The 72,089-nt window shown below is 39.4% G+C and overlaps 1 non-coding gene across 1 annotated transcript; it reads right to left on the reverse strand.

Annotated features, from left to right (window-relative positions):
• Positions 1-21,495: 21,495 nt before the first annotated feature.
• On the reverse strand, positions 21,496-21,602 carry LOC127077823 (small nucleolar RNA R71). The gene has a single exon (XR_007787594.1). It is a non-coding gene; the product is annotated as a small nucleolar RNA R71 (small nucleolar RNA).
• Positions 21,603-72,089: the final 50,487 nt, after the last annotated feature.

A 72,089-nucleotide genomic window follows, 5' to 3' on the forward strand; every position in this document is an offset into this window, starting at 1 on the left:
TTATTTGAACTTGCTTTGTGCAAAAGATTGACTTCTGTTTTGGTCATTTGATTTGGTTTTGAACCTAGTCTTTGTACTAGTGTTTTGTACATACTAATTGTGCTTTGTGTTTCAGGTTTGGACATTTAGCATTGATGTTTGGTTTGCTCTTTTGAGTACTAACTATTGTTGTGTTGTAGGTCCATTGATGTGATGAACTCATTTGAGTGCTTGCACTTATGACTTGCATTGTGTACATATTGGAAAGTTCCACTGTTGTCTGTTGGTTTTCTGAATATAATATTAACTGTTTCGCTTTTGTACAGGTACATTAGTTGCTAGCTAGCTTTTGCTTAGCCTTTGCTTTGGAGTGTGGTTGATACACCACTGAGGTAGTTTAGCCCTCTTACTCCATGTAGTCTGGAAGTCCTGTCACCTTTTTGGCAGGCATTTGGCTGAAGTCCTCCTTATGAGGCCATGTTTGTGATTGTTTACATTTGTGCTAAAGACCTCTAAATGAGGCATGTTACTTGATAAGTCCTCCTAAGTGAAGAGGCAATTGACAGATAGAAGGGATTAACAATCAATCCCCTTTTATTCAGTGAGTCATTCATTATGCTCGCACTACGTGTTGATGCTCTTGAACAAACACCCAAGATCTTTGTATAGTGTCTGTCAAGTGGAATAGGATCCCACATTCTGGATCCCCATGCTTTCTTTATCATAAAGCTCACCCAGGCCAGGGTTAAGAGCATGAGGTCTCATCCTCATTTCCATATTTCATCAGCTTCACCCTAACTCTCAATGTTAGTGGTTAAGAGATCACAGCTTACCATTACAGATTGGCTTGTTTGTCGAGGTTGATATGACCCCTCTTAACTAAAGTCCACCTATTTGATTGAGCCTCTTGTTTGTATATAGAGTGTGATGCATTGTTTGCTTGATTGCTTTGCATTGTGTTCGCATGTTGCTCATTTGTTTTGTTTGTGGAGTTGGATGTAAGCCCATATATTGGCATTCTGTTTCCTGTTTGTTTTGTGGAGTTGGATGTAAGCCCATCTATTGGCATTCTGTTTCCAGTTTGTTTTGTGGAGTCGGATCTAAGTCCATCTATTGGCATTCTGTTTCCTGTTTGTTCTTGAGGAGTTAGATGTAAGTCCATCTATTGGCATTCTGTTTCCAGTGTTGTTTTTGGAGTTAGATGTAAGCCCATCTATTGGCATTCTGTTTCCAGTTTTGTTGTTAGGAGTTGGATGTAAGTCCATTGATTGGCATTCTGTTTCCTCTTTCTGTGGTTCTCTTATGAGACTTGCTTATTGCTTTTACCTTGTGTTGCCTAATTCCAAAGGAACTTACTTGGATCATTTCTATGATCTCGAGAAAGGAACTCCTATTGTGGTTTAACCCTCACCTCTTGCATGCTTATCCTTTTTCATCCCTAACCCAAAACCAAAAACTTTTGTGCAAACATTTGACTTGTTTTCAACATTAGAAACCTAGGCCTTATGCCTTTGATTTTCAAACTTTCTTTTCATAATACTCATTTTGAATTGAACCTTTAAATCAACTTTGACCATTTTTGTACATACTTCTAATTGGTTAATGCAACTCACTCAAATGTGTCTCTTTTGTGGCTCCATGTCCACTTCTTAATCAAATTTTTCATAACCTTTAGCTATTAGGTTTGAGTTATCTTTGTGGTAGATATAATACTCACCTATGTCCTTAGTGATTGAATTGTAAGACTTCCATGCTTATTATAGGGTTAACCCCTCACTAGCATGTCGAAGTTATTCTCACATGGTGGACTTATGGTTTTTCAGGTCGAGTTTTCTCCCTTTGATAACAAAAGACCTTAGGGCTTTTGGACCAATCAATCCACTCATTGTTTTGAAATTTTTTACCCGAACTACGGGGTTTTGATCCTTATCTTTCATGAGAGGGTACGTAGGCAATGGGTTCATCCATCCAAACACAAAATATAAATAAACTTGTATATTCTTTTCTCATCTCTTCAATCATGTTTGCACAAAATAATTTCATAAACAATAACCTTTTGCAACAAGTTGTGAAAACGGCTCCCTAGGAGTACCTAGGATGTTGTGGGTGCCTAACACCTTCCCATGACATAACCAACCCCCTTACCCAGATCTCTGTCTTTTACTAGTTTTGTTTGTAAAACTTTATAGGTTTTTGTTCGCTTTCTAACCATTCCTTTGGATAAATAGAAGTGCGGTGGCGACTCGACTTTATATGATTTACCTTGGATTTAGTTAATATTTCTAATGGTGACGAATACACCGCTACAGAAAAGTGGCGACTCTGCTGGGGAGAATTCTCCTGGTGGGTTTGCCAACTTTTCACAATTGTTGTATTATATTTGTTATGACATATTTTTGTGCAATTTGGGATTACTGTATTGATTGTAATGCTTGAATTGCTTGATATATCAATTGCTTGTTTGCTTGGTGATCTTCGTGAGATAAGTTCTATACCCGAACTCGAGTGCACCTTAGGATAGGAGAATGGCGTAGTCTCGTCGACTTGTGTGGAGTTATTCCTTAGCAAGTTGACTTGCGAGTCCATTCACTTGGTGGAGGTCACGTTGGATCAATAATGTCACACGAGTAAGTTGTGGTTAGACATTATTCTTTCAATATAGACCATAGAAGCCAAGGACCTTAGTTTACCAAGCCCATCTTGGCCTATTTTTAGGACGTAGTGCGGAGGTCGTTCAGATGTAAGATTTGATACGATTGTTACGCGATACTACACTCATAAGAGTCTCTCTTGAGGATATTTTTGGAATACGAGTAGTCGTTTCTCCGATAATATCCGAAAGATGGGATGATGACTATGGGAACCTCTGATAGAACATGTTCGACAGGTTTAAACCCTAGTACATTCCCTTTGGGTGGTTCTTAACCGAGGCTTCATGCTCGTGACTCACAACAAACCCATGATTCATGGTTGATCCGTTCATACATATTTAATATCAATGGAACTTAGGTGTTGATAAGGTGTAAACCATAATCCACCAAAATGGATGATTGATATTAAGGATAATATGAGCCATCCCATGACCTTTGTCTGGTGTGCTTTGCTTGATCCTTGAGTGTGATTGTTGCATTCATGCATTCATGCATTCATCTACATCCATATCATCAGATAAAAGAAAATTTTCAAGGAACTTAAGGGGTTTATTTGCAAAATTTTCAGATATGGAAAGACAAAAAAGGCATACAAAGAAGTACAACTTCAGACAATCCGATCTGAAAGAGTTAAGGAATCTGACATCCTATGTACTAGATCCCTTGGGTTTCAAAGCTCATTTCGGGAAGCTTCTTCCTCTTTTGACTACTCAGGTTGATGAAGGGTTGATGAATACGTTGGCGCAGTTTTATGATCCTCTGTATCGCTGCTTCACTTTTCCGGACTTTCAGTTGTTGCCTACCCTTGAGGAGTATGCTTATCTGGTGGGTATACCGATTCTGGATCAGTTGCCGTTCAGTGGCTTGGAGAGTATTCCTACTTCTCAAGAGATAGCAGACATGTTGCACATAGATGAATCCTTGGTTCGTGCTCATATGACTACCAAAGTTGGAATTCAAGGTCTCCCTTCTGAGTTCCTCATTGCTCAAGCTACCGTGTATGGGAAGGCCATGAGTGAGGATGCCTTTGAAGTCATATTTGTACTTCTCATCTATGGATTGCTATTGTTCCCCAACATCGACAAGTTTGTGGATGTGAACGCTATTAGGATCTTCTCTGCTCTTAATCCCGTTCCGACTTTGTTGGGTGATACCTATTTCTCTTTGCATCTGAGGAATGCAAAGGGTGGTGGCGCTATTGTGTGCTGTTTGCCTCTGTTGTATAAGTGGTTTATTTCTCACTTACCTCAGACGGTCGCCTTCAAGGAGAACAAGGGATGTCTACGGTGGTCCACGAGACTTATGTCTCTCACTAATGATGATATCTCTTGGTATAATCGTGTATATGACGGTGTCCAGATTATTGATTCTTGTGGTGAATTCTCCAATGTGCCTCTTCTTGGTACATGTGGTGGGATTAGCTACAACCCTATGTTAGCACGTCGTCAGCTTGGGTTCCCCCTAAAGGATAAACCTAATAACAGTCTGTTAGAGGGTGTGTTCTTTCAGGAGGGTAAAGATCCCCAAGGCTTGAAAGGCGGAATGGTTCGCGCTTGGCGCAAGATCCACAAGAAAGGCAGAAGCAAGTTGGGTCCTAAAAACTGCATTGCTTTGGAGCCGTACACTGCTTGGGTAAGGAAGAGAGCATCTGAGTATCTCATGTCTTACGACTATCCGAGACCTACACCTTTGGTTGTGGCTGGGCCTTCAACCCTCCCTAACCAAGGAGTAAAGGAGTTGAGAGACGAAGACCTTTCACGTGCCTGGATCCGTGAAAGAGAAGAGTTGCTTCAACAGATTAAGGAGAAGGATGCTCTGATCGAGTTCCTCGAGCATCAGGTCATTGATGATCCTGATGATGCATGGACTTCTCTACTTCCTCAGTCTTCCAAGTTCTGGAAAAGGAGGTATGACAGACTCGCCAAAAAGAAAGCCGATATGGAAGCGGCCTACGAGAGAGAGGTGAAGAGGCTTCGTGCAGCTTATCTTCCTGTGTCCTGAGCTTCTAGGGATCCATAGGATGTTCATTTTCCTTTTCTCTTGTAATAATTGACAATGTTGTACTTCTTTTCTCCGATATATTTGATGAGATATTTCCATATGCGATAAAATGCTTAATATTCCAAAATTTGCAAATAATACCCTAAAGGTTCCTTTGAAATCAAAACAAATCATATGCACAAGCATTGCATGCATCATTTGCATAAGCAGGTGTTGTTCTCAGCCTCTGGTCTTGTGGTCTAACTGTTTCTCTTCATTTATTTTGAAGATAAGATGACTCACCGGTACTACACCAGATCCTACTCTTCCAGATTGATGGATCATCTAGAGCAAGAGAACCGTGAGCTCAAAGAGGAAGTCGCCAGACTAAGTGCTTTTGATGGATTCATTCCTGGTTAGCCACTTGTCTTCTTTCTCATACATAGATGCTGAGGATGAAGTTGGAACACCTTTCCAAGCTTTATCTATAGCCGAGCCTATTGAAAAGAGAACTCTTTCATTTGCTTCCTATCGAGATGTGAAACTGGCCATTGAATATGGTGCAGTTGCTGGTCTAGGAAAGATGATCGAGCTTGAAGACAACAAGTCCCGGGCTGGCATTGGCTTTTCTTCTGGGTCTTCAACGAGAAAGGGTTGTTTAAGAGTGGAGGTTTCATCCACACCGGTCAATATGAAGATGCTGCTGCTGTCTTGGAAGAGGATGCAGAGGATTCTGACAACTTTGTCATCCCTGGTGGGATCTTCAACAATTGGGTCGCTGTGAATGTTCCTACAGTTATCCATAAATCAAAGTAATAATCACTTTGTTTAAAAACCCTTCTCCCATGCCAAAAGGAGAAGTGATGACATTGTTGGCAACATTTAATACAATGATATTTTCATTCAATAAATTCATGTTAAATGTTTATTTTTCCAATTGTTTTCCCTTTTTGCTTTTTGCATGAAATTGGTGATCACAAAAAACCCTAAACAAGAATAAAAGCAATCTTTTCATCTGCATAATGATTGCCATGTTTGTTTTCTAAAAAGCTTTTCATATCCAAAATCATTATGCAAGTTGATTTCTAAACCCATTGAACATAATGATCCAACGTCATCTCCCAATTTTGATTTCCCTGTATTCGAGGCAGAGGAAGATGATGTTGACGAGATTCCTGACGAGATTTCCCGTCTTCTTGAGCACGAAGAAAAAATCATTCAGCCGCATCTTGAGAATCTGGAAACAGTCAACTTGGGGTCTGAGGATTGTGTTCGAATGATGAAGATTGGGGCACTCCTTGAAGGGTCTGTTAAGAAGGGGTTGATCGAATTGCTACGAGAATATTCTGATATATTCGCTTGGTCGTATGAAGACATGCCAGGTCTAGATACAGATATTGTGCAACATTTCCTGCTCTTGAAGCCTGAGTGCGTGCCTGTGAAGCAGAAGCTCAGAAGAACTCATCCTGATATGGCAGTGAAGATTAAAGAGGAAGTTCAGAAGCAAATTGATGCGGGGTTTTTGGTGACTTCTACGTATCCTCAATGGGTGGCCAATATTGTGCTCGTGCCTAAGAAAGACAGAAAAGTCTGGATGTGTGTGGATTACCGTGATTTGAATAAAGCTAGTCTGAAAGATGATTTCCCTCTACCACACATTGATATGTTGGTAGACAATACAACTAAATTCAATATCTTCTCCTTTATGGACGGATTTTCCGGATATAATCAGATCAAGATGGCACCCGAGGATATGGAGAAGACAACATTCATCACACCTTGGGGAACATTCTGTTATCGAGTGATGCCCTTCGGTTTGAAGAACGCCGGAGCCACGTATCAACGAGCTATGACTACCTTGTTTCATGATATGATGCACAAGGAGATTGAGGTCTATGTTGATGATATGATTGCTAAGTCACGAACGGAAGTTGAACATGTAGAGCATTTGTTGAAGCTTTTTCAGCGTTTGAGGAAGTTCAAACTTCGTCAGAATCCCAACAAGTGTACATTTGGAGTCCGTTCTGGCAAGTTATTGGGCTTTATTGTCAGCGAGAGAGGTATTGAGGTTGATCCTGCAAAGGTCAAAGCAATACAAGAGATGCCTGCGCCCAAGACTGAAAAGCAAGTCTGAGGTTTTCTTGGCCGCTTGAACTATATTTCCAGATTTATATCCCACATGACTGCCACATGTGCTCCGATATTCAAGCTCCTCTGGAAAGATCAGTCTCATGATTGGACCGAGGATTGCCAGAAAGCTTTCAACAGTATCAAAGAGTATCTGTCTGAACCTCCAATCCTGTTTCTGCCTGTGGAAGGAAGACCTTTGATCATGTATCTGACAGTTCTTGAAGACTCGATGGGTTGTGTCCTTGGTCAGCAAGATGAATTCGGAAAGAAAGAGTATGCTATATACTACCTGAGTAAGAAGTTCACTGATTGTGAGTCTCGATACTCAATGCTTGAGAAGACATGCTGTGCTTTGGCTTGGTCCGCTAAGCGCTTACGCTAGTATATGATAAATCATACAACTTGGTTGATATCCAGAATGGATCCGATCAAGTATATCTTTGAGAAGCCTGCTTTAACCGGGAGGATTGCCCGTTGGCAGATGTTGTTATCTGAGTATGATATTGAGTATCGAGCTCAGAAAGCCATTAAAGGTAGTATCTTGGCTGACCACTTGGCACACTAGCCTATTGAAGATCATCAGTCAGTTCAGTACGACTTCCCAGAGGAGGAGATTCTGTATTTGAAAGTGAAAGATTGTGATGAGCCTACACTCGATGAAGGGCCAGAGCCTGGTTCCAGATGGAGTATGGTATTTGATGGCGCTGTAAATCAGTACGAAAATGGTATTGGGGCAGTAATCATTACTTCTCAGGGCACACATATTCCTTTTACAGCAAGGCTAACTTTCAAATGCACGAATAATATGGCTGAGTATGAGGCCTGTATTATGGGATTAGAAGAATGCATTGATTTAAGGATCAAGCATCTCGATGTGTATGGTGATTCGGCCCTCGTTGTCAATCAGATCAAAGGTGAATGGGAAACGAATCAACCTGGTCTTATTCCATACAGAGATTATGCGTGGAGGATTTCAACGTTCTTTACAGAAGTTGACTTTCATCATATCCCTCGAGAAGATAATTGTATGGCAGATGCTCTTGCTACGCTTGCTTCAATGATTGTGGTCAAGTATTGGAACGAAGTTCCCAATATCACTGTGATGCGCTTGGATAGACCAGCTCACGTGTTTGCAGTTGAAGAAGTACAAGATGATAAGCCATGGTATCATGACATCAAGTGTTTCCTCCAGAACCAGGTCTACCCGTCTGGGGAATATGTGAAAGATAGGAAAACTTTGAGAAGATTGTCAGGTAGTTTCTACCTCAATGGCGAAGTGCTTTACAAGAGAAATTTTGACATGGTTCTGCTCAGATGCGTGGATAGACACGAAGCAGACCTGTTGATGACTGAGGTCCATGAGGGTTCATTTGGTACTCATTCCAATGGACATGCCATGACTAGAAAGATGTTGAGAGCAGGCTACTATTGGCTGACAATGGAGTCTGACTGCTGCAAGTATGTGAAGAAATGCCACAAATGTCAGATTTATGCGGATAAGATTCATATTCCTCCGACACTTCTGAATGTGATTTCATCACCATGGCCTTTCTCTATGTGGGGAATTGACATGATTGGCATGATTGAACCGAAAGCGTCCAATGGACACAGGTTTATTCTCGTAGCAATTGATTACTTCACCAAATGGGTTGAAGCCGCATCATATGCGAATGTGACCAGGCAGGTGGTCGTGAAGTTCATCAAGAATCAGCTCATATGCCGCTATGGTGTGCCTGATAAGATCATTACTGATAATGGATCTAACTTGAACAACAAGATGATGGACGAGTTGTGTAGCGAGTTCAAGATTGCACACTATAATTCTTCTCCTTACAGACCCAAGATGAATGGGGTTGTTGAAGCTACTAACAAGAATATCAAGAAGATTATCCAGAAGATGGTTGTCACGTACAAAGATTGGCACGAGATGCTGCCATTTGCTTTGCATGGATATCATACATCCGTCCGCACTTCAACAGGGGCAACCCCTTTCTCTCTTGTTTACGGCATGGAGGTTGTACTCCTAGTAGAGGTGGAGATCCCATCAATGAGAGTCTTGATGGAGGCCAAGTTGACTGATGCTGAATGGATTCAGAGTCGTTACGACCAGCTGAATCTGATCGAAGAGAAGCGATTGACTGCCATGTGCCATGGTCAGTTATATCAGCAGAGAATGAAAAAAGCATTCGATAAGAAGGTCAAGCCTCGAGTGTTCCGAGAAGGTGACCTTGTTCTCAAGAAAGTCTTGTCTTTCGCGCCCGATTCCAGGGGCAAGTGGACTCCAAACTATGAAGGTCCATATGTTGTCAAGAGAGCCTTTTCAGGCGGTGCTTTGATGCTTACAACTATGGATGGGGAGGATTTCACTCGTCCTATGAATTCAGATGCAGTCAAGAAATACTTTTCCTAAAAAGAAAAACAGAATAGCTCGCTAAGTTGAAAACCCAAAAGGGCGGCTTAGGCAAAAATGAGCGTCTCGGTGGAAAACCCGAAAGGGCGATCCAGGCAAAAATTAGAGATATGAAAAAATGAATTTTGCATCCCGCTAGATTGAGTACCTCACCCTGGGGCAATCTAGGCAAAAATTAGGGATTTGGCAAGTAACTGCATCTTGACAAGATTGTGTTCTACATCTGTTATCCGTCAAAGATTCTTGTTCATTCGTCGTCAACTGAAGCTTCGAATACATCGAATACAGAATTGGTGGAGAAATGGTCATTATGTTCAATGTAGCCCTTTTCCAATATATATCACCAATTTCAAACTTGTAAAAATCTATGGAGTCTTGCCATTTGCAGGCTACCATTCTATCAAATAAATTTGAGCTTTTATCCAATTATTTGCACTCTGATTTGTTTCTATTCAACAAATGTTTTGCATGTTTTGATTGATAAAAATATCATTGTTTTAAATAAATAAATTTTCACAAATTATTTTTAAACAAAGTGAACATTCACAATGATTAAAGGATACTCAGGAGATCCTCAGTGCTCTCCCAAGGGTGGTATGATTCCCGACAGGGTAAGACATTTGTTCATATCCCTGGCATGAATGTGTCCTCTCCTCCCAGGATTTTGTTGGGATTTCTCCTCACCAGAGTGTGTTGTGGTTAAAATTCCCTTGCTAGAGTTCTTGTTGAGATTATCCATATCCGAATTTCCAGCAGAGCAGCAGTCCTTCCTGTTCGGCATTTGTGTCCTCTCGGAAGACTCGTTTTGAGGGGTTGGTCCCCATAATTCCTCTATCCTTCAGGCAAACTCCTCAGCAGGTTTGTTAGTAGTGATGAACTTTATCTATATAGGTTCATCCCAGAGTGGTATGCTTGTCCATCACTCTCCCCTAGCAGAAGAGCAGTGATCTTCACTCCTTATCAGAAGTGTTTTCTTTGGAAGGTTCGGTATTTGGTGGTTGTTCCCCAACATCCCTTCTCTTCCTCAGATGGTTCATCCCCAGTAGAGTTGTTGGTGATGGATGTTATTTGTGATAGTTCATCCCCATCAGAGTTTTTGGTGTGTTGGATCCTATCCTTGATGAGGTTATCTTCCTCAGATAGATCCCCAACTGAGTTGTTGGTGTGTTGGATCTTATCTATGATGATGCTATCTCCTGTATGAGATTTTGCTATTTCCTCAGACAAATCCCCATCAGAGTTGGTGGTATGGCGGGCTTTATCTGAGATGATTCGTCCCTTGCTGAGATACTATTTTCTGGTATCTGGGTCTCCCCAGCATGGTTCACTTTTATGATAGTTTCTACCTGCACAATGAACTCGTTTCTCCGGCTGTGGCTGTTGTTTCCTCCGGAACCCTTTGGGGTTTATTTCCCCAAGCAGAGTGTATGGTTAAGGTATTGTGTTGCCTCCTTCCTCCTCAGCAGGTGAGAGCTCTTGGTGTTTGGCCTTTTGAGAGCTTCTTTTGTGATAATTTCTCTGGCGGAGTTGTTTCTCCAGCAGAACTTATTTGAGCCATGATCCGGCTCCCGGTTGGAATGGTGGTTGTTCATTCCCCCAACAGAGATTTGATGATTTCCGGATATCTCTGATTCGCCAGATGAATGGGTGGCATGGTGGATTGTATCTGTGTTGATTTATTCCCTACAGAGATTTGGTGATTTCCTGATGTCTCTGATCCCCAGTAGAGTTACTTGTGTGGCAGATTCTACTTGTGCGATCTTTGCTCCTCAGCGAGTGTGATCTCCTCAATGAGTTTGGTTTTTGGTGGTTGTTCCCCAGATTCCTATTATATCCCTCAGTTGGATTCCTCAGTGGAGTTGCTTTTGTGGCAGTTTCTGCCTGTGCAGTGAGCTCCTTTCCTCAGTTGAGACTGATGATTCATCCTTGCAGAGATTTTGTTGTCTTTGACTCCCGGCAGATTGGTTGTTCTCCGGTGATCCTGGCTTTCTCTCTTGGGATGTAGTACCGGGTGTTTGATTCCTGGACCTATGTGTGTTAGACATGTCTGTTTTGTCAGCATTCATCATACATAAACCATGCATATACATGCATAATCATTAACATTCAGATATTCATGTTGCATTCTTTGCCATATATCTATCGTTTGTTGTCTCCTGCTAATTGGTGATATAGATCTCCCCAGTAGATCTCCCTAAGCAGATGTCGGGTGTCTAATCCCTCAATATAGAGTCAGCCCCTTAAGCAGAAAGTGTTTATATTTCCTTCTGCACTCCCCACTGAGTTATATCCTCGTGGACGACGGTTGTTTCCGTTTCCTCCCAACACATATATTGGGATGGTTTTCCCTATTTGAGTTATTTCCTCATTAGGACGAGTCTTGATTCAGTTTGCCTTTTTGGTTTGATCCTAAATTGGCCTTGTGACTGTCTCTTGTGCTTCCCTGTGGTATAAGTGAATATTTGCTTAGTAACCGGCAACCATTCATCTTATCCCCAGCGGAGTTTGTGGCCTTCTACCCAGTAACCGGTAGTTATAAGTCCTATTTCTGTGGCCTTCTACCCAGTAACCGGTAGTTATAAGTCCTATTCTTTGTGGTTTTCTACCCAGTAACCGGTAGTTGTAAATCCTATTTTTCTTGCTCTCCAGCAGAATTTGTGGTTTTATACCATGTTGGTGGTTATAAACTCTAATCTTTTTTCCCCATGAGGAGTGGTGATCCTTTCGCTCCCCATGCAGAGTTTGTGGTTTTCTACCCAGTATTCGGTAGTTGTAAACCCTATTTTTATCCTCATCAGAGTTTGTGGTTTCTACCCAGTATTCGGTAGTTATAAATCCTACTCTCTCCCCTTTGCAGAGTTAACCTTTGTTGTTCATCCTAGTTGATGACGGTTACTCTTTGGCGGTTATCATTATCCAGTATTCGATATTGATTTTCCTTGCCCTTTTTGGATAATTGCTTTGATTAAGCAATTTTATCCCTGGCGGGTCTTTCCCCTTTTTGTGGATAATTGCTCTGAGTAAGCAGTTTATCCCCAGCGGGTCTTCCTTCATTTACCGTTTTTCGGTGATGTTTGTTGCTCCCCTTCTTTTGGATAATTGCCGTATGCTCGCAATTCATCCATAGTGAGTTATCTTTCGTCTACCCTGTTGTTGTTGGTAACGATTGGTTCTCCTTGATTGGTCATCATTATATACCTAGTTTGGTATCCCGATGTCCTTTCATTTCGGTCGATTTATCCTTTATTAACCCAGTAACCGGTTGTGGATAATCTTCCATGCGAGTATATTATCTACGTTCTGACGGTAATAGATGATATATCTCATGCACTCCTCTGTCGAAGCCTTTTGGTCTTTCCCCAGTTGAGTAAGATTCGTATTTCCTGTGTTGGAATCGAATATCCTTTTCCGTGGTTTTCTACCCAGTAGTCGGTAGATGTAATCCCCTCTTTGCGGTTATCTTCATCCAATATTTGGTGTCGATATTTCCCCCATTTTGTTTGGATAATTGCCGTATGCTTGCAATTTATCCCCTGTGAGTCATCTCTCATTTATCCTTTGTTGATAATGATTGTTTCTCCCTTTGGTTGGTCACCTATTATATGCCCAGTAATCGGTATCCCTGGTGTTCCTTCCTTTCGAGTATATTATCCATGTTCTGACGGTAATGGATAATATATCTCATGCACTCTTTGGTCGAAGTCTTTTGTTGCTCTTCTCCAATTGAGTAAGATTCGTATTCCTTGTGGAATCGAATGTCCATCCTATAAACAAGTTTGCTTTTCCAGCTTTCTTCAGGATGATGAGTGTTTTGGAAGTAAAAACCAATTCACGCTTCGGTCGGTCACCTATTATATGCCCAGTAACCGGTATCCCTAGTGTTCCTTCCATGCGAGTATACTATCCACGTTCTGACGGTAATGGATAATATATCTCATGCACTCTTTGGTCGAAGCCTTCTGTCCTTCCCCATTCGAGTAAGATTCGTATTCCCTTTGCGGAGTCGAATGTCCATCCTGTAAGTCGATTTTCTTTTTCAAGCCCTCCTTTCGGATGATGAGTGTTTTGGAAGTAAACCCCAATTCACGTCTTGGTCGGTCATCTATTATATACCCAGTAACCGGTATCCCTGGTGTTCCTTCCTTTCTGCTCCTTATTATGACCTCGGTCCCCTGTGGAGTCAGATTTCCCTGAGTTGAAATATACCTTTGTAGGTCTTCCTCAGATGATTTGGTTGATTGATATCTCTCACCCTTATATCGGTCTTAGATATTCATTCTTCCTGAGCTTGTTACCCAGTAACCGGTAGCACCTCATCCTTTTGCTTCCCCTGGAGAGTCTTTTTAGACTTCCCCAGCGGAATTTCTGTTGTGATCCTCCTTTTGCTGTGTTGGTGTTTTCCCCAATACATGCATTTTTCCCCGCAGAGTTGTCTTGTCAGCTCTTTCCCCAACCTGAGTCCGGATTTTTATCCGAGGTATCCATTGTGGATAGTTTTGCTGTGTTGGCATTTTCCCCAACACGTGCATCTTTGAGTCAGCTTGAGTCTTTCCAATCGGATTTGTTTCCATTTGGAATTCTTTTCCCCAGTGTCAAGTCGTGACCTGCTCGCGCAGTTTCAGTCCTTTACTTCCCAGTAAAGTCTCCAGTTTCAAGTCGTGCCCTGCTCACGCATTTTTCTTTTACTTATCCCTATAAGAGTCCCGTTAGAGTCTCTGTTCCATCAGTGAGTGTATTACTTCTATGGATTTTCATTTCTCCTTATTTCTTTTCTTCTTTGTGGACCCATATCCCCACAGAGATAGTTTGTTTAGCATACATACATTTGCATCATGAGGTCTCTCAGGGACCAAAATTTGTCTCTTTGTTATTATTTAAGTCCATTCTACCTCGTCGAGACGAAGATTTTAACCTTCATTTCTCCGGCTAGAATGACCTTAAATAGGGGCATCTGTAAGACCCCAATTTTGTCCCTAAGATCCCTCATGGAATCATAGCATAGCATTTCATAGCCTCAAGGATCTTTGAGCATCTTGCCTTCCTTTCCCCTTGGGTGGGATCTCCTTGAGAGTGGTTTGAGATCACCAGGCATGCTTGCATTGTATATCATTGTTTTTCTTGTTTTAATCACTAACCAAAAGCACCAAAAATATGTCATCTAACATTTTGTTTTGCAGTCTAAGCAAGCACAGGTCAAGCAATTCAAAAGCATCATTTGTACAAGAGCTGATGGTATTTTCTTGGTGTGAAGACCACATGATTATTCTATTGAGCTTATATGAGCTAGGGTTCATTTTGAAGCAAATTCCCCAAGTGCTAAAGGCTCAAATTCATCAAAGCTTGTCAAGGTCATCTGAGGACCAATAGAATCAACTATGCAGTCTACTGAGGGCTTTGAGGTGTGGGAAATGATCTGAGACATCCCATTCATGTTTAAACAAGGCCTATTCATCATGTCAAACATATATCTTGAAGATTTTGAAGTCATTGCAAAAGTTTCCCAAAATGGAAAGTGACCTGTAATTTCAAGTTTCCAAAAATGGCAAGTTTTTGGTTCACATTCAACTTTACTTTCCAACATGAAAGAAGCTTCAAATGAATTTTTGGTGAACATGAAAGTTGAAGATATTTTTCTCCCATTTTCAAAAAGTCCTATATCATGATCATCTGATAATTGGTTGAGAAGTTATGATCAAATGATTACCAAGCATACATGGAAGTTCAACATGCCATGACTTTTGATTCAAAACTCCAAATTGGTCCACTCTTTTTGCAAAATGCTCCTCATGACCAATGCTTTCCAAATCAACCATTTCCTTGCATGAAAGAAGATCACATGACCACTTGTTCACACATGTACATTTTGGAGGGAAAATGGATAATTCAAAATTGGATGATCATACAAGCCATTTAACCATTCCATGATGATTGTTGGATGATTTTAAGTGAAATTGAACCTTGCATGGCACTGTTCACGTGCACATAACCACCTGCTAAGCACACTTGCCAAATTTGCATTATACCTCATATGTTTCTAATTTCAATTAACCAATGCTTAATTATGATTACAGCATGATTAGTGACTCATATAAATACTAAATCCTAACTGTTTTTGGGAGAGAAGCATTTTCAGATCCAAAAATTTTCATTCCCTCCATTTTTTCTCTCACTTCGATTTCCAAATTTCTTCACACAAGTCCTCAATTTCTTTGCATATTCTGGTTAATCATGGAATTCTGAGCAAGGATCATCAACTGGTTTGAAGAATTGAGCAAGATTCGAGCAGATTCAAGCACATGAAGATGGAAATGGAAACTTGAATTTGAGCTAGATCCAGCTGGTTTCAAGTGTTAATTCTTGCACAAAGCTTCAAGTCATAAGCATTGGAGTTGATCTAGATCATTTAGAAGCTTAAGCACACGAGTTCGATCACTGCAAGCTCCAAGTAAGTGAAATTCGATCATCTCTTTTTGCCTTTTTATTGCCATAAACCTGTAGAGCTTGCTTCACTGATGATGCTGATATAAATATTTTTGAATTTGGTTAAGAAACGAGCATGCTATGTGAACTTGAAGTTTTGATGTTAATTATGTTTTTGCTCGATCCGCTCGTGTTAGGAAGAATTAGTTTGAATTAATCATGGATTTGGACTGTGCATTGCGAGATCTTTCGAATGGTATGCTTTTCGTGTGATTCTGGAAAATTTCTTGAGGCCTCCGCCGTGGATCTAATCGGAGAAGACGACCGGAAACACTGTTCCGGCCGTCTGGTTCATCACCTAGGGTTTGCGTACCAAACGCTGCATTTTGGTTCTGAGCGCACTTTGGATCGTCCGCACGCGAGTTCGATACTTGGCGTGTGTTTTCTGTGGATTTAATATTTGCATTATCATTTGACCTGATGCACGCGAGTTCGATCCTTCGCCAGGCATTTTTTTTCTTTATTTCAATTGCATTCTCATTTACCATAAGCGCATGGGTTCGATTCTTGGCATATGCTCCTTCTGATTTTAATTCAAACTTTGTTTTCCCTCCATTGCCATGAACATTTCATATTATTTTCATTCAACTTTCAAAAATCATAAAAAATAGTAGGATGATCCAGTTTGATCCTAATTTTTTTTCACATTCTTGTTTTGATATCTAGTTTTTTTTAGAATTTATTTCAAGAATTGTTTGGTGCTGGATTTTAAATTGTGAATTTGTGATTGAACATGATGCCAAATTGACATGTTGTGCTATATGCTTTGTGAAATGCTCATAGTTGATCCAATTGCTTTGAAATTTTGCATGCTTGATCTTAACATGTGACATGAGTTTTGAGCTTTGGTTTGGCATTTTTATCATCTGACATCACTGTTTTGGACACATGAATATATGTTGTGACAATTTGTGTCACATTTTGAGCATAGCATTTGTGCATTTTCATTTGCCTATCATCTGAACTCTTCTGGATCTAATTTTTTGCATGATGCTTGTTCATAACATGTTGAATTCACATAAAAAATTTCATGATCATTGGATGCTTTTCTGTTTTGATTGGGATTTTCTAATTTGGATGTCCAACTTTGTGCATATTGTTTGCCTTTGCATGACATGAATCATTTGATACCTTTGCCATGTGAATTGATCTTGGTCCTTTTGAGGACATTTTCTTAATTGTTTGAAATTGCTTTGTGCAAAAGATTGACTTCTGCTTTGGTCATTTGATTTGGTTTTGAACCTAGTCTTTGTACTAGTGTTTTGTACATACTAATTATGATTTGTGTTTCAGGTTTGGACATTTAGCATTGATGTTTGGTTTGCTCTTTTGAGTACTAACTATTGTTGTGTTGTAGGTCCATTGATGTGATGAACTCATTTGAGTGCTTGCACTTATGACTTGCATTGTGTACATATTGGAAAGTTCCACTGTTGTCTGTTGGTTTTCTGAATATAATATTAACTGTTTGGCTTTTGTACAGGTACATTAGTTGCTAGCTAGCTTTTGCTTAGCCTTTGCTTTGGAGTGTGGTTGATACACCACTGAGGTAGTTTAGCCCTCTTACTCCATGTAGTCTGGAAGTCCTGTCACCTTTTTGGCAGGCATTTGGCTGAAGTCCTCCTTATGAGGCCATGTTTGTGATTGTTTACATTTGTGCTAAAGACCTCTAAATGAGGCATGTTACTTGATAAGTCCTCCTAAGTGAAGAGACAATTGACAGATAGAAGGGATTAGCAATCAATCCCCTGTTATTCAGTGAGTCATTCATTATGCTCGCACTACGTGTTGATGCTCTTGAACAAACACCCAAGATCTTTGTGTAGTGTCTGTCAAGTGGAATAGGATCCCACATTCTGGATCCCCATGCTTTCTTTATCATAAAGCTCACCCAGGCCAGGGTTAAGAGCATGACGTCTCATCCTCATTTCCATATTTCATCAGCTTCACGCTAACTCTCAATGTTAGTGGTTAAGAGCTCACAGCTTACCATTACAGATTGGCTTGTTTGTCGAGGTTGATATGACCCCTCTTGACTAAAGCCCACCTATTTGATTGAGCCTCTTGTTTGTATATAGAGTGTGATGCATTGTTTGCTTGATTGCTTTGCATTGTGTTCGCATGTTGCTCATTTGTTTTGTTTGTGGAGTTGGATGTAAGCCCATATATTGGCATTCTGTTTCCTGTTTGTTTTGTGGAGTTGGATGTAAGCCCATCTATTGGCATTCTGTTTCCAGTTTGTTTTGTGGAGTCGGATCTAAGTCCATCTATTGGCATTCTATTTCCTGTTTGTTCTTGAGGAGTTAGATGTAAGTCCATCTATTGGCATTCTGTTTCTAGTGTTGTTTTTGGAGTTAGATGTAAGCCCATCTATTGGCATTCTGTTTCCAGTTTTGTTGTTAGGAGTTGGATGTAAGTCCATTGATTGGCATTCTGTTTCCTCTTTCTGTGGTTCTCTTATGAGACTTGCTTATTGCTTTTACCTTGTGTTGCCTAATTCCAAAGGAACTTACTTGGATCATCTCTATGATCTCGAGAAAGGAACCCCTATTGTGGTTTAACCCTCACCTCTTGCATGCTTATCCTTTTTCATCCCTAACCCAAAACCAAAAACTTTTATGCAAACATTTGACTTGTTTTCAACATTAGAAACCTAGGCCTTATGCCTTTGATTTTCAAACTTTCTTTTCATAATACTCATTTTGAATTGAACCTTTAAATCAACTTTGACCATTTTTGTACATACTTCTAATTGGTTAATGCAACTCACTCAAATGTGTCTCTTTTGTGGCTCCATGTCCACTTCTTAATCAAATTTTTCATAACCTTTAGCTATTAGGTTTGAGTTATCTTTGTGGTAGATATAATACTCACCTATGTCCTTAGTGATTGAATTGTAAGACTTTCATGTTTATTATAGGGTTAACCCCTCACTAGCATGTCGAAGCTATTCTCACATGGTGGACTTGTGGTTTTTCAGGTCGAGTTTTCTCCCTTTGATAACAAAAGACTTTAGGGCTTTTGGACCAATCAATCCACTCATTGTTTTGAAATTTTTTACCCGAACTACGGGGTTTTGATCCTTATCTTTAATGAGAGGGTACGTAGGCAATGGGTTCATCCATCCAAACACAAAATTTAAATAAACTTGTATATTCTTTTCTCATCTCTTCAATCATGTTTGCACAAAATAATTTCATAAACAATAACCTTTTGCAACAAGTTGTGAAAAGGGCTCCCTAGGAGTACCTAGGATGTTGTGGGTGCCTAACACCTTCCCATGACATAACCAACCCCCTTACCCAGATCTCTGTCTTTTACTAGTTTTGTTTGTAAAACTTTATAGGTTTTTGTTCGCTTTCTAACCATTCCTTTGGATAAATAGAAGTGCGGTGACGACTCGACTTTGTATGATTTAACTTGGATTTAGTTAATATTTCCAATGGTGACGAATACACCGCTACAGTGGTGTTCAACTGAACTTGCTCGATTCCAACAATTAAACACATAATAATGATGTCTCTATAGAGAGGATGATAACACTAAAATTTACCGTATTTTCGACTCCGATTTCACAAGCATTCTAGTTGTTTTATTGTTATTTTGTTGTATTATTGCTATGTTTTCCTTTGTTTTCAGGTTTTTACTTTAATCGGAGCCCCGATCGAGAAAAGGAGCGAAAAAGAGCCAAAAACCCTAAAATTCAGCATTTTGTACTTGTGGCCTACCCCATGGCTGGCGCCATAGACCCTGCCATGACGTGTCCAAGCTCAACTTCCCTCAACTTCCACGTTCCCCACTACTTCCACTAAGGCGCCTCATTTTGTGCTTGTGGCGGGCGCCATGGCCTTGTGGCAGGCGCCACAAGAGGAAAGTTTTTCCCTCCCATTTTCAAGTTGAAGGGCATCCTTGTCATTTCCATCTTTTTACTTTCTTATAAATAGAAACTCGAAATCACTTTTACAATCATCCAAACTTAGAGCAGAGGCAAACTCAGAGCAACTTTGTTTCACTTAGGCATATATTCAGTATTATAAAGTGGTATTCGCTTCGTATTGGAGCGTTACCACAATTGTGTAATCAAGTCTGTGATAGAGTCTGTAATCGAGTTTGGAGCACTTTGGAAGGAAGTTAATCCTGCCGCCATTTTCATTTCCGCTTTGCAATTTATTCAACCCTCCGATTCGAGCAGGTTTTTATTACTTGTCTTTATCTTATTTAATTTCACGCATTCGCTTTACTTTTATTTAATTTCCCGCACTCGCTTTACTTTTATTTATTTCCCGCACTCACTTTACTTTTATTTATTTCCCACACTCGCTTTACTTTTATTTATTTCTCGCACTCGCTTTACTTTATTTATTTCCTCGCACTCGCTTTACTTTATTTATTTCCTCGCACTCGCTTTAAATTATTTATTTCCTCGCACTCGCTTTAAATTATTTATTTCCTCGCACTCGCTTTAAATTATTTACTTTCCGCACTCGCACTACTTTTATTTACTTTCCGTACTTTTACTTTACCATGTCTAACTAAATCTATAAGGTTAGAATGTAAGGATCGTAATTGAACCGATAATCCGTACAATTGTTCGTAGAAACACTTAAGGGCTATTTTAACTTTCAACTTAAGTTTTCCAGCACTTCAATTCCGTTGGGTAAGATCGAAAGCCGTCCAACGTCTTTTTAAACTTAATTGTTTTTAACTATTTCAAAAACAGCGAAAGCGCTTTGTTTAGTTCATTAGGAGATTTTAACATTAAGAAGAAAAGAGATTTTAAAACTATTTTCGGACGCGTTTATAAGTTTAGAGTCTGGTTCGTAAGAACCTCTTTTGGTTAAGAAATCCAGGTTATAATACTTTTCAACTTAGTTAAGATACTATATTTCTTAAAAATAGGTTTATTACTCTAACGCAATGCGCGCCTTTTTATAAGTGACAATAAGAGGGTTTGACTAGGGGGTACAACTCGGTTCTGAATACGCGAAAGCGACAGTTCCTGTTAAATTAGTTCTTTTTAAAGTAGGAAATATTGCCCATAAGTAATTCTATTAGCAAGTACTTGGATTATTAATTGATTACGTGAATTACATTCGACCCTGTTTTTATTAATTAAATTTATTCAATACTTTACTTTTCCTTGCACACCCTAAAAACACCTATTTTGATTGCCTTTGATAAACATCATAACACCAGATAACGATAGATTGACACTTGGTCTCTGTGGATTCGATAATCTTTTATATTACTCTGACGCGTTCGTATACTTGCGAAACACCGCATCAAGTTTTTGGCGCCGTTGCCGGGGACCAATTTCGTCAAATTTCATTTTCCTGTTGTTATATCGTTTAGACTTAGGCTATTTCCCGCCGGTCAATGCGAAGAACTCGCAGCACCGGAAGTTTAATCTTAGTATACCCTCTGGCGGAACCTGAACGTTACGCTCGCGCACGTTTATTCTTTCATAGAATTAAGAGAGCTATGTCCGAAGATCAAAACCAAAGACCTCTTAAAGATTTCGCTCAACCATCTAATGAAGAACCTAGTTCTAGTATAGTAAACCCAACCATCCCAGCTAATAATTTTGAACTTAAACCATCCCTGTTGCAACTAGTGCAACAGAGACAATTCGCAGGTCTCGCTACTGAGAACCCTAACCAACATTTAAAAATATTTCTTCAATTAGTAGATACTTTTAAAACCAATGGAGTTTCTCCTGAGGCAATACGTTTAAGATTATTCCCTTTTTCCCTCAGAGATAAAGCCCTATCATGGTTAGATTCCCTTCCACCCAATTCCATCACGACTTGGGATAACCTTAGAAGAGTTTTTCTTGCTAGATATTTTCCCCCGAGTAAGACCGCCGTTCTTCGAAACCATATAACTAGATTTACCCAAAACCAAGGAGAATCGTTGTTCGAAGCTTGGGAGAGATATAAAGAGTTATTACGAGCATGCCCACATCATGGCTTAGAAAATTGGTTAATCATTCAAACCTTCTATAATGGACTTCATTACAACACCAAGATGACCATCGACGCTGCCGCAGGCGGTGCTCTGATGAACAAACCTTATCCTGAAGCTAGTGCCCTCCTCGAAGATATGGCTCAAAACCATCAATCATGGGGAGTCGAACGAGCGACAGTTGAGAAGAAGGAAGCCCAAGGAGGAGTGCATGAACTAAGCTCTATAGACATGATGCAAGCTAAAATGGATGCATTAGCCCTCAAAGTCGAGCATATGTGCATAAACCCGAATACTGTAGTCGCAGTTTCGTCGGATTGTGAGATATGTGGAACCAAAGGACACCAATCCGCAGAATGCAGTCTATTAAACGAAACCCACTATGAGCAAGTGAACTACACCCAAGGGAACCCATACTCGAATACCTACAACCCTGGATTGAGGAATCACCCGAACTTCTCCTATTAAAACAATAACCCTATTCAAAATAATGCACCTCCGAGACCTAGTTATCAAGCCCCTAGATCAAATCAACCTATGCAACCTGTGCCACCAAAGCCGAGCCTTGAGAAAATTATGGAAAATTTTATCACCGCTCAAACCCAACAAAACAAGGAGTTCATGAACCAAAACATTCATGTTAACGAACAGTTAGGAACCAAGGTTGACCAAATAGTTACTCATACCAAGATGCTTGAAACCCATATCTCTCAGGTAGCTTTAAACCAAGCCCCTCAGACTACACCTGGAGGATAATTCCCTGCACAACCTCAACAAAATCCGAGAGGACAAGCCAATGCCATTACCCTACAAAGTGGGAACGCTTATGATGAGCCACCAAACCCTAGATTGAGTGAACCCGAAACTTCTAAGGAATGTACCAAACCCACAGACGAAGTAAAGGAACCAGAGGAACCTGAAAACCAGGAAGGTCGAGAAAAAGGAGAAGAACCTAAAGATAAAGCTTACATACCACCCCCGCCATATAAACCACCTATACCATATCCCCAAAGACTCAAACAAACCCAGATCAATAAACAATATCAAAAATTTATTAAAGTTATAGAAAAACTTCATGTAGAAATCCCTTTCACAAAAGCCATCACCCAAATACCTTCTTATGCAATGTTTCTCAAAGACATCCTTACCAACAAACGTAGACTTGACGATCCGAAGCCTTTGGAATGTAATGCTATTTCCGAGGACAAATTAGCAAAGAAAGATAAAGACCCTGGAATTTTCTCCATTCCTTGCCTTTTCGGTAATCATGTCATCGAAAAATCTTTTCTAGACTTAGGAGCTAGTGTGAGCCTAATGCCTTTAGCAGTTTGTGAGAGGTTAAACTTAGGAGAATTACAGCCCACTAAGATGTCACTTCAGTTAGTCGATAGATCTGTTAAATATCCGATAGGCATTTTAGAAGATGTTCCTGTTAGGATAGGTCAGTTATTTATCCCTACTGATTTTATTGTCATGGACATCAAAGAGGACAATGATATACCAATCCTTCTAGGTAGACCATTCTTATCGACTGCAGGAGCCATAATAGATGTCAAGAAAGGAAAGTTGACATTTGAAGTAGGTGACGAGAAAATAGAATTTATACTTTCGAAATTTCTTATGGCACCTGTGGTGGGAGACTCGTGTTATGCCTTAGATATCATTGATGAATGTGTTAGAGAATTAGAATAAAAAGAAATTATAAAAACAATTAAGTTACCATCAACTCTCATAAGGGAAGATGATGACTTTAAGAAACCCTACATCAATGATAACCTTTACGAATGTTTATCCCTTACTCCAGATCCTATGCCATGCCCTAAGAAACCAACCTTAGAACTTAAGGAACTGCCTAAGAACTTGAGATATGAGTTCCTCGATGAAAAGATGAACCGTCCAGTTATAGTTAGTGTTACCTTGAGCCAAAAGGAAACGAACCAACTTTTAGACGTTTTACGAAGATATCCCTCAGCCTTAGGATATAATATCTCTGACCTGAAAGGTATAAGCCCATCCATATGCATGCATCGGATTTCGCTAGAAGAAGATTCAAAACCCTCTAGGGAACATCAGAGAAGAATAAACCCTATAATGAGTGATGTCGTTAAAAAGGAAGTTCTTAAGTTACTTAAGGCAGGTATAATCTACCAGATCTCGGATAGTAAGTGGGTGAGCCCTGTGCATGTAATACCTAAAAAGGGAGGCATCACAGTCGTGCAAAACGATAAAGGCGAACATGTAGCAAAACGTTTAGAAGGAGGATGACGGATGTGCATAGATTATAGAAAATTAAATAAAGCAACTAGGAAGGATCATTTACCTTTACCATTTATAGACCAAATGTTGGAGCGTCTAGCCAGACACTCTTACTTCTGTTATCTAGATGGATACTCTGGATTTTTCCAAATACCTATCCACCCCGAAGATCAAGAAAAAACCACCTTTACATGCCCTTATGGAACTTTTGCCTACAGACGAATGCCATTCAGCCTCTGTAATGCCCCAGCTACTTTCCAACGCTGCATGATGTCAATCTTCGCAGATTACCTAGATGGTATCATGGAAGTTTTTATGGACGATTTCTCGGTTTGCGGATTTGATTTCCACAATTGTCTTGCTAACCTTGAGAAAATCCTGGAGAGATACGTGGAGGTGAACCTCGTGCTAAACTGGGAAAAGTGTCATTTCATGGTGACCGAAGGAATAGTTTTAGGAAATATAGTTTCCGAAAAAGGTATAGAGGTAGATAAAGCTAAAATAGAAGTTATAGAAAACCTAAAACCCCCAAAAACCATCAGAGAAGTCCGAAGCTTTCTTGGACACGCTGGATTCTACCGGCGTTTTATTAAGGACTTCTCCAACATAACCAAACCTTTAACTGGACTTTTAATGAAAGATGCTGAATTCATTTTCGATGAAAAATGTGATGACGCATTTAATCTTTTAAAACAAGCATTAGTATCTGCACCCATTATGAAACCACCTGATTGGTCAGAACCTTTTGAGATAATGTGCGATGCTAGTGATTATGCAGTTGGAGCCGTTCTAGGACAAAGGAAAGATAAAAAATTACATGCCATTTATTATGCCAGTAGAACCCTAGATGCTGCCCAACTTAACTATGCAACAACTGAAAAAGAATTACTCGTTGTAGTTTTCGCTATAGACAAATTTAGATCTTATCTAGTAGGAGCAAAAATTATAGTTTACACCGATCATGCTGCCATTCGTTACCTATTATGTAAAAAAGATGCCAAGCCCAGGTTACTCCGATGGATTCTATTACTACAAGAGTTTGATTTAGACATAAGAGATAAAAAAAGGCACTGAAAATGTAGTAGCTGATCACCTTTCTAGGCTAGAACATCTAAAACCTGAACTAGTACCCATAAATGATGATTTCGCCTATGATAGACTGATCGCTAGAGTAGAAACCATTGAAGATAATAACCTAGATCCTTATGAGCACCCTCAAAATTCCTTAGCAATAAGTAACGTACCCTGGTATGCAGACTTCGTTAATTACCTAGCTGCTGATATAGTACCCCCTGATCTTGACTACCACCACAAGAAGAAATTCTTCCACGATGTGAGAAACTTCTATTGGGACGAACCGCTCCTTTTCAAAATGGGTAAAGATGGCATTTTTCGCCGTTGCGTTCCAGAAGAAGAGGTAAATAGTATTATCGAGCATTGTCATTCTGCACCTTATGGTGGACATGCGAGTACCTCTAAGACATACGCTAAGATTCTTCAAGCTGGCCTATTCTGGCCTACCATGTGGCGTGATGTCTATGCTTGCATTGTCAAATGTGATAGATGCCAACGCACTGGAAACATTTCAAGGTGTGATGAAATGCCTCTAAGAAACATCCAGGAAGTAGAACTCTTTGATGTATGGGGTATAGATTTCATGGGACCTTTCCCACCATCCTTAGGAAACAGGTATATCTTAGTAGCTGTAGACTGTGTCTAAGTGGATTAAAGTTATAGCTGCACCCACAAACGACACTAGGGTAGTAATCAAACTATTTAAAAACTATATATTCCCTAAATTTGGAACACCACGTTTAGTCATAAGCGATGGAGGATCACACTTCATATCGAGAATATTTGACAAACTTTTAAGAAAATATGGAGTTAGGCATAGAGTAGCAACACCATACCACCCACAGACTAGTGGCCAAGTAGAAGTGTCCAATAGGGAGATAAAACAAATCCTAGAGAAAACTGTTTCTATTTCTAGGAGAGACTGGTCTCAGAAGCTTCAAGAAGCATTATGGGCCTATAGAACCGCTTTCAAAACCCCTATAGGAACTACTTCTTATCAACTAGTTTATGGAAAATCCTGTCACTTACCGTTCGAATTAGAGCATAAGGCCTATTGGGCCATTAAAACTTTGAATTTAGACTACCTAGCCGCTGGAGAAAAGTGTACCCTAGACATTCATAAATTAGAAGAACTTAGGCAATCGGCCTACGAGAATGCAAAAATATATAAAGAGAGGACAAAATCCTATCAAGACAAAAGAATAGTAAAGAAAAATTTCAATATAGGCGATCCTGTTCTCCTTTTCAACTCTAGGTTACGACTCTTCCCTGGAAAGCTACGTTCAAGATGGACCGGTCCTTTCGAAGTATCCAAGATTCTGAGATCCGGAGCCGTAGAAATCAAGAACGATACATGTAGTCCATTCATTGTAAATGGACAAAGACTGAAGCTCTACGAAGGAGGAGACATTCCAGCATACTACTCAAGCCACACCCTGATTGATCCACCAATCCCTACTACTACAGGTGTATAAATTCTAATCGTCAAGCTAATGACGTTAACCAAGCGCTGCGTGGGAGGCAACCCATGGTTTTTCTTTCATTTTACTTTTTTCGCATTTATTTAATTTTATTTTTATTTTATTTTATCATATTTTGCATTGAGACTAAAATTTGAATGGTTCGTATTTTCAGGATCACTTTCTTAACTTTTACGGGATGCAGGATTTCGATGACATGCATGTGGCCTATAGAGATAATGCTCAGAGGGAGCGCTACATCGCTCTGTATCAGCGCCCTATGGCACCCACACGTTATCCGGATCAGCACTGTATCGAGACACTGGGTATCAAGCCGAGTATCTGATTCCTTAGCCACCAGCTTCACTGGGACGAGTTTGCTGATGACTTGAGTAACACCTACAGGAACCTGACCTTGGAGTTCCTGAGTTCATTCGACTATGACCCATACTCTGGACCAGATGGGTATGCTGCTTTCAGGCTTTTCGGAGTTGAGTACTCCTTCAGCCAGAAAGAGTTCGGCGACTTATTGGGTTTCCAGACCACTCCTGATGCTATCCCGGAGACACCTATGGGATATTTCCTGGGTAAGGAGGTTGAGAAGTTTTTGAGTGATATATCAGGTGGCGGAAGCCAGGATCCATCTATGCAGCTGTCTCATGTCATACATAACCCCGCCTTCAGATACTTTCAGATGATATTAGCACATTCCTTCCTGGGAAGACCGGATGCAGAGACACTACTGAGTGAAGAGGAGATCTTCCTATTATTTTGTGCATCCTAGTCTCACCCAGTAGCATGTGGGAACTTTTTATTATACAGTCTCAGCGGTATCTCCAGATCTACCGAAGGAGTCATCCATGTGGGCGAAATCATCACGCAGATTGCTGTTGTTTTAGGTCTGTCTTGCAAGCTGTTACATCTTAGGACCTACTGTGGGTACACTACCATGGACATCGACTTCTGTTTGATCAGAGGGTTGATGAGGAGAGCCTCTTTTCACCCATGTCAGTTCCGATTGCTAGTCGACAACGAGGCTATCCATTATTTCACATTGCCAGATCCTATGATGACCAGTATGCATGATCCAGCGAATTGGAGTTATGCTCTGGAAGGCCAGGGAGAGACCGTTGAGGAACCAAGATCACCACCCATTGCTGAATACACACCTACACCACCATCTCCCAGAATTACTGTTTTCTCTAATAATCTTTCATTGCAGACACCCGACATCCGCACTCAGATTGCGGAGTGTCATAGAGAGATCGCAGAGCTTAGACAGGAGGTAGCTGACCTCACTTTACAGATGGGAGTGTCTGATCTCACCCGTGCTACTGAAGTCGACTGTCTATATCAGGAGATCGTAGAGCTCAAGCACGAAGTAGCCATGCTCCGTGGTTCCTCTCAGGAAGATGACATCCCCACTATATGATCTCACCATTTCATCTTATTTTATCTCTTTTTTATATTTCTCGTATTTACATAACTCATCTTATATTATCGCATTTGGAATATTATATAAACTACATCTATACATTGATATTTCTACTTTTATCTATATATGTCTTATTTTTCATTTTATTTGCATTTTTTATTTTTCAGTTATTTATTTATTTATTAGTCTAATATTTAATTTTTGTTTCATTTTTATTTTTTGTTTTTACCTTTATAAAATTATGCAAGTCAATGATGCTAGGAAAATCACAAAACAAATGCTATTCGGAGCCCTCAAAGTCAAAAGACAAGAGAAGCCCAAGCCAAAGGACCAAAATCCGGCCCAACCAGATTTTGCCTTGTGGCGCCCACCATAGACCCTGTGGCGCCCACCACAGCGTCTGTAAAAGGTCGGGGAAAAACCCATTTCTTCACCATTTTTGCAACTTACAACCTTCCAAACCCATTTTTTCACCTTGGAAAAACATCCTTGAACCCACAAAAGGCTCATACTTTTCTAACCACCACACCGTACAAATCACTTTTCCGATTTCCATTTTCATTTTCATCCGTCGGATTTCGTAAAAATCCAACCTTTTCACAAACCACTTCATCTTCATCACTTCTCAAGAGCTTTCAAATGGAGTTTAACGGATTCATTCTTCGAGGAGGGAAACCGGGGGATCAACAAAGAAAAATTATTGAACGGTTGCAAAATCGGGAAATCCTCCCGACAAGGTATGTTGACGAAAACTGTCTCTACACTTTAGGTATCTATCATAGCATATTTCATTTATTAGATAATTTAGGTTTGCATAATTTCTTTTCCAATAAAGAACCTACCTATGAGCGGTTGACAATTGAATTTTTGAGTTCCTTAATTTATATTGTCAACCCTAACACTGCTAGCCAGTTGGTACTGTCAGATTTAGAATGTTCGCTGTTGAATACGAATTCAGTACCGACGAACTAGCCAGCTTGTTAGGAATCCCTCATGGGGACGGTGCTATTTGTGAGGCCCTTTTGGATTCCGAATGGTCTGTTGAGGTATTTTCCTTTTGGGAGTGTTTATCAAACACTTCCATAAACTCTTTTGAAGGAGTTCTTGCCTCAACTATCCATAACCTGGCCATCAGAGTTTTTAGATATCTGTTGGCATGCACTATTTTTAGCCGGGAGAATCCAAATAAGGTTAATGCTAGAGAGCTTCTATTTTTACAAGGAAGCCTCACAAATAGACGTATTAATTTGGTCCCGTTCATGCTTGCTCATATGACTTTAACTTTGAATAAAGCGGGACCGATTTCTTTTGGTGGATTGATCACATCTATTGCTCGGGCGCTTAACCTGAACGATGAGATGGCTACCCTAGACCCCTTACCTCCTCGCACAATCAACCTAAAATTTCTGAGAGACATGAAATTGTGCCGCTCGAGGAGAGAAGGAGGCTATATGCTTATGGTTCATGGTGTAGCCATCCCGTCTGTTGTTTTACCGTGCACTAGACGTACAGATGTACGAGATGAAAGGAATTGGACATACGCTTTAGATGCTCCACCTGTTTTAGGTCCTCTTCCTCCTAACATTCCTGATGAGGCGGGACATGACACTGATGATGAATATGATCGGAGAGAGAGATCTCCTGTACCCCATGTGTCCCCCCATCATCCTTCACCACCACACACCGCACCATCTTCTTCTTCTACAGGTACCACTCCTGGCTTCTACATTACAGAGGAGATGTGGCATGACCACATGGCTAGAGAGCAAAGGCGTGACGACCTACTCTCTACCATCCAGCAATAAATGGCGGATAACATGCGCTTCATGCAAGAGTCGCAGCGGAGGACATACAGGTCCTACGACACTGTTCTACAGTCTCTGCAAACGATCACAGACTCACAAGCCTGTCAGCAACACTACCACCAGAGACACATGGCACTCATTGAAGCCACTCAAGGTTCCATTATAGGTAACCTTCGAGAGGTGAGGACCGCTCAGAATTCCCTGCAGGCGAGGATGGATCAGAGAGATCATCGTCGTACCCGATCCCGTCGTCCACCTCAGGATGGCGAGGGCACTAGTGGTCAGCAATAGGTTGTCAGGTAACTCTTCCCTTATCTTATTTCGAAACATTGGGGACAATGTTCGATTTAAGTGTGGGAGGAGACTCTATCGTCTTTTCTTTATTGCTTTTCTCGTTTTTCCTTTATCATTTTTTCTTTGCTGTTTTTAGATAGTTTATTTATTGTTATTTCCTTTTAGTTGTTTATTTTGCTTTTTAGTATAATGCATGAGTCTGACGAGTCACCAAATATAGTAGATCTTTAGTACAATCCTACCTCCCCATACCTTTAGCCCCACCGAAATTTTTTTGCAAAAGAAAATAGTGTTATTTCGAAAGTTTTCAGGTTTTTAAAGACATGTTTTGAGTAAGGATGCGGTGACTTGGGAGAACTTTGCGAAACATCAGTATTATTTTAGCACCATAAACTTCGTAAATATAGGAACCATTCCCGAAACCCCATATACCATGGCCTTAATCATCAATTCCGTATAAGCCCTTAGTAGTTTATCTCAGCAGTCAGCTCCGGCCTACGCATCCTCTACGTAGGGGACCGATGCAAATAAGTGAATGATCGAGAAAAACAAAATAATAAAAGAAAGCAAAAAGGAAACTCCGGTATAGGTGACCCTCACAAAGTCATTTAAACCAAAGAATTGTAAAAAATTGCTACAAAAAGAAAAAGAAAAAGAAAAAGAAAAACTTACCCACTGTTAGCTGGTTCAGAGGTATCTGGCACTGAACTCAGTAGGGAGGATTACGATCTGATCCCCCACAACTACAGTTGGGTCCAATAAAAGGGTTTACACATATTTATGTGCCAGAAACCCCATGCTCAGATCATAATCACTAACAGGCCACTCTACTACGAAGCATGTATGGATAACGGGCTTAATGTGATTGCGCCTGAATGAAAAGGACACAAAAAGAGATGAAGAGGCAGGCCTAGGTATTGTGGGATAATATGGGTTGGTTAATATAGGAATGAAGTTTATGTCCGTATTTGCGGATTAGTGTCATCATGATACCCTTAGTTCACTCAGTTAGTACCTATCACTGCATCCCGACTTGAACTTAGAATTTTTACCTGAAGCGCTCGTTTGCACCAGTTTTTCTTTTATGAGCTTTTTAATGTTTTGCTTGAGGACAAGCAAAGGTTTAAGTGTGGGAGAGTTTGATAACACTGAAATTTACCGTATTTTCGACTCCGATTTCACATGCATTCTAGTTGTTTTATTGTTATTTTGTTGTATTATTGCTATGTTTTCCTTTGTTTTCAGGTTTTTACTTTAATCGGAGCCCCGATCGAGAAAAGGAGCAAAAAAGAGCCAAAAACCCTAAAATTCAGCATTTTGTACTTGTGGCCTACCCCATGGCTGGCGCCATAGACCCTGCCATGACGTGTCCAAGCTCAACTTCCCTCAACTTCCACGTTCCCCACTACTTCCACTAAGGCGCCTCATTTTGTGCTTGTGGCGGGCGCCACAAGAGGAATGTTTTTCCCTCCCATTTTCAAGTTGAAGGGCATCCTTGTCATTTCCATCTTTTTACTTGCTTATAAATAGAAACTCGAAATCACTTTTACATTCATCCAAACTTAGAGCAGAGGCAAACTCAGAGCAACTTTGTTTCACTTAGGCATATATTCAGTATTATAAAGTGGTAATCGCTTCGCATTGGAGTGTTACCACAATTGTGTAATCAAGTTTGTGATAGAGTCTGTAATCGAGTTTGGAGCACTTTGGAAGGAAGTTAATCCTGCCGCCATTTTCATTTCCGCTTTGCAATTTATTCAACCCCCCGATTGGAGCAGGTTTTTATTACTTGTCTTTATCTTATTTAATTTCCCGCACTCGCTTTACTTTTATTTAATTTTCCGCACTCGCTTTACTTTTATTTATTTCCCGCACTCGCTTTACTTTTATTTATTTCCCGCACTCGCTTTACTTTTATTTATTTCTCGCACTCGCTTTACTTTATGTATTTCCTCGCACTCGCCTTACTTTATTTATTTCCTCGCACTCGCTTTAAATTATTTATTTCCTCGCACTCGCTTTAAATTATTTACTTTCCGCACTCGCACTACTTTTATTTACTTTCCGCACTTTTACTTTACCATGTCTAACTAAATCTATAAGGTTAGAATGTAAGGATCGTAATTGAATCGATAATCTGTACAATTGTTTGTAGAAACACTTAAGGGCTATTTTAACTTTCAACTTAAGTTTTCCAACACTTCAATTCCGTTGGGTAAGATCGGAAGCCGTCCAACGTCTTTTTAAACTTAATTGTTTTTAACTATTTCAAAAACAGCGAAAGCGCTTTGTTTAGTTCATTAGGAGATTTTAACATTAAGAAAAAAAGAGATTTTAAAACTATTTTCGGACGCGTTTATAAGTTTAGAGTCTGGTTCGTAAGAACCTCTTTTGGTTAAGAAATCCAGGTTATAATACTTTTCAACTTAGTTAAGATACTATATTTCTTAAAAATAGGTTTACTACTCTAACGCAATGCGCGCCTTTTTATAAGTGACAATAAGAGGGTTTGATTAGGGGGTACAACTCGGTTCTGAATACACGAAAGCGACAGTTCCTGTTAAATTAGTTCTTTTCAAAGTAGGAAACATTGCCCATAAGTAATTCTTTTAGCAAGTACTTGGATTATTAATTGATTACGTGAATTACATTCGACCTTGTCTTTATTAATTAAATTTATTCAATACTTTACTTTTCCTTGCACACCCTAAAAACACCTATTTTGATTGCCTTTGATAAACACCATAACAACAGATAACGATAGATTGACACTTGGTCTCTGTGGATTCGATAATCTTTTATATTACTCTGACGCGTTCGTATACTTGCGAAACACCGCATCAGAGGACTTCAGCCAACACAATATCAAGGCAAATGGAGCAAAGTATAATGAGATTCGAAGCAAATTTCAGTCGAGCAAAACCTTTGGATTGTGAAGAATTGAGTCACTCTCTTTGATTCCTTTTGCAAACAGAAACTTCAATGGATCAAATGATGAAGGTCTAGGAACTTTAGATCTGAAAATTCAACCAAATGCAATTGAATTTCAGATTTGAATTTTTGGAGAAAAATGAACTTTGTTCCTTTGGTATAGCTAGGGATTCAATCTTGCAGCATTTCAGGCGCCTTCAGGTTGGAGAATTGTGAAGGTAAGGCATGATATTTATAGATGGAGAGAGCTGAATGCATGAGCTAACTCGTGTGCATGGTGTCGCAACCTGAAAAATACAGTGCGAAAAAAAACAACCGGCGAAAGAAAAAGACAGAAGAGTCGCCACCGTGCATTATTCATCCCAAAGGAGGGAAAGGAAACGCTCGAAGTAAACCTGAAAAAGGAAAGGACAAGACGGGGTCTCGCAACCAAATCTTGGGTTCGGGAGTCTGTTATGCGAAGGGAAGGTATTAGCACCCCTACGCATCTGTAGTACTCTACGGGATCCACTTGTGTAGTTCTTGTCTAAAGGGTGTGGGTTTATCTTGTGCTGTTTGCCAAAAAAAAAAGGGTTAAATGAAAATGACTCGCGCGGATGTCGCATCCACTGCATACGTATCTCATCTGAATATGAGAATCAGAGTCTTCGTAGCTCGGCTGACCTATGGGTTGGGGGATGTGTGCTCGCTAAGACATCGCGTCTTATGCCTACGTATCTCATCTGGCCTGAGAATCAGAGCAAAACGTAGTTCGGCTAACTACGGGGTTATGGATTGGGTTTTGGGCGAACGACGTCACTACGCAATCTACCGGATGCTCGACCTTTGGAGACTTACTCGCCTGTAGTAGAAGGAGTTAACGTGTTGCTTTGGGTTTTAGGGTTTGGGATGCTCGAGGGCAAAAAGGCAGTCCTTGATGAAGGAACCGCGCTACCTGCAGGGATATGAATACAAAACACAAAACATGTATCTCAAAGTAAAATGCCACCAAGGGGCTCAAACGTTGCCTCCTATCGAGGTCTTCCAGCTAGGAAAGCAGTAAAATGCGGGAAAAATGTAAAAGTACCACGCGGATAAAGATCCGAAGTAATAGTAATTAGAGGAATGGGAAACCCTGAGATCCTTCCAAGCTAATGCCATCAAAGAAAAGTGAGTCAGTATGGGTAATCGGAATGAACCTCCAGGGGTTATCCCACAAATAAAGTGGGAAACCACGCAAGTTATCCCTGCAAAAGTCATGTGAGCCCTCACAAAAATTCAACAAAAGGGTTAGTGAAACACCATAAGCATTTTTTTCATGATCAACAGTATGGTTTCAGAAAAACTCAAACCCTGTGGCATACACTCAAAAATTAAACGGTTAAACATTCAAGGCATTGTTTATACATTCATATACATATTAAACCCATGGGCAAAGGTAATGGGAATAATGGCAAACCTGATTGGAGAGCTTGATTGAAATTGAGTTGCACCCGTGAGGTTTACAAAACAATCTTCAGGGTTTATGTGAGGCAGAGGTGATTCTGTGTAGTTGAGTTCCCTTCGGGGTTTGGAGGCTGCTCTGAACTCCGTTAGGTCTTCTCTCACTATCTTTTTCCTCAGGGTTTTGTTCCAAGGAAACCTCAGAGTATTTTGCTTCTCTTCCTTCTTCTCCTCTTCTGTGTGGCTTTTGTTTCAATGAAACTCTAGAGTATTTATAGGCTAATATTGGTAGCTTAGTGGGCTTTTGAGAAAGGTCCAAGTCCAAAAAATTTTATTATATTTTATTTATTTAATTAATTAATTAAAATTTTTTATTATTATTATTCTTTTTTTTTTTTTTTGTAAAAAATTATTTTGTTTTTTTTCGTTTTTTTTTTTTTTCGTTTTTTTTCGTTTTTTTTTTTTTTTGGATCTAATTCTGATTGACATGATGAAATGCAATATGAAATGCTAAATGAATGCATGAATGAGGAGGGCAAATTTTGGGGTGTTACAGCTGCCCTTATTCAATCATCAGCTAACCCGAGTAGGATGAAAGCGAACAGCTTATCAGACAAACGGGGTGAGCTGTGGTTGAATACCAAAGATAGACCGAAAATTTGCGCTCCGAGAACACCACAAAAACGCGGAAATACACCGCGCTGTTTATTTTTCTTCCGATCCTCTGGCTTAATCTGGAGTTTCGATCCTCTGGCTGAACCTATACTCAATTTAGTCCTCTGGTTGGATATTAATTTTGATCCTCGGGCTGGATACGATTTTGATCTTCTGGCTAGATCTTCTTCGATCTTCTGGCTAGATCTCCTCCGTTTCGATTCTCTGGCTGAATCTATTTCCTTTGATTCTCTGGCTGAATCTACTTCGATCTTCTGGCTAGATCTGAATTGTTTCGATTCTCTGGCTGAATCTATTTCCGGTCTTCGGGCTAGACCTGACTTCGATCTTCTAGCTAGATCTTCTTCGATATTCTGGCTAGATCTCCTTTGTTTCGATTCTCTGGCTGAATCTACTTCGATCTTCTGGCTAGATCTGGATTGTTTTGATGATAAATTCCCGTCATTAGGATCCCGCATCTGAGGCATGCGCTGGTTGACCTTCTTTTGAAATCTAAACCCAACCTTCACATTAGATATGCAGCTTCGAGAATATTCCACTTTTGGGCTTCGTACATATTCTTCGGGCTAGAACATGTTGTAACGACTCCTCAATTAGACTTAGGCTTGCTGGGGAAATAAAGCTTGTAGGCGACTTCACTGGGGAATCTTCAAATTGAGCCTCAGGCTGACTCTTGGGACACGATTCTCAGGCTGAATATTCAAAAATGACCCTCATGCTGGATCACGGGAAAACAATTCTCAGGCTGAATCTTCAAAATGACCCTCAGGCTGGATCACTGGAACACGATTCTCAGGCTGAATCTTCAAAATGACCCTCAGGCTAGATCACTGGAACACGATTCTCAGGCTGAATCTTCAAAATGACCCTCAGGCTGGATCACTGGAAAACGATTCTCAGGCTGAATCTTCAAAACGACCCTCAGGCTGGATCACTGGAAAACGATTCTCAGGCTGAATCTTCAAAATGACCCTTAGGCTGGATCATTGGAAGACGATTCTCAGGCTGAATCTTCAAAACGACCCTCAGGCTGGATCACTCACGCTTGATCCTCTGGCTGGATCTCATGACCTTGGTTGTAAAGTAATTCTTCAGTCTGCTTGGAAGAACCTGTTTATCAGCTTATGTGTATGCTTGATATGATATGCATGCAAATGCAAATGTTATGCATGGTGTAAAAAGAAATATGCTTGGGGAAGCAAACTCCGGTAGGGAACAGATCGCTGTATCAATCCTTGAATGCTCTGTGGGGAATGATCCGTCTGCCGGGACCAATGAGCCACCAAAAATAAATTGGCTTCTTGAAAAGTTGACCTTGCGGGGGGAGTATCAACTATGGAAACTTTGTTCGGGGAGGCTCTGTGAGGAGAGTCTGTGGGGAAAACACTTCCTGGGGAAATGTCGTAGGAAACGACCTTTGCTGGGGATATGAACTTGCTAATCGCCCTCAAGCTGGGGATTAACAAATCTGTTAAAAATAATCTGCTGGGGATGAGATGAACACTGGGAACACCACCCTCTTGTCCGTTGGTTATGCAACCACTCTGCTGTTGCTAGGAAGATACAGTCTGACACTGTCAACTCTACTGGGGATAGACAGTCTGGATACTGCCAACTCTGTTGGGGAACATGCTCTGCTAAGGAACATGCTCTGCTGAGGATAGACAATCTGGATACTGTCAACTCTACTGGGGATAGACAGTCTGGATACTGTCAACTCTGTTGGGGAACATGCTCTGCTGAGGAGAGACTTTGTCAACCGCTTGGGGATGAGGATTCATGACTTGGCATCCGGTTCCTGTGACCTGCAACCAAAAATACACGTATGCCTCGGGGGAATTACTCGGTTTGAATTCACCGTTCGGGATTAAGCACATTCAAAGCAATTTTAAATGTTTTCCTGTGCAAATCATCTACAAAAGCCACCATTATGTTCATATGCAATATGTTTTATCAAAAATTCGGACATTTTTGCAAACAAACTGATAAATGAAAAATAAAGAGGCTCTTTAACTGAATTATTCGACTCTTACTGGGGAGAAAATTTGTGCCAGGAATAGGCGAGGGTATCAGGAAGCTGATCCCTGAAAAGAGGTGATCGCTATAAAAAGAGAACTATCCTAATGGCAAATGTGGAAACAGGGTCCCACTGAGTTTCGACTCTGCTATGACTCGTATGTCCTCAAGACGCTCTGCTCATCTTGCTTTCTGAAGTGGATGATTAGTCGATCTTTAACCTTCGAAGATTGCCGGATTGAATGAAACGGTGATATAACACTGATGAACTCAGCTCATAGTCATTCGCTTATTCCCTAACTTTTGCCTGGATCGCCCCCTTTTCGGGTTTTCAATCCACCGGGATACCCATTTTTGCCTGAGCCGCCCTTTTGGGTTTTCGACTCACCGGGTGTACTCTTTTTTTATATCCCTAATTTTTGCCCGAACCTCTTTATTCTCCTTTTTTTTTATTCGTCGGGATGCCCCTTTTTTGCCTGGACTATTCTTTTTACTGTCCAGCGGGTCTATTTTATGCGAAGTATTTTTTTAACTGCGTCTGAGTTGACAGGGGACGGGAATCCTTCGCCATCCATGGTTGTTAGCATCAAAGCTCTGCCGGAGAAAACTCTTTTAACCACGTATGGACCCTCGTTGTTCGGTGTCCATTTACCCCTGTGATCTGTGTTGGGAGGAAGAAATCTTTTGAGTACCAATTCACCGACTTGATACCCCCGAGGGCGCACTTTCTGACCAAATGCTTTCTTCATTCGTCTCTGACCGAGATACGTCAATCCTGGGTACGTAGTTCCAGCATAGCACCATTTCCCGTTGGTTTGATTGATGACCAAAGCTGAGTCCCCGTATACATCTAGGGATTTAATCTGTATTTTGACGGCTTCCTCAAGTCTTAGGATACAAGCTTCGTATTCGGCTTCATTGTTGGTGCAGGGAAAAGTTATTCTGGCACCAAATGGCATATGAACCCCCTTCCGGTGTGATCAACACTATACCAACTCCGCGACCATTGACGTGGACCGCCCCATCAAACATCATAACCCATTTGGATTCAGGGTCAGGCCTCTCCTCCGGGAGTGGTTCCTCTCAATCTTTCGATTTGAGAAACATGATGTCCTCATCAGGAAAGTCAAACCTCATAGGTTGGTAATCATCAATCGGTTGCTCTGCAAGATAGTCTGACAAGACACTTCCCTTGATGGCTTTTTGTGAAGTGTATTGGATGTCATACTCTATCAGTATCATTTGTCACCTAGTAACCTTTCCGGTAAGTGATGGCTTTTCAAAAATATACTTGACTGGATCCCTTTTTGATATCAATAGAGTCGTGTGAGTCAACATATACTGTCTTAGTCGGCGAGCAGCCCATGCCAAAGCGCGGCAAGTTTTCTCGAGCAATGAGTATCTTTGTTCACAGTCGGTAAACTTTTGCTAAGGTAGTATATTGCATGCTCTTTTCGACCTGACTCGTCATGCTGACCGAGCACACAACCCATTGACCTTTCTAACACAGTCAAGTACATGATCAACGGTCTTTCCTCTCGGCCTATAGACTGGCCCCGATCTTGATCTCTTTCTTGTCGTCCTCGATACCAACGTTGATGGTCTCAACCACCTCCTGATAAGGTGTAATAGCTCGGTCCTCCTGTTTCAACAATCTGGCTAACCCTTCAGGCAATTCACAATCTTCCTCAGCCCCTTCTTCGGCTTGATAGATAGGATTGTCGAAGTCATACTTGGCCATAGCAGTGTCGTTAGCAGTGAGATCCGAGTGGTCGGCTCTGCATGATGGAGGATCATGCTTTACCTTAGAATGAGAGATTTTTTGGAAAGAAAGAAAAAACGAAAAAAGAAACATTGCCATTTTTTTGTAAAAGTAAAAAAAAAACTGAAAGAAAGAGAACACAAAATTGTTTGCAAAAGCCGTCCTTTATTGATGATAAAAATAATTGCGAAACGTAACTAAATGGATGGCCCTACAAATGAGCCATTACACCTTGGGCAAAGTGTAAGACTTTATTATGCATGTAATAAAGGAAAAAAATAAAAATCACTCTTTCGGTAGAGTAACCCGGACGGTTTTTTCAGACGACCAATTGTCGAGCTTTTCTCCCGAGACACACGGGCGAATCCAGCTATCTAAGTCACAGTCGCTGTCAGCCTTGTCTTCATCTGCAGCATTGACGATGTGGGGAGAAACCAAACCCCCGCTGGAGAGAGTACCGGTTTCATTCTTCTGAGATCCCGGAGCATACCCCAATCCAAACTTGTCTTCTTTGATGACTGGCTCCACAAATTTGCCCCAACCTTGGGCATTACCAACTTCAACCACTTCGACAGCATTAATCCCCTGCCCGCCGTGAGCCGGCATCGGGTTCTGGATAACATTAGGCACCGGAGAAAAATTGATAGCCTGGGCATCTCTCAAATCTTGTACCTTTAACTGGAGAGCCTTGCAATTATCTGTAGTATGGCCAGGTGCGTTGGAGTGAAAAGCACATCTGGCGTTGACATCATAACCTCTAGGCAAATTATTGGGATCGATTGGTGGGGCCAGAGTTCTCAACGTAACCAGATTCATGTCAATCAGCTTGGGAAGTAATACTGAATAAGGCATTGGGATTGGCTCGATGACCAGGTCCGTCTGCCTTGGACGTTGTTGATAATGTCTCTGCTAACCCGGATTACCTCCTTGTTGTTGATTGTTGTACCTGGGTTGTTGTTGCGGATGATATTGCGGTTGAGGAACAGGTGTTGGAATAGTGACTGCGGCCACTTGATCTTGATAATAATTAGGGCGTCCTTTACTCCTGCCTCTGCCGGCATACACAACGCTTGTCTCGCCTTCTTTTCTTTGCTGACCGTTACCAGCAAACGGTCTCTTGGAAGCACTATTGTCTTGAATTCGGCCCATCTTCAACAGACTCTCGATTCTTTCTCCAGCAATTACTATCTCTGCAAAGCTGATTGACGGGCAAGCAGCCAATCTCTCAATATAATTGCCTTGAAGAGTGTTCATGAACATGTCCGCCATCTCCCTTTCAGACATAGGGGGTTGGACGGACGCAGCAATCTGTCTCCAACGCTGAGCATACTCTCTAAAGGTTTCCTTGGCAGTCTGAGACATACCTTGCAACAAGGTCCGATTTGGAGCCATGTCCAAGTTGTATTGATATTGCTTGACAAAAGCCTCTGCCAAGTCTTTCCAGCTCTTGATGGTAGTACGAGACAAATGAGAATACCATTCACGAGAAGCTCCAGTTAGCACTACGCCATAAACTGGAATAGACAGCGCACCTTAGAGGGCGCTTTACTACAAAAGCGCTCTTTAAAGTGAAGCGAAAAATAAGGAGCAATAGATAGCGCACTTTAGAGAGCGCTTTTGTAACAAAGCGCCCTCTAAGGTGAAGCGAAAAAATAAGGAGGAGATAGAGGGACAACAATACATGGCGCTTTTTAGAAAGCGCCCTCTAAGGTTACCCTTAGAGGGCGCTTTTAATAAAGCGCTGTTATAAGTCCATGTGCATTTCCAGCTTATAAAGCGCTTCTGGAAAGCCTTAGAGAGCGCTTTCATAAGCGCCCTCTTAGGCCCCCTTTAGAGGGCGCTTTGTTTCCACAAGCGCCCTCTAAGGTGAAACGAAAAAATAAGGAGGAGATAGAGGGACAACAATACATGGAGCTTTTTAGAAAGCGCCCTCTAAGGTTACCCTTAGAGGGCGCTTTTAATAAAGCGCTGTTATAAGTCCACGTGCATTTCCAGCTTATAAAGCGCTTCTGGAAAGCCTCAGAGAGCGCTTTCGTAAGCGCCCTCTTAGGCCCCCTTTAGAGGGCGCTTTTTTTCCACAAGCGCCCTCTAATGTCCCCTTTATAAAGGGCGCTTTATTACAAAAGCGCACTCTAAAGTGAAGAGAAAAAATAAGGAGCGAACAACTTGAATAGACAGCGAACTTTAGAGGGCGCTTTTGTAACAAAGCGCCCTCTAAAGTGAAGCGAAAAAATAATGAGGAAATGAAGGGACACCAATAGAGGACGCTTTATTGAAAGCGCCCTCTAAGGGTAACCTTAGAGGGCGCTTCTAAAAAAGTGCTCTCTATGTCCATGTACATTTCCAGTTTATAAGGCGCTTTTGGAAAGCCTTAGAGAGCGCTTAAAGCGCTCTCTAAGACCCCCTTTAGAGGGCGCTTTTGTAACAAAGCGCCCTCTAAAGTGAAGCCAAAAAAAAAATGGAGGGACAACAATAGAGGGCGCTTTTGTGAAAGCGCCCTCTAAGGTTACCCTTAGAGGGCGCTTTTGAAAAAGCGCTCTCTAAGTCCATGTACATTTCCAGTTTAGAAGGCGCTTTTGGAAAGCCTTAGAGAGCGCTTTCAGAAGCGCCCTCTTAGGCCCCCTTTAGAGGGCGCTTTTTTTAAAAAAGCGCCCTCTAAGGTCCCCTTTAGTAAACATTAAAAATATAACATATACTGCATGTCTCTTTATTTTCCCTCTCTATAAGCTATTTCGTTTTCTCTCAACTGCGATTACTCTCTACTGCGATTACTCCCTCACCGTTCATCGTTCGTTCTCCCTCCCTCACCGTCATCGTCGTCGTTCGTTCTCCCTCCCTCACCGTTCACGTTCACTGCGTTATCCTCTTCCACCGTCACTGTTCACTTTCTTCTCCATCGTTACCGTCACCTTTAAGGTATTTCTCTTCTCCATCGTTACCGTTCACTTTCTTCATGTGTTTGATTATGGCATTTTCTAAACTTAGTTTTTCATTTTGTGCATTATGTTGATTAATGTTGTTTAGGGCAAACTGAGTTTTTTATTTCTGATTGAAAACTGATATATTTGAAGTGTGTTTGAGCTTGTTTTTGGAAGTTTGATGATTATGGATACAAGTTTGTTCATGTTCCAAACACCATAAGTTTACATTGGTCTTTTGCATGCAGTAGGTGTGTGTGAGTTTGTATTCAATAATGATAAAAAAAAAGAGTTTAGATTGTTGTAACATGAGAGAAATGGAAGGTATATGAATGTGTTCACGTATTGAATCATTGTCTTACTTGGGTCTTATTGAATCATTTCTATATTACAGATAAAATGGCTAACCAAGACGATACCAATGCCGCGAATGAATCACGTAATAATGTTGAAAAAGAAATCAAACGAGGATTGACTGTTATGAAGTCAATCATTCGTGCAAGAGACAAGGGTGTAAAATTTGAAGTACATTGGAGTGCTGAAGACCAACTAATTGAGCCTAACGGTTCAATGTTGGCAAGTTACATTGGTTTCCTTGTTCGCCAACATATTCCGATTACATGTGATAATTGGAGAAGTCCGGACTTGAAGGTTGGCAAGGAAAAAATATGGTCGGAGATAAAGGTACTTACCATATATTGTTATATGTTTTTTTGTTGACTATTTGTTAACCATATATTGTTATAATATTACTTTATAATAACACACTCCATTTGTATGTTTTTTAGAGATCCTTTCACATCGATGAAAGCCGGCAAAAATATTGTATTCAATTGGCCGGAAAAAGACTCCGAGGATTTCGATCCTTTTTGTGCAACAAATTTCTCAAGGATGAGGAAGGAAAATTTGTTGAAGGAGAACGGCCAATGAAGTATGCCGAGATTATTTCAGCCGATGAATGGAATAACTTTGTCGCCAAACGAAGAAACGAAAAATTCCATGTAATGTCTATTAATTATGCTATTATACAATTGTTAAGTTACTAAGTTCTAATATGCCTTAAACTTTTTTATCCAGGAAGTAAGCGACATAAATAGGAAAAGGGCATCAAAACCCGCGTATCCGTACAAAAAAGGGCGTATGGGTTATGCACGGTTACAACAAAGAATTGTGAGTATATTCAAATACTATGAGCTTATACATTGTCACAATATGTTATAATTGATGATCTTATAATCTAATTCAATGTGTAGCTAGCCGAGGAGAAAAGTGACGCAACATCTCTTTCGGATCACGTATTATGGAAGGCTGCTCGGGTTGGGAAGGATGGGGCTGTCGTTGAAGCGGTCCAAAATGTTTATGACGAATGTGTAAGTATATGTAACATTATTTCTTTAATTATATCGAAAATTTTGTTAGACATATAATTCATTTTTAATCTCCTCTAATAATATTTCAGGAGACTTTATCCCAAACCGTACCTTCAACCGAGGTCCAGGATTGCAGGAGCGTACTTAGTCGAGTACTAAATGTTCCTGAGTATTCCGGTCGTGTGAGGGGTAAGGGTTTTGGTGTGACTCCGTCGTCATTTTATAAAAAAACAAAAACAAAAAATCCTACCAACAAAGAGGTGATGGAGACCTTGGCGGAGTTAAGGGCACAAGTACTCCAACTGCAAAACGAGAATGCAAGGTATAGAGAGGAAAGGTGCGCTTCCGAGGCAAAAGATACTAGTGACCGAGCTAGTATCAATCATCAACCGAAATTTCCCGAGGTAATTATATATGTTATTATGAAATTAAAATAGCACTTTTTTACATGACACATATACAAGTTAACAATAACATTTATTATTGGTTTAGGGCATTTCACCTTGTCAGCTGTATCTATCGTCACCAACTTATCGCATGGTTGGCAAGGGAAAAGTGCACAATACTTCGGGTGAATTACTTCACCATAATCCCCTCCCGGTGGGATTTATGAAAGTTTCGGTTGACCTCGTATTCGATACGGACGCCCGTCTACCATTACCTGACGTTGTTTCAGAGACAACGTTGATGCGAGATGCAGTCGGATCCTTTGTTGGTTGGCCGTCAGAGCTAATTTTCCCTGATGCCGAGGTATATATGTTCTAAATGATTATGAATATTTAGTATTCACATTTCAATTCAGCTACAATTATGATATTTAATCAATTATATGGTAATGTTAGACTCCTACAAGACCCACACATAAAGTTGGTAAAGGGATTTCAAGACGCATCGAGTCGGTTGCATCTCAAAAAGAGGTACAAATATATATACCCATTGAATTATATACGCAACGATTCTGTTGCATCAACAAAAGTCATGATTTATTTTATATGAATTTTTAGGTTCCCGGTCGAGAGTTGAAAAGCGCTGCTAAGGATATTCCAACGACGTCCGGGACAAAATCTCAAATTTTGATGCGTCTTGAGAAAATGGTGGAGGAGTCCGATATTATGCATTGGGGGGCCATTCGTACTATAAATTTTGATGAAGGTTTTTTCGGAGCTGCTCATTTCGAAATAATTGGAAAGGAGGACTTCCAACAACTTTTTGAACACACCGAATTGGGCATCGCTGTCATTCATACATACATATGGTACTCCGATCAATCTATAATTTACTTAGTTGAACAATTTATTTACACATTTCAATGAGTAGTCTAATGTTTATTATGTTTCTATTTAAGGTATATGTATGTAACATTGATGCGGGGAACTGAATTGTGTAACCGTTTCAATTTTATTGCTGCTTCCCGTATCAACGCAACGTTAATAACGAATAATTCAACATCCGTAAAGAATGATCTAGTCGATATATTCATGGCGGCCGGCGATAAGTCTACACCCAGTTTGTATTTTTTACCGTTTAATTCTGGCAACGGGTTAGATTTTCTTTCTAATAATTTCATTCTAATCTATGTATATCTTTTACGTAGAAAATTTTCATTCATCTAAATTTTTGTTTTATTTTACAGTGGTCACTGGGTGTTGGTTGCTATGGATCTTTCGAGACTAATAGTGTATTATCTCGATTCTTTATCGGGTGATTGGAGTAAATATCCGAGTATGAAGAAGACGGTTGACGCGTAAGTGAAATTCCCCTAAATAATCGTGTGTATTTGTATATTTAATTATGTCTGTCAGATTGATCTCAATATACGTTTTTATTTTGTTAGGGCAATAATAAAATTTAGATTGAAAAAGAAATACCGCAATAGGAAGGACATTACCTGGATCAGAGTTCAGGTATATATTAAGTATCTTATTTTTGCTTATAATAGTGTTTGTTTTTTTGCTTATAATAGTGTTTGTAAGAAATTAACTATATATATATTGTTTGTTTTTCTGTGTAGTGTCCTCAGCAAAATAATTCGGTCGATTGCGGATTTTTTGTAATGAGATTTATGAGAGACATCATTGCGTTGAATCGTATAGACATCCCAAAAATGGTATGGAATAATAACTTAGGGTTTATTTTAATATTATCGGATATTTCATCTAATTTGTTACTAAATCATGAATATGTTTTATTCTCTTAATTGTAGTACTTTGAGGAATACAAATCTTACTCAAGAGCTCATTTGGATGAAATCAAGGATGAATTGTGTCAATTCTTTGTTGATCAAAGAGTCATATAGCTAGGTTGTATATTGTTGTACATATATGTATGGAATGTTGTTGTTGTATGTTGTTGTTGTATATATGTTGTATATTGTTGTTGTAATTTTACTAAATCATGAATATGTTGTTGTATATTTTTGATCAAAGAATCATATATTAATGTTGTATATATGGAGGATTAATGTTGTATATAAATGGATTCATGTTGTATATATCAATGGATTAATGGTGTATAACATTGGATTAAAGGATGAAATCAATATGAATTTTACACTTTTGCAGCATGCGAACAGGTTACCAATTAAATATCCACTGTTTTTCAAACAAATTTTTTTTAAAATAACTAACACTTTAGAGGGCGCTTTGTCCAGAAAGCGCCCTCTAAACACTTTACATTGACAACTTTAGAGGGCGTTTTTTCCTGAAAGCGCCCTCTAAACACTTTACATTGTCAACTTTAGAGGGCGCTTTTTCCTGAAAGCGCCCTCTAAACACTTTACATTGACAACTTTAGAGGGCGCTTATTCCTGAAAGCGCCCTCTAAACACTTTACATTGACAACTTTAGAGGGCGCTTTTTCCTGAAAGCGCCCTCTAAGGTGTCTCTTTATGGACCACTCCAGAGGGCGCTTTTTTCTTAAAGCGCACTATAATGTGGCCCTTAAAGGGCCACTTTAGACAGCGCTTTCTCCAGGAAAACAAAGCGCTGTCTTTACCTATGCCAGCGCCACTTTAGAGGGCGCTTAAAAGCGCTGTTATAGGCCAAAATAAGCGCCCTCTTTTCCCTTATTTGGCGTAGTGTAGACTGTCTTCAAAATAGTACATCCACAGCTTTTCATCTTCCGTGTGAGCTCCCAACCTTCCCAGATAAGATTTGAGATGAGTGCGTGGGCAAGAAGCCCCGTTGTATTTCTCAAAAGTAGGGGGTTTGAACTTGTGAGGAATCCTTACTCCCTGAACCAGACCAAGATTTGTGACATCAAAACCTAAGGAATTTTGAGACTCCAAAGATTTGAGCTTCTCAGCAAGCTCATCCATACGGCGAGTGGTCTCGAGGGCTTCGTCGTGCAAAGAAAATTGATCATACTGACAATCTTCAGTAACGGGGTGCCCGTTAATCCGAATTCCTTGATTCACATTGTATCTTCCACCAATACCATTTCCAACATTCCCTGTGTTGCCAACATTACCCGGGTTTCCATCAGCATTTGCGTTACCCGCGTTACCAGTGTTCACAGGGTTATCAGCGTTCCCAGGGTTACCAGGGTTTCCCTCAACATTTGGTATCTCCACCTCCGGATCGTGTCTTGGTTGCTCAACCAATTCCCTCATCTTTTCCTGACTTGCTACCATACCAGTCATCAATGTCATGAACTGATCCATCCTTTCACGCATATCAGCCAGCTCTTTCTGTACTTGATCCATCGCTAGTCGTGGACGGTTTTCCTTTGTCGGGTATCTGTGAACTCGCTTGGGACCAATAACTGCCTGATACAGGGAACAAACATTAGACACTGCGGTGACACCTGCAAAACAGACAAGGGTTAATATGCATGGTATGCGATGCACTGCTTGTTCAGTTTTAAGGCATCCCCCGTTTTGAAAGGGAATACCCTGCAAATGAATAAGCATGAGATGTTGGATGCAAATATGCAGATGATGTTATGCAATGCAAAGGCATGTCAATCAGAATTGATGGATCCGCTTGAACATCTGTCAGGTTGCACTGTCTAGAGAGAAATTAAGAGCACACCAAACAAAGGTCATGGGATGGATCATGTTATCCTTAATATCAACCACCCATTTTGGTGGATTATGGTTTACACCTTATCAACACCCGAGTTTCATTGATATTAAGGATACCTGATCGGATTAACCATGAATCAAGGGTTTGTTGCAAGTCACGAGCATGGAGTTTAGGTTAAGAACCACCCAAAAGGAGTGTACTATGGTTTAAACCTGCCAAACATGTTCTACAAAAGGTTCCCATAGTCATAATCCCATCTTTCGGATATTTTCAGAGGAACGACTACTCGTATTCCAAAAATATTCTCAAGAGAGACTCTTATGAGTGTAGTATCGCGTAACAATCGTATCAAATCTTACATTTGAACGACTTTCGCACTACGTCCTACGAATAGGCCAAGATGGGTTAGGTAAACTAAGGTCCTTGGCTTCTTAGGTCTATATTGGAACAAGTAATGTCTAACCACAACTTACTTATGTGACATTATTGATCTCAACATGACCTCCACCAAGTGAATGGGCTTGCAAGTCAACTCGCTAAGGAATACTCCACACAAGTTGACAGGACTATGCCATTCTCCTATCCTAAGTGCACTCGAGTTCGGGTATAGAACTCATCTCACAAAGATCACCAAGCAGCCATAGCCAGCCAACAGATAATGCAATGATATATACACAATGCAATAAGGTAAAGCAGGTAAATAAATAACTGTACAAAAGCATGAACACCCAATAAACAAACTACAAAAGCTAGGAGGGACTCGCTTAGGGAAGATGGACCAGCAAGAGGTCAACTTCTTGGTCCCCAGCAGAGTCGCCAGCTGTCGCAACCTGAAAAATACAGTGCAAAAAAAAACAACCGGCGAAAGAAAAAGACAGAAGAGTCGCCACCGTGCGTTATTCATCCCAAAGGAGGGAAAGGAAACGCTCGAAGTAAACCTGAAAAAGGAAAGGACAAGACGGGGTCTCGCAACCAAATCTTGGGTTCGGGAGTCGGTTATGCGAAGGGAAGGTATTAGCACCCCTACGCATCCGTAGTACTCTACGGGATCCACTTGTGTAGTTCTTGTCTAAAGGGTGTGGGTTTATCTTGTGCTGTTTGCCAAAAAAAAAAGGGTTAAATGAAAATGACTCGCGCGGATGTCGCATCCACTGCATACGTATCTCATTTGAATATGAGAATCAGAGTCTTCGTAGCTCGGCTGACCTATGGGTTGGGGGATGTGTGCTCGCTAAGACATCGCGTCTTATGCCTACGTATCTCATCTGGCCTGAGAATCAGAGCAAAACGTAGTTCGGCTAACTACGGGGTTATGGATTGGGTTTTGGGCGAACGACGTCACTACGCAATCTACCGGATGCTCGACCTTTGGAGACTTACTCGCCTGTAGTAGAAGGAGTTAACGTGTTGCTTTGGGTTTTAGGTTTTGGGATGCTCGAGGGCAAAAAGGCAGTCCTTGATGAAGGAACCGCGCTACCTGCAGGGATATGAATACAAAACACAAAACATGTATCTCAAAGTAAAATGCCACCAAGGGGCTCAAACGTTGCCTCCTATCGAGGTCTTCCAGCTAGGAAAGTAGTAAAATGCGGGAAAAATGTAAAAGTACCACGCGGATAAAGATCCGAAGTAACAGCAATTAGAGGAATGGGAAACCCTGAAATCCTTCCAAGCTAATGCCATCAAAGAAAAGTGAGTCAGTACGGGTAATCGGAATGAACCTCTAGGGGTTATCCCACAAATAAAGTGGGAAACCACGCAAGTTATCCCTGCAAAAGTCATGTGAGCCCTCACAAAAATTCAACAAAAGGGTTAGTGAAACACCATAAGCATTTTTTTCATGATCAACAGTATGGTTTCATAAAAACTCAAACCCTGTGGCATACACTCAAAAATTAAACGGTTAAACATTCAAGGCATTGTTTATACATTCATATACATATTAAACCCATGGGCAAAGGTAATGGGAATAATGGCAAACCTGATTGGAGAGCTTGATTGAAATTGAGTTGCACCCGTGAGGTTTACAAAACAATCTTCAGGGTTTATGTGAGGCAGAGGTGATTCTGTGTAGTTGAGTTCCCTTCGGGGTTTGGAGGCTGCTCTGAACTCCGTTAGGTCTTCTCTCACTATCTTTTTCCTCAGGGTTTTGTTCCAAGGAAACCTCAGAGTATTTTGCTTCTCTTCCTTCTTCTCCTCTTTTGTGTGGCTTTTGTTTCAATGAAACTCTAGTATTTATAGGCTAATATTGGTAGCTTTGTGGGCTTTTGAGAAAGGTCCAAGTCCAAAAAATTTTATTATATTTTATTTATTTAATTATTTATTTAATTAATTAATTAATTAAAATTTATTATTATTATTATTATTATTTTATTTATTTTTTTGTAAAAAAATATTTATTTTTTTTTCGTTTTTTTTTTTTCGTTTTTTTTTTTTTTTTTTTTTGGATCTAATTCTGATTGACATGATGAAATGCAATATGAAATGCTAAATGAATGCATGAATGAGGAGGGCAAATTTTGGGGTGTTACACATGGCCAATGGATTTTGAATTGCATGGGCTTGTGTGAGCATGGGGAAGGCCCAATGAAGGCTGAAATAACTTGTTGAGTTCATGTGAAATGCAAATGGACGTGTACATTAAGTGTAATCAGCTCATGCATGGTGATTGAATTGAATTTCACAAAATGCACTTAATTCTTCATGTCTTCGAAAATGGTGTTTCCAAACTCGAAATGCTACCTTATGAGTAATGGTTAGAAAGCGTGTTGATAAGGAACAAATGCTATGTTGATCAAAACTCTAATTGGGCCTTGGAAATTAAAGAAATTTGAGCTTGAAGTGTAGGGTACAAAACATGCATATGTGAAGTTTCCAAATTTGGCCAATGTTCAAGCCCTTCTGTCTCAGTGATGCAAGATCCAAATGATAAAATCTTCAACATGAAAGTTGTATATCTTTTCAAGACAATCAATTTGGACTTACATTTTGCATCATTTGGATTTTTAATGAAGAAGTTATGGGCACTTGAAGTTGGACTTTTTCACATTTCAATGCATTTGACCCAAAGTGGCCTATAATGTTTTGCATTATCACATGTATTTCTTTTGAGATTTTGCACTTTTTCTAAACATAACATTTTAAGTAGACATAATAATATTTCCAATGCATTAAGTCTCATCCCAAAATCATAAAAAATGAATGAGTTATGTTCTTGGGAAGTTGACCCAAAATTAGGGTTTTAGTCAAAATGACCTATAATGTCTTGGAATGGATGATGATCTTCCAAGCTTCAAATCAAATTTTGATGAACATGAAAGTTGTTCATATTGTCCTTAAGAACATATTTTATCTTTGGATCATCTCCATTTTACTAACACATAAAAAGTTAGGTCTCAGTGCATTTCAAAATAGATAGATGAATTGACTGATCAACTTCTCAAGTCCACCACTCCTATCTTGATGAATTGATGATTGAGGGCACTCAAATAAGTTCAAATATGCATGAAATGATGAACTATAGAACTTCCCTTGATTGTATTTGACCATGGGTGGAGGTTGCTTCATGAGCAAGGCATAGTTGATGAACAGATGAATTAGGGTTTCCTTGGGAAACAAACCTCAAACCCCTTGACTTGCTTTGATCAAAATGATGAATTGAGAAAATTGGGAGGCATATTTGATGGATGAGAGCTTTGAGAACCATTACCATGCTTGCTTTCATCTCCTCTTGACCTTATCATTGCACAAAGGATATCCTAGAAGCTTTTAGACCCTGTGATTGCTCAAGCTGCAAACAAGAAATGTTAGTGACATATTTTTGTGCTTTTGGTTAGTAAATAAAATGAGAAAAGCAATGATATACAATTCAAGCATGCTTGGTGATCTCAAACGACTCACAAGAGGTCCCCACCCAAAGGGAATGAGCCAAGGTGCTTATGATCCTTGAGGCTTTGCAAATGCAATGTTATGATGCCATGAGGGATCTTAGGGCCAAAATTGGGGTCTTACAATCACGTAGTTTTAAAAGATTGTCAAACTCACAAAAACTAATAATCAAACTAATGTTATCTATCGTTGCAATTGCAAAGCTAAGGCTAAAGGTTAAAAGGATATGAACAGAAATATAAATGCTAATTGCTAGAGGTTTGAAAATGATGATAAAACGAGCCCGAAATATGGATTCTGTATTCCTAAGGGACTAGGTAGAATTCGGTTACTAATTACAATTTCATTATGTTCTGTAGAAAATATTAATTTAAAGGTCCCGTCTCACACTCTCGCGCTATTGACTAAAATCACACCTCCTAACCACATGATTTTGCTCTCACTCGCCCGTTTGAATTAGAAAGAATATTTTGAAAACCAATGAGATCCTAAACGATGCCTAAAGTTCTCTCATTGTTTTTAGGCTCGACGCCTAAAGTGATCTCGGATCGAAGAATTGTGTAGCTTTAGAGTCTTACACTAGTTGGGCGAAGAAGAGAGCAAAAGAATTCAAGATGATATACGCTTATGAGAGATCTATGTCTTTAGTAGTGGTTAAATCACCCACTGATCATATTGAAGGCATAGAGAAGGACACTTGGGAAGACAAGTTTCACGCTTCAAACCTCGAGAAGATAGAATTGCAGAAGCAGTTGAAGGAAAAAGATGACTTGATAGAGTTTCTTGAGCAACGTGCTATGAAGAGGTCAAGGAACTAAGAGGATTTATTTTCCTCTAACAATTCATCATCTACTCATCTTCCTACTTCCGGTGCTTGGAAATGCATTCTAGATCAGTTCGTGATGGAGAAGGATGCCATGAAGAGCAATTATGAAAGAGAGATCAAAAGACTTTGCAAGAAGTATCAGTTTGGAGTTGGGTCATCATTGGATATGATTCCATAGACCTAGTTTTCTCTCTCTTATGTTTTAATATTATTGAGATTGTATTTTGAATTGTGATCCTTCCCATTATTAATAAAATAAGATTTTCAGTACTTCAAAATGTGTTATTTATGATGTTTGCAAATCTACTTTATATCTCGAGGTTCCTTGAAAACTTTGCATTTGCATATCAAGCATAATGTTGCATTTTGGTCTTGATTTGAGTAAGTTTTCCAGGTGTCTCATTACTTTCTTTTCTTGGTCTCCATTTAGACAAGTTATCTCACAAGTACAAACTCGTGTTAATCAACAGAAGAAGATGAACCGTTTAGAGCAAGAGAATTGTGAACCTCGTGAAGAGGTAACTACTTTAAAGGAAAGCTTTAAAAGGATCGCTTCTATGACGGAAACTATGGAGGTTACTCATAATCCGTCTCCTCCTCCTCCCTCAAACTCCGCTTCAGAAGACTGTGATTTCTGAAATCATCTATACGCCCATTTCCGTGGCTCCGATCAATGCTCTGTAGCGCCAAATTCCTCTTGGTTTCCCTTAGGGTATGCCTCCTCACTTCGTGCCTGAGGGATATCAACCAGTTATTGAAGTCCCTGTTGCTCAGCCTGGTATATAGGACTTGAGAACACCCAGATTCATACTTTCAATGATCTAGGTGAAGCTTTTTTTCGTTAGTACAAGTATAATGTTGACGTGGCATTGGACCGAGATCAACTCCGTGATATGTCCCAGAAGGATAAAGAAACTTTCAAAGAGTACGGGCAAATATGGCGCGAGATTTCCACGCAAGTCAGTCCCACATTAGAAGAGAAAGAGATGACAAAGCTGTTTTTGAAGACTTTCAGCCCGTTTTACTATGACCAAATGGTTGCAAGTGCTCCCAGTGATTTTACCAAGATGGTCAATATGGGGATGAGATTAGAAGAAGGTGTCCTTGAGGGAAGATTAAAAGAGAGTGGTTCTTCTAACAGTTCCGGGAAGTATGGGAATGGTTTGTCCAAGAAGAAGGAACATGATGTTAATTCTATTTTGCAAGAGAAGCATAGGAAATATCCGAGAAGCAATCAACGTCATCAGCATGTGGCGTCAGTTACCCCGGTTATTAATCCTGCTCCAGTTGTTTCAATAGAACCAAATTATCAACCATGTTTTCAACAATGTACTCATCAACAGAATCAACAGAACCATGTCCCAAGACAGGCACGATTTGATCCAATTCCGATGTCCTATATGGAATTACTTCCTTCTTTAATACAAAAGAACTTGGTACAAACTAGAACTCCGCCAGCTATTCCGAAGGAACTCCCGTGGCGGTATAAATTTGGTTATCATTATATTGAAAATTGTTTTGCTTTGAAAGCTGAGGTGCAAAGACTAATGCAAAATAGTATTTTGTCTTTTGAAGACTATGGTCCTAATGTGCAAGCCAATCCATTGCCTAAACATGGTGGTGCAACTGTGAATATGGTCGAGAGTTGTTTTGGAAAGTACTGTGTTTTTGATGTCAATCTGGTTAGAATATCCTTGGTCGAGATGCATGCAACTTTGTGCAAGCTGATTTATTATGAGCACAATCATGTTTCCTGTCGCATTTGTTCAAGAAACCCTTGAGGGTGTGTTGTGGTAAAAAGAGATTGGAAAGATATGTTGGATCAAAATCCTATTCATATTATAAGATATAAGGATGAAGAATAGCATGATGTAAATGCCATAGTTCCCCATTTCAATATCCCAGAGCCAGTTGTGATTGCCTACAATGGTCAAAAGTATGTCGTTTCTCCTTTGGTTATTCGTTTGGCGGGTCTTACACCTTATAAATATGACAGAGCGGTTCCTTACAAGTATAATTCTACCATGTTGGAAGATGGGAAGGAAGTTCCATTCCCTTCTCTTTCTTCCGTAGTGAATATTATTGATGTAAGTGGTGTAACCCGCAGTGGTCGAGTATTTGCTTTTGTGGCTCCTAAAATAATTGAAGATGCTCCGGTGGGTAAGCAAGCTCAAGTGGAAACTCCTATTGTGCAATCTGGCCAATCCAGTGGTGTGAACCAGAAATATGATCATGATGAGGTGCTGAAGTCTATTAAGAGAAGTGAATTTAATATGGTGGATCAACTCTTGCATACCCCATCCAAGATATTTGTCTTATCTTTGCTGATGAATTCGGAAGCTCACTGAGAGGCTTTGAAAAAGGTCTTGAAGCAAGCCTATATGGATCATTATGTAACAATTGGTCAGTTCGATGGCATTGTAGCCAACATTACTGCGTGTAATAACTTGAGCTTCAGTAAGGAAGAATTTCCTGAGCAGGGAAGGAACCATAATTTGGCTTTGCACATTTCCATGAATTGCCAAGAAGATGTTATTTCCAATGTGTTGGTTTACACTAGCTCTTGTCTGAATGTTATGCCAAAGTCTACTATGTCCAAACTCTGTTGTCAATGTGCCCCAATGAGATTTAGTGGGGTTGTGGTGAAATCCTTTGATGGCTCGAAGAAAATTGTGATTGGATAAGTTGATCTCCCGATGAAGATAGGTTCGTGCTTATTTCATATTATGTTCCAAGTGATGGATATCCATCCCACCTATAGTTGTCTCCTGGGTCATCCATGGATTCACAAAGTTGGGTCAGTAACATCAACTTTCCATCAAAAGTTAAAATTTGTGAAGAACGGAAAGTTAGTAATTGTGGGTGGTGAGCAGACCATGTTTGTAAGTCATCTCTCTTCATTTCCATATATTGATGTTGATGAGGCTGTGGGAAATCCATTCTAAGCTTTTTATGTTGATAATGCCATCAAGAAGAATGAAGCATCCATGACTTATTTGAAAGACGCCAACAAGTTATGGAGAATGGTCAAGTTGTTGGATGGGGCCAAGTTGTTGAACGTGCTGAAAACAAAAACAGAGTTGGTTTAGGCTTCTCGTCTGGTTCAACCCAAAGAGATTTGACGCGTATTCAAGAAGTTTTTCACAGTGTTGGCTTCATCCACTCCAAAGATCAATCTATTGTTGCAATCCTGAAAGATGATAAAGAATAAGAAGCGCCAAACTTTGTGACGCACAGATTCATGTGCTAGAATTGGACTGCTGTTGATGTTTCCTTTCTTATTCACTTGTCAAAGTAATATGTTTTTTTTATATTCAAAACAAATCCTTTCATTATGCCAAAGGTGAAAGCAAATCTATGTGGGCTTTGTTTTAAATCTTATCATCATTAATAAAATGTCATTTTGTTTATCCATATTATGTTTTCTCTGTTTTCTTTTTCTGAAAAATGATAACATAGAAAACCAAGATAATAATCATTTTTTATATTTGCATCACAATGTGTGTTTATTTTTTCATATTCTAGATATGAGCTTGATAGAGCATAGGTGAGCATACATGCTACCTACAAAAGAGTTAAACTATACAATGACATATTTTTGGTATTTTGGTTAGTAAATAATGAAAAACAAAGTATGATACAATCAAAAGTGCTTGGTGATCTCTCCCAATGCAAACCCAATGAATGAGGGGTAAGGAGGATGCGAAGTTGTGATCCCAATGCTAATGCATATGATGAGATAACATGAGGGATCTTAGGGTCAAAATTTGGGTCTTACAGGCATAAACATAAACAAGTTAAATGGTATGTAAAATGGAAAATGAAATGGTAAATGACTTGAATTTAAATTGCATAAAGTAAATGACTTGTAATTAAAAGATTAGTAAAATGTTAGTTGATTAGATATTAGTAGAGTTTTACTTTTCAATTGTTTAAGTCATTCTTTGGAGAACACCCATCCCTCTATTCACAAACATGGATCCTTGAACCAAGACATCTTCCAAAGGAAGGAAAAAAGGCCAAGTTTCCATGCAATACCATGAAAGGGGGGAGACTTACAATCTCACTTACTAGAATGATATGCCTTTGTGTCAAAATTTAGCGCTATGTTAAGCAATCGTAATTAGACTTATGTAGAAGTCACAACTATCTGAGGTCGGGCAATAGAAATTTTGGTGTTAATGCATGTTAGAGATATGGTATAATGTACCATACTCCTAAAACATACCACACACAAAAAGGAAACGATCAAAGGATGAACCTAATCTCATCCATACTTGTATTGGTTCATTTAACATAAAGTTGTTGATGAACCAATTAGTCTTAGGATATTGAGACTTCATTGGTCAATGAGAGGGATGGGATAGAATGGGATTGAAGATGAAGAGGGAGGGGAAATGAGACAAACACAAATTGGTCATGGGAGAAATTTTATCAAATTAAAATCATTCATTTATTTTGGGAGATGAAATGTACATTTCATCAATCCCCTAAATCCAATGATTTTAATCCAACAAAGGTCAAATCAACCTTGACCAAGACCCAAGCACATAGTCAAACTTCACAAGTCAATAAAAAATGGCTAAACATAATTTTCACACAATTAAACAATTAAAAAATCAAATTAAAATGCATTAAATTAAATTATGTTTTATCAAAAACCTAAAAACTCTTCAAAACACCAAATAAATGGCAAAGAGATTTATCATAGGTCAAACAAGGTCAAAGGACCTTGGAGAAAAAATTTCATTATTTTTGAAAAGTCAAAAGTATTTTTAAACAATTAAAAATATGCACACAAAAAATTAAATCATGAAAAATATCAATATTAATCCAAAAAATATTTTTAATTCAGAAAATGAAAGAGGAAAATATTTGAATTTTTTTGGTGAAAGTCCCATATTTTTTAGATCAATAATGAAATTAATATGAATTAAATAAAAATAAGAAATTAAAAGAAATATTCATAAATTCAAAAAAAGGAGAGCCATCTGATCTCCCTTATTAATTGAGGTGGCAGATCAGATGGATGGAAATGCGTGTTCCATGGTGCCTTGCAGTCAACGTGACATAGGCTTGGTATTCAAAAGCAATGCATGAGATTAAAACGTTTTAAAAGGATCATGTGGTTAAGATGCATGACAACCCATCACCGGAGCCAGAGCTCTAGCCTTCTTCTCTGGTGGACCTCACTGGACTGGTCCATCATCAACCATTACCAAAATAAAAAAGCAAGACATGGATTTAAAGAAAAAATGCTCAGAAGCTCGAATCTGGCCTCAATTTTGTCCAATTCCAAGTATATGAGAAGATTGGGGATTTGAATTTTGAGGATCATGAACTGAGTTGCTTCGATTTGACCTCAAAGCAACTCCATCTTGTTGCCTACATTGGTAGCACTTCAAAAAACCAACAATCAGTCAAAATGGATGAGACATAAGGGAGAATCGAAGAAGAAAAGTTTTTGAAATCTCACCTTCGAGGAGCTTCAGATTAGCTTAATCTTACTTCCAATTTGGCTTGGCTTGACTCTAGAAGCTTGCAGGAGATGATTTGGATGGTTAAAAAGTTTGGACTCTTGGAGTCTCAATCCTAAAACAAAAGGAGAATTGAAACTCGGTTTCTCAAGAAACCTTCAAGATTATCCTTTCAATGGTGTTTAGGGAAGAAGAGGGTCGAAGCTTGGGCCAGAGGGATCCTATTTCTGATCATGAAGGGTCTTATTTATAGCCAATGTGAATGATATTTTCACACTTCCAAATTTGGCAAATTTTCAAATTCTCCATTGCATGGATGCATGGGCGTGCATTAGGCCCACGAGATGATGCCATCTGATCCAAAGTTCAATGTACTTCATGTTGAAATCATGTTAGAAGATCATGCAAGTGTGTGTGAAAATTGGAACTTGAAATCATCCAAATGGTGTTTTAACTTACACCCATGTGCAAGCCCCTCAATTTTAATCCAAATGGGATAATCTTGAATGTTTTAGAAAGGTGAGATCAGGGGTAACAACTTCCATGTTGAACAATTTCTCATTTGAAGCTTGGATCATGATGAATTTTGAGGTGGAAGTTTGGGAAATCAAACATATTTAAAAACTTTCTAAGTCCCAAGTCAAATGTTCACTTCTTCCACCTTGAATAACTTTTTCTATGGACTTCAAATGAGAAACGTTCCTTCGTAAAAGTTGTATCTCTTTCAAACATCTTCAATTGGGTCACAAATTTTACCTCATTTAGATTTGGCATGAATGAGTTATGAATTTTAGAAGTTGAGGAAAATCACTTGTTCAATGGTATTGGTCCAAAGTGACCTATAATGTAGGAGATAGGGTCTAGGGAACCCCAGTTTTGACTAATTGACTTTCTCTGGTCAACCACCATGAACCAACTTGCTAGTTTGACATTCTCTTGATCTTTGGGACTCATGGAGGATAATATATGCATGATATGTTATAATTTTAAGTATCCCTTGAAATATTTGATCAATTATTGAAGAAACTTGTTGAAGAAGTCACACAAGCTACCTATATGAATTAGGGTTTCCAAGGCAAACCAACTCCAAACTCTTGGTGATTTCTTGATAAAAATAACATGTGAAGATCATGGGGATTCATATATGATGTCTAGAGCCAATGTAAACCAATTCTTGATTGAGCTCATTGAATTGAGGGTCTCAAATCCTAGATATGAACTTGATAGAGCATAAGTGAGCATGTACACTACCTACAAAAGCAACAAACTATACATTGACATATTTTTGGTATTTTGGTTAGTAAATAATAGAAAATGAAGTATGATACAACCTAAAGTGCTTATGACCTCTACTAATGCAAACCCAATGAATGAGGGGTAAGGAGAATGCCAAGGTGTGATCCCAATGCCAATGAATATGATGAGATAACATGAGGGGTCTTAGGGTCAAAATTAGGGTCTTACACCCAAAACCCTAATTTGTCTGGCTATGGCTCTTGGTGAAACTTATGGTCCAGGAAACCCTAGTTTGTGCATCCATTGGTTCTATGCCTTACCTAATTGGATAATCCCATCATTTAACACTTCATTAACCTTCAATTCAATTCATTTTCAATCATGTTTCAACAAGCAAACAACCATTTCAATCATGGTACAAGTCCTTGGTTTGATCATGAACTTTGAACGTTCAATGCATTGATTTCACCCATGGACTTGACCTAAAATCATCCCACCAAGCACCAAGCCTCATTTTCCTTAAAGATATGATCATATGAGCTTAAAACATCCATCACGGTGCTTTAAAAATCAAGAAATCTCAAAGTGGCATTTCTAGGTCATGTTTGTTGGTCACATTTTGGCAAGTTTGGCCTACCATTTGATCAAACCCCATAGCTTTTTCATCTTTCAAGATTTTCAAGATCTTCTTTGTGCAATATGTCCTAATTGAATCTATCTCCAACTTTGTTTCAAGGTCCAAGACCTAATTCATTAAGCAAGGACCTCAATTTTTGGATTGGCCAAGCTGGTCAAGATGCCTAGCCAGACCTAAAATCATGCTCATGACCACTACTTTACCTCATTGCCATTTCCAAACCACAACTCCTTTTGACCTGGTTATTTTTTCAAATGATCAAGGACATGGCAAATAGAAATTTTCACAAGTTTCATGCAAAATGCACGAGCCAATTTCATTTGGCCCAAGTTCAAAGTTGCTGACTTGCCATGTTGCACACACCAGACCACACATAACCAGAATTTGCATTTTGATGCACCAAGCCTCCAAACCATATTGTTATGATTCCTTTTGACCCTTAATATATTTCATAACATTGTGTGACATTTTTAGAAGTCAACTTGGTTAGAAATAGGTCACAAAGATGGGAACCCGAGATATGTGCAAAAATCAAAAATTTCCTAAAATGGTTAAAAGCAAAAGCCACTACAACTATGTTTGAAGCATCCTTGTCCCTCCCATTTCATTCTAGAGTGTAAACAAACTGAGTGGAAGGTCAAACCAGGTAAGAACCACAACAATTCTTCCTCCACAAGTCTCACTTTTGTCTTGTTTCGAGCTTCATCCTATTTATGAGCAAACTTCCCTTTTTCTCTCACCAAACACTTCCACCACCTTCCCTATAAATAGGGGAACATATTCCATCATATTCCCAAGCTTTTAAAGCCAAAATCACCCAGCCTCAAAACCATGTTTTCACCTTCAAAACGGTGTTACACTTTCTGAGTTTTGAACCATTTCAATCTAAACCAAGCACCCAGAAACGTTCACACCACCTCACTCAAGCTTTCTGAAATACTAACACACCTTACAAACACCTTCCCTGAGTTATCCATAATCATCAGAGTTGTCACCTGAGTTTGATTTCGACTAGGTAGTTCCACTCATCTCCTTCACTCAAACAAGTTACACTCTTTCTCGAAAACACTCATTGATGCTTAACCCCATGGCTTAAACCTTGTTACTTCGTATCAACCATTTAATTTAATTTTTACATCAAATCATTTTTTTGTGTTCTTGAGGAATTCTCCACACTCAGAGCCAATCAATGGCTCATGAGTATGGAGATGAGAATGATGAAGTATAGGGAGGTCGAATCCATGAGTTATTCCTTCCAAAAACACGAGTTCCAGAGTTTTATTTTTGATGGTTGAAGGTTGAAGACGATCTCACTTATTTGTTGGCTCACGTGTTTTAAATTTGAAAAAATGTCATGGCTTGTTCTGATTGGTTCATTTTAGCGCGCGTGTTTATTTTGTTTGGACTTAAATATTTTATTTATTAGAGGCACTGACTAACACCACAAGGCGCTTGGCCAAGTATATGGGGGTTGACCCCATAACCCCAAGGTCAGGGGTTCAACCCCTAGCATCCCCCCCCCCCCCCATGTTTTTATTCCCCTTTCTTTTTATTTCATTTTTCTTATTTTTAACTATTTTCTTTCCATTTTATTTTAATTTTTCCCCCTTTTATTTTTATTCTAATCAAAATGTTTTCAACATAAACTTGACTTATTTTTCTCCCTTTCATTTTATTCCAGATGTGGTTTATTTTATTTGGACTTATTATGTCTTGTTTAATGATGGTTAATGAACTCTATTAGGTCATGAGTTTTGGATACTTCGAGTTGTTAAAACCTTCAATTTTTCAAATCTATCATGTTTGTATTCTTAACTTGTTGTTTCATTTTGAATTGTCTTATTTACATTGATTACTAACCCTCTAACACTTGTGATCCATTGCTTAACTTGTACATAAATCATTGCTTAACTTAATCATTAATCAACCATTAAGTTGTAATCATTGAGTTATATAATCTTCCATTTGTCAAGTTATTGATAAGTGGACTTGAGGTTGTATAACTTTCATTGTTTCAAATATATTGTTAGATGATCATTTATCATATTCAATTCTTTGCATCAGTGATAAGTATCCCTTGATGCGCCATATTTTGAATCTTTTTACCTATGGATAGATAATCCTCAAATGTTTACCTTGTACATTTAACTAACCACTAATTATACATCACTAACTTTGCTCATCATTAATCATTGTTATTGTGATTATGTTATTACCTTGTGATTTATTTTATGTCAATCATGTTGCATTGTAATTTATATTCAAGCGCTCATAATCATCATCATTGTATATACTCTTCATGCATGTTTATTATTGTTATTTACTTATTATCATCATACAATCAAAAACAACATAAAAATGACAAAATTATAAAACCAAAAAGATGCATTTCACTTGTAATCAACCATTGAACTTAGAGGATTTCATTTAGGACCCTTGCTTGGAAACATTTCCCTAAAATTTTGACACTTTGCCTCAACCTTGGATTTCATCTGTAACTTACATACCTATTGTAAGAATGATATCATGGCACTACCCTAGGGAGACATGACTGTAAGACCATTATCCTTTGTTAGCTTAGGTCACTTTTGCACACACAATGATTTCTCTTGGGCTACCTTAGAATGAGACCCTTTACGTTCTTTCTTGGTTACTTTGTTTATCTTTGTACGTTGCCAATTTCAAAATCAAAGCAATAAACCCTTGATCCAACATCAAGTGGAATTTTCATAATCAAATTCAAAAAACAATAAAAATACAATTACTATTGTGCGCCACGAGCCTTAAGTGGTGGAGAATGAGTAAGAATGAAGCTCGCATACCCTTACTCTGATTATTTTGGATACAAAACGCTTGACTTGTTTGTCTAGAATATTCGCCTTCGCCCATAGACTTTAGTGCAATCTAATCACAAACAATCTTTTCATAAACCCTTCTTCAAGGTAAAAACAACATAACCCATCAAACTCATTTTTGTGCCTTAGGGCATCACACCGAAAACCCTTTTCTCAAAGGTAAAATCAACCAACCCACAAACATTTTTACTCTGAACTACAGAGCTCTGATTCTTCATCACCCGATGAATGGTACGTAGGTACAAGGACCACAATTCTTGACGAACACAATAATAAAAACCCAAAACTCTCATTCTTTCACACACTTTTGAAAATAAAGCAATAAACAAGATAAATACCCACGCACGCAGACAACTTAAATGATTCTTATGGAGTACCATGGACGTGAGGGGTGTTAATACATTCCCCTTGCGTGATTGACTTCTGAAACCAATCTCGGTTGCGAGACCAATTCTTTATCCGTATTTCACTACCCGTGTGCATCTCTTTTTCCCCAAGGGTTTTATCAACTATTTTACCTTTTCCTCTTTAGGAATAAATAAAATTCGGTGATGACTCTTCTATTTCGTTTTCTTTCGAGAACGGTCAAAGGTCCCGGTTTCGTTATCGTGAAATCCCGGTTGTGACAACTTCTATCCAAGAAGCTTCATCATTTCTTGAAAAAGCAAAATAAAATGTTGTATCACGTCCGTCTTTAGAGGCGGAGTATCATACCCTTGCAAACGCAACATGTGAAGCTTAATGGTTGTTGTACCATCGAGATGGAATGCCATGTGGTCCATGATAAAGTTCTAACTAACATCACACATCTAATACCAATACACTCTACAAATCAAATAGCTGATACTTTTACAAAGGCACTATACCATGGTCCATTTGTTGCATTGTTTTACAAACTAGGACTACACAACACCTACTCCAGCTTGAGGGTGGGTGTTAAATAAATTTGATATATTTTGTTTTTTAATATTAGTTTTTTATTGTTGGTTCTAAGTGTTGGCAGGAATTTTGGTAAAACAAAGAGTGTTCACAAGATGTTATGTGTGATGTCTTAACATGAGATATCCTATGTACCTGCTGGAGCTTAAGAAACATAATCATGCAGGATTGTTTCAGAATGTCATACACAAGGTCATGGCATCTGATATGGTTGTACCTGCTGTAGTTTAAATGAAAGACATGATCATGCAGGATTGTTTCAAGATGTCATACACAAGGTCATGGCATCTGATATGGTTGTACCTGCTGGAAGTTATAAATGGAATTATGGAATTATGCAGGATTGTTCCAGGATGTCAGACCTGATGTCATGACATCCTGTACACAGAACATTCAGTGTGAATGTCTGGTGTTTTGTGATTGCACAATTAATGACAATCTATGTATGATTGAAGATCTGATTTGCAGGCGCGTTCAATCATTAATTACAACCTGATTTACTTATTTTCCAAAGAGATCTAACCAGCTGTCATGAGAAGATTTGATTGGAAAATAGATTTAGGGTTTTCAAGATGTCCAAGCCCAGTTGAAAGCTTCTATAAAAAGGGACTTAGAAAACCTGTTTTACAACACAACCAATACTGAGCGAAATATAGAGAGAGAGCTAGGGTTTGTGTCTGTTTAGTCGTGAGACTTGTAAGCCATTCAAGTCATCTTTTGATGATTGAATTGGACTGATTTGTGGTTGTAATTTGTCACTCTAAAGCTGTGAAGCAAGAGTGTGTGTCTACTTGATCAAAGATGTGAAGCAAGATCAAGTGTGTGTCTTCTTGATCAAAGCTATTAAGCAAGATCAAGAGTGTGTCTTCTTGATTGAAATTGTGAAGTAAAATCAAGAGTGTGTTATTAAAAAGTGTCTTCTTTTCTCAAGGGATTGTTGTTTAAGATCACAGGTGTGATTGTAGGGAAGTGAGTGGGTTCTCATATCTAAGAGTGCTTAGGTAGAAATTGCACGGGTAGAGATTAGGTGAGAAAGACTGTAACTTGTTGAAGTGTACGGAGAGTCTTTGAACTGATTCTATTTTAGTGAATTTCCTTCCTGGCTTGGTAACCCCCAGATGTAGGTGAGTTGGACCGAACTGGGTTAACAATTGCTTGTGTCGTTTGCTTTACTATTCTCTATCTATATCCTGTGTGCATTATTCAGATATTAGTGTCGTGAAATTACCTTCGACATCTCATATCTGATACCAGAATTTCAATTGGTATCAGAACAGGCATCTTGCTCTGGTTCTGGGTGAGATCTAGGGACAATACTTTCTGGTACAATGGAGAGAGATGGAGGATTTGTTCACAGGCCACCAATTTTGGATGGTTCTAACTATGACTATTGGAAACCTAGAATGGTAGCCTTTCTAAATCTCTTGATAACAAGGCTTGAAAGGCTGTGTTAACAGGCTGGGTGCATCCTGTAATTACTAAAGAAGGAGAAACCACTACTGAGAAGAAGCCTGAAGAACAATGGTCCAAGGAGGAGGATGATCTAGCCCTTGGAAATTCTAAATATTGAATGCAATATTCAATGGAGTAGAGAAGAATATTTTCAGGTTGGTAAACAACTGTGAAGTGGCCAAAGATGTTTGGGACATTCTCAAGACCACTCATGAAGGCACCTCTAGGGTAAAGATGTCTGGACTTCAGCTGCTCACCTCCAAGTTTGAAAATTTAAGGATGAAAGAAGATGAAAACATTCATGAATTTCACATGAGTATCCTTGAAATTGCTAATGCCTCAGGAGCCCTGGGAGAGAAGATGACAGATGAAAAACTGGTAAGAAAAATACTCAGGTCACTCCCTAAGAGATTTGCTATGAAGGTGACTGTCATAGAAGAGTCTCAAGACATCTCCAACATGAGGGTTGATGAGCTAATTGGTTCCCTCCAAACATTTGAAATGGGATTAAATGATGGTTTTGAAAAGAAAACCAAGAGCATGACCTTTATGTCAAACACGAAAGAGGAAAAGAGTCAGGAGGTTGATGAAGATTTGGTCAATGAAGTAGCAATGCTGGGAAGACAGATCAATAAACTGTTGAAAAAGATGGATGTAAGATCTAAGGCAAATGTCAAGAAAATCTCATCTGACATCAGTAAATCCAACAATGCTGGAAGAAGAGCAAGGTCAGATGAGAAGCTCAAAGAAGGAAAAGAGGTACAGTGCTATGAATGTGATGGGTATGGACACATCAGGACTGAATGTGGAACCTACCTCAAGAAGTAGAAGATGAGTCTTGCTGCCACCTGGTCTGATGAGAGTGAAACAGAGGAAGCTGCAAATCTTGTGACTGCTTTGACAGGAAGATGGGGATCTGATGAAGACTCAAGTGATGATGAAGTAACCTTTGAAGAATTGGCCTCTACCTATAGAAAGCTGTGTCATAAAAGTGTAGAGTTATGCAAACAGGTTGAAAGCCAGAAGAAGGAAATAACTCAACTTGAGGATGAGAAGGTAGAATACTTGGAAACCATCTCCAAATTACAAACAGAAGCAGTGGTTCTGAATGCCAAGCTAGATGAAAATCAACAAGCTGAAAGACAGAAGATAGCACAGCTGGAGAGTGAGAAGGCAGATCATGTGAAAACCATCTCTAAGTTGAAAACTGAAGCCATGTTCCTAAATTCTAAAATAGAAGAGATGACCAAGTATGTAAGGATGTTAAGCAATGGATCTGACTCCTTAGACAAGATTCTCCAAACTGGACAAATAACAGGAGACAAATCTGGCATTGGGTATAATGAATCAAAGCTTGAGAACAGTTACACTGGTGCCAAACTTCAAGCCAAACCTAAGTGCATCCATAATAAAAGTAAACTTGTGATGTCACATCATATGTCACAACACCAGAGGAGAAAACAGCAGAAGGGGAAACACCAAAAATGGAGATGCCATTACTGTGGGAAATTTGGTCATCTGAAGCCTTTCTGCTATAAGCTGTATGGTTATCCTAGCCTTGTTCATCATCAGAATCACTATCAACCCAGACCCAAATAACACATGCCTATCATCAAGAAGCAATGGGTTCCTAAGTCTAATGTTACAAGTCTAATAGCTCACATTCCCCTCAAAATATCAGCCAAAGAAGAGTGGTATTTTGATAGTGGATGTTCCAGACACATGACTGGAAACCAAGACCTGCTAACTGACCTGCATCATCATACCATAAGCCATGTAACCTTTGGAGATGGAGCAAAAGGTGAAATCAAGGGAACAGGTAAGCTTGATTGTCTTGGAGTTCCTAAACTTGACAAGGTTCTACTTGTTAAGGGCTTGACTGCAAATCTAATAAGCATCAGTCAACTATGTGATCAAGGTCTGAATGTTAACTTCACCAAAACTGAATGTCTAATTTTTAACAAAGATAGTGAAGTGATTATGAAAGGAATCAGGACCAAAGACAACTGTTACATGTGGAGCTCTCAAATGGGTTATTCCTCAAAGTGTTCCTATGTCAAAGAGGAAGAGATGAAGATGAGTATAGCTGCTAGAAGAACCCTCAAGAGTAATGAGAGACAAGTATGTGGGAAATGTCAGACAAGGATGTCATACCAGAAGCTCAGACTTAACCTCACTTCCAAAGGAGAAAAGGTCATGATGGCCCAAACAACTGTGAGGTTAGATAAAATAAGTGGACATGTGACCAGTCATATGCAGTATGGAACTGGAGAGAGCATTGTTGGAACTAGGCCACAAGGGACTATGTGTCTATCTCAAAGCAAAAATGCCAAGAACAATGTGGAGAAGATTGGGATGACACCGACTCCTACACATGTGGAAGGTGAAAATGAGGTTCATAATGAATATGTAGAAGATGGAAGCAGTTGGTCTCAACTGGGTTGGATGAAACTGCTGATGATTGCATACAATGTCACACACGATGTCATGACATTGTATTATGACAACCTGAATGCTGCAACTAGGTCCAAAAATCATATTCAGCACAGGTGGACCAAGTACAGCTTTTGCTATCATCACTCCATTAGAAAATTCGTGGAAGACAAATTCATAGGTCTAAAGCATGAAATGGAACTAGCTGACAAGGTTGCAAGGAATTTGGGTGATATTCAATATGAAAGAGGGAAATTAGGGATTTGGACTCTTGTGAAATTATGACAATTAAAGTGGAAAAGAAAAGGAAATAAAAATAGTGTTTGCCCACTTAAAAGAAAGAGCCACATTAATGATAAATCATTCCCTAGCACTGAAAATAGTATCTATGCCATTAGCACACGCTACCTAAACACAGCAATTTCCATCTCCATTCAACTTCTCAGAGAAACTCAGCTAGGGCAAAGAAATTTCTTTCAAAAGTTCTACAACATGTCTCAACATCCATCATCTTCTGGTTCAAAACCCTCTCATCATGCAAAGACTCCCTCCATGGAGTTTCTAGATGAAGACGTGCTGGACGTTACTCCTCTTTGTGTGATACCAGGTGACACGCCAGGTCCCACTTCCATGGCTGGAAATAAGCAAGGTAATATCCCTGATAAATCTCCTCTTCCAAATGACATGCATTATGCCGATCGTGCCATTAGAAACCTAGTTACTAGGATTCTAAGTGAAGGGCATGAAGTTAAGGGTGTTTCTACCCCTCTGTCCAGAAGGGACCCCTCACCTGAGGAGGAACCCCAAGCTGAGAAAGATGATGACTCATCTAGACCAGAAAAGGAAGTGGCTGCTGAGGGGCTATGTTCTCTAGGTAAAACCCTACCTAGCAAGAAACCAGCAAATATGTCTCAGGAGAATATTATTGACCTAGAGGAAGAAAGCTCTGAAGAAGAAGATGACACTTTGGTCCATCTTGTAAAACCAAGTGTAGCTGAGAAACTGAGGACTAGAAAAGGGAAAAGTGTGGCTAAAATGAGAACAACAAGAAGAGTGAAAAAGGTTGTTGGTGTAGGACCCTCCAAATCTCAGAGTAAAGTTGAGGTTAGGAAAAGGAAAGAAAGAGACAGTTCTGACTCTGATGAGGATGTCGAAGACGATGTCCCAGACATCTCCCCTGCAAAAAGGTAAGCTGTTAAGAAGTCTCCTGGCAAAGTTGCTGTTGTGCACCTAGACAATATCTCCTTCCATTTAGAAGATGGTGCTGCAAAATGGAAATTTGTCATTCAGAGGAGGGTGGCTGTTGAAAGAGAGCTTGGAAAAGAGGTTGTAGAGGTAAAGGAAGTAATTGATTTGATCAAAAATGCTGGACTAATGAAGACTGTGGTGGCTCTACCCCAATGTTATGAGGGGTTAGTAAAAGAGTTTATTATGAATATCCCTGAGGATATTTATGAAAGGAGCAGCAAGGAATTCTGCAAGGTGTTTGTAAGGGGTAAATGTGTGAAATTCTCACCAACCATCATCAACAAGTTCCTAGGGAGAGGAACTGATGGAGGAGTGGACTTACAGACTACAGACAATGAGGTTTGTAGGACTATTACAGCTGGCCAAGTTAAGGAATGGCCTAGTAGGAATCACCTATCAGCTAGCAAGCTAACTGTCAAGTATGCCATCTTACACAAGATTGGGTCAGCCAACTGGGTGCCTACTAATCATATCTCTACCATCTCCATTGGTCTTGGAAGAATCATTCATGCTATTGGAACCAGGATAGGCTTTGACTTTGGAAAGTTTATGTTTGATCAAACTATCAGACATGCCTCCACAAATGCTGTGAAGCTACCCATTGCCTTCACATCCCTTATTTGTGGTATTATCTTGAGCCAACAACCAGGCATTCTGAGTACTAGTGACATTCCAAGCAGAAGAAATCCCCCATTATCCATTCATTTTAAGCTGTTTAAGGGAAGTCATGTCAATGATGTTGTTATGACATCTGCCAGAAAGGAGCCTGCATCTCAAGGGAGTTTAATTGATCAGTTGAAGGAAACATGCAAGGAACCGGAGAATGGTATTAGGGTTGCCAAAGCAAGAAAATAGGCTTTAGAGGCTCTTATTAGTGGCCTAGAACAGGAAGAAATGGAGAAGGCTGGTAAAGACTCAGATGCCAATACTTCAAGTGAGAGGTCAATTGCTCAATCTAGTGGCAACTCTGAAAGCTCTGAAGGCTCTGAAGGTGAAGGTGATACTTCTTCCTCTGACTGATGGTTCCCCCCTTTGTGTTGAAGACTGTGTGAGGTGTGTTGTGAAGACTGTGTGACTGTTGTGGCTGATGTTTTGGAAGTTGTTCTGGTGCTGATGTTTGGATGCTGAAGTTTTTACTGTTTTTTTGAAAAATGTGTAATTTGTGGCAGTCCTCATTTATGCCTTTTTGTAATATTTGGGGCTCTTAATGAGTTCCATGGATTTGTTCATTATCTCAGCTATCACAGCTGTGTATAATGGTGGTATGTATCTCCTGAACAATTATGTTTTAACATTTTTAATGTTATGACATATGTGTTGACATTCTCTGCTAGGCTAATTGACATTTATTTTGTCTAATTGGTCACCTTTGGTCAATTTTTGGCTAAAAAGGGGGAGAAGTGTTTATGTGGAGCTGGAAGCTGTGAGGAGATATATGTAGTTGAACATATGAACAACTATTATTAGAGGAGGTGTGCTTGTTGTAAAACAGAATGCAAAATGTTGTTCTGTTTACAGATGTCAAAGGGGATGTCTGATGTGGTGGTGCACATGTGTTGATGTTGAAGCAGATATCAGAATGACATTCTGATTGTTACAGGTGTTGTGATTACAGGTGCTGTTATTATCAAAGGAGATGAATGCACAGATTTAGGGGGAGAAGTAGTACCCTTGTGCATTTGTGTGTCTTACTAGTTGCATCCATAACTAGTAATTCTGTTTTTGTTGCACAGATTTAGGGGGAGGAGAAGTACCCTTGTGCATGTGTGTATTACTAGTAACTATAGCTAGTAATTGTGTTGCTTCTGCTGCTGTTTAAACTGTTGTTTAACTGCTGATAGTTTCTCTTGTGAACAAAAAAAGGACAGATATATGTTTTAGCCAAAATTTGCCAAAGGGGGAGTTTGTTGGTTCTAAGTGTTGGATGCAATTTTGGTAAAACAAATAGTGTTCACAAGATGTTATGTGTGATGTCTTAACATGAGATATCCTATGTACCTGCTGGAGCTTAAGAAACATAATCATGCAGAATTGTTTCAGAATGTCATACACAAGGTCATGGCATCTGATATGGTTGTACCTGCTGGAGTTTAAATGAAAGACATGATCATGCAGGATTGTTTCAAGATGTCATACACAAGGTCATGGCATCTGATATGGTTGTACCTGCTGGAAGTTATAAATGGAATTATGGAATTATGCAGGATTGTTCCAGGATGTCAGACCCGATGTCACGACATCCTGTACACAGAACATTCAGTGTGAATGTCTGGTGTTTTGTGATTGCACAATTAATGGCAATCTATGTATGATTGAAGATCTGATTTGCAGGCGCATTCAATCATTAATTACAACCTGATTTACTTATTTTCCAAAGAGATCTAACTAGCTGTCATGAGAAGATTTGATTGGAAAATAGATTTAGGGTTTTCAAGATGTCCAAGCCCAGCTGAAAGCTTCTATAAATGGGGACTTAGAAAACCTGTTTTACAACACAACCAATACTGAGCGAAATATAGAGAGAGAGCTAGGGTTTGTGTCTGTTTAGTCGTGAGACTTGTAAGCCATTCATGTCATCTTTTGATGATTGAATTGGACTGATTTGTGGTTGTAATTTGTCACTCTAAAGCTGTGAAGCAAGAGTGTGTGTCTACTTGATCAAAGTTGTGAAGCAAGATCAAGTGTGTGTCTTCTTGATCAAAGTTGTTAAGCAAGATCAAGAGTGTGTCTTCTTGATTGAAACTGTGAAGTAAAATCAAGAGTGTGTTATTGAAAAGTGTCTTCTTTTCTCAAGGGATTGTTGTTTAAGATCACAGGTGTGATTGTAGGGAAGTGAGTGAGTTCTCATATCTAAGAGTGCTTAGGTAGAAATTGCACGGGTAGAGATTAGGTGAGAAAGATTGTAACTTGTTGAAGTGTACGGAGAGTCTTTGAACTGATTCTATTTTAGTGAATTTCCTTCCTAGCTTGGTAGCCCCCAGATGTAGGTGAGTTGCACTGAACTGGGTTAACAATTGCTTGTGTCGTTTGCTTTACTATTCTCTATCTATATCCTGTGTGCATTATTCAGATATTAGTGTCGTGACATTACCTTCGACATCTCATGTCTGATACCAGAATTTCAGGTGTTAAAACCCACTTGTATATGTTGGGTCTCTTAATAGATATTTAAACTAGTTAAGAAATATAATTTTCGTTTTTTTCTTTTTCTTTTTTTAATTTTCTTTACTCATTTTGTATGAGAATAATGTCATCATCCTGGTTTCCATTAGACCAAACTTAATAGAAAATATACGTAAGAGAAATGTCTTAAATTCTTTATGCCTTAAGATTTATTTTGGTATAAACCGGGTATCAGTTGCATGCAACTGCAGAGACTAATCCCTCAAGCCCTAAGACCATAATAGGCATAAAACTCTCCTAAGAGAGCTAACACATATGCATACCCATGGCTGGATTCGAACCCATGATCTATGATTAAGCTGGAAGAAACCTTGTCATCTTATCCAACTACTATTGGGTTATGCCTTAAGATTTTTAGATAAACATACAATGTCAATATCATATAAGGATCTTAAACATTTCATTAGATATTTCTCCAAGGCTCTCCATGCTTCCCACCTAGGGGTGGAAGTAGGTTGGACCGCCGACATGGGCTTATGGCTTGGCCTATTTATGGTTTGGCCTGACCTATTTAATAAAAAAGGTCAGATTTAGGCTTTTCAAAAAACCTATTTAATTAAGTAGGTCAAATTTGAGTTTTTAAAAAAGTCTGCTAGGCCTGATAGGTCGGCCAAGTTAGCAGTAGATACATGATACATATCACTAAATATAAATACTCTAATCAAGCACTAAAAAATTTCCCACAAATAAAGAATATCCTTTTTTTTATATTTTTGAAATGAAGTCCAAGGGTCTTTGTATTGTATAATATTAATTAATACCCTACAAAATTAAGTTTGAAGGTCTAATCTAATTATAAAAGTTTTTAAAAAATAATAAATAAAATTTTAAGTAACGAAGAGTCAGACGAACAAAGAAAATGTATGATTGATCATGTG

This window comes from Lathyrus oleraceus, chromosome 4 (genome assembly GCF_024323335.1).
Source record: "Lathyrus oleraceus cultivar Zhongwan6 chromosome 4, CAAS_Psat_ZW6_1.0, whole genome shotgun sequence".
NCBI classification, from domain to species: Eukaryota; Viridiplantae; Streptophyta; class Magnoliopsida; order Fabales; family Fabaceae; genus Lathyrus; species Lathyrus oleraceus.